The 72,089-nt window shown below is 47.7% G+C and overlaps 1 protein-coding gene across 1 annotated transcript; it reads left to right on the forward strand.

Annotated features, from left to right (window-relative positions):
• The first annotated feature begins 11,207 nt into the window (after positions 1-11,207).
• Positions 11,208-54,441, forward strand: LOC144148396 (1,5-anhydro-D-fructose reductase-like). Its single transcript, XM_077679936.1, has 8 exons — positions 11,208-11,456; positions 25,834-26,001; positions 37,480-37,596; positions 40,804-40,940; positions 44,085-44,163; positions 51,834-51,917; positions 52,671-52,759; positions 54,408-54,441. Exons 1-8 carry the CDS (start codon positions 11,208-11,210, stop codon positions 54,439-54,441), a joined length of 957 nt encoding a protein of 318 aa, XP_077536062.1.
• Positions 54,442-72,089: the final 17,648 nt, after the last annotated feature.

A 72,089-nucleotide genomic window follows, 5' to 3' on the forward strand; every position in this document is an offset into this window, starting at 1 on the left:
TCGTCGTACGCACTTTTGAAAAATAAACAGTCTGTTCTTGAAACTGCAAATAAGCTCCACGTCTACTTTCTCGCCTCCTTCAGCAGCCGAAATTCCGGGCTGCTACTGTAGTATATTGTAAAAAACTGCGAAACAAGAACAGCAACCTCCCTTTCAGAGCAAGTATCATTCGTGGAAGACTTTCCTGTCCCTCTTTATTAAACTGTAGAAAATATCCGTGATTTTTTCACAAGCTACGTTGCTAATAATGTAGGGTGTTAGTCGTGAAAGGGATAAAGTTAGTCGCGTTTAGAAGAGCATGCTGATAATTTGAATCCGCATTGCCGCTACACATTTTTCTCCCATGTGTTGCGATGTGAAGGGAGAAAAAACCAGATTTCTGGAGGTATTCTTTCTCCAAATCTTTAAATGTTTGGGTTAAAATAACCTTTTTCTGCACAAGTTTAGAACGTATGAATCAGCGGCAATTTGAACTAATAAAGCTTCCTAATTTTGCTCAATTAAGTAGATACTAAGGGACGCAAAACACTTTCTTCGGTGCTTTGAAATTACCGCCTTGAAACAAACGCCATCAAGGTTAATCATGCAGTAATCTAACAATTATTACGTGTATTCTTATATCGGAAAAAAATTAAGGGGATGGCCATTTTCCTTCGCTATGGATAGAGATCTCCTTGTATTCCATTTTCATACAGGCTCTCCAGCCTAGCGTAGTACACTTTAAAGTGATGCAAGCGTCGGTGGCCGGTGACCCGTGCATAACTCCACTTCCAAAATTCATGAAGTGTAAATATCAATATCTCCTAATGATTCAAGCAGGCGGCATTAAGTTTCCTTAGTTGGCCGAATAAATGCATTCGTCCCGTTTTTACCGATGATAATTTTCTGTTCTTGCTTTGACCAACTAATTGTACGAAAGTGCCTAAACCTTCGGCATGACCTCGCCCTTTGGAATCGCCAGAAGTAACAGGGCAGTACTAGCACCGGCTTGCAGAGTGGAAGCAGAGTACATAGAGAAGTGAGTGAGTGAGTGAGTGAGTGAGTGAGTGAGTGAGTGAGTGAGTGAGTGAGTGAGTGAGTGAGTGAGTGAGTGAGTGAGTGAGTGAGTGAGTGAGTGAGTGACTGACTGACTGACTGACTGAGTGAGTGAGTGAGTGAGTGAGTGAGTGAGTGAGTGAGTGAGTGAGTGAGTGAGTGAGTGAGTGAGTGAGTGAGTGAGTGAGTGAGTGAGTGATCGAGAAACGACGGGAAGGAGGGCGTAAGTAACTGAGCGAGTGACTCATAATATCATCATGAGGCTGATTCGATGATAACTGTGGGTGGTTGCCTGTTTTCTTTTGTGCCATATGCTTCAGATCTCAGAATTAATTTTTCCTCCTTCTAGCCCGGGCTTTATAAGCATTCACGTTTACGAAGCAATTGTTGGTCACCCTTTGGAAGCAATAACAGGTAAATACAAAGGTGCCATAACAAGTGTACTGAACTACCTGCCAGCGACTTGCCTCTGAAGGGATAAAAAAATAACTCTAGGCTTCAATGACAAAACAGAAGCCTTTATATATCTTTGTACTATGTCAACAGGAACACCCGTTACTATGAGCGGTGTCCACTTTCACCTCTAAGTAGAAAGAGAAGTTGTATTTCACCCCTTCTACCATTTTTCACGAAAAGCGATTGGAAAAAAAGGAGAAAAGCTTTTAATTATGATAGCGGGCTGGATAAAATTTTATCAACATATTTTACAACACCGGCGTCACGAAGAACCGACGATGGGGATTAGTATTTCTACAAGGCGCCACCGAGACCCTTCCACAGGGTATACAGTATCCGGAAAAAGCACTTGCAGTGATGCAATATCGCAAACTGAGCTTGTCGAAGTTCCAGTGACACCGTCGCAGAAGACATTCCTTGAAGGCAGACGCAGCAAAGAAATCGGGCTGATCTGTGCCTCGGTGGAAACGACATGGCTTGCCCTGGGGAGAAAACGTGTCTTTAATTAACGTGAACGAATGGGCTGCCAAATGCGCTCCTTAACCACCAGCTTTTGCTTTTTTTCCATTCCTCTATTCTTTCGTAACCTGACGGCCAACGGGAAAGACAGGAAAGCACATCAAGTGTCGCATAATCACGTCAGCGTGGCAGTCCTCTACATCATCTTGCGAGATAAGGAGTACGCGAATGAGTAAATAATGCACGAACGTTTCCTTCCCATCGCCAAGGCCGGTCGCCGGCGTCTGCTCTTGCGGGGCAGTACTTACAGCAAGAATGCTGCGGGATCGGTTGTTTGTATACGTGCCTCTGGGCGGCTGTCCACCTGAAGGGTCGCGGTGACGTATTTTCTCAGTCCTCTACATCATCTTGCGAGATAAGGAGTACGCGAATGAGTAAATAATGCACGAACGTTTCCTTCCCATCGCCAAGGCCGGTCGCCGGCGTCTGCTCTTGCGGGGCAGTACTTACAGCAAGAATGCTGCGGGATCGGTTGTTTGTATACGTGCCTCTGGGCGGCTGTCCACCTGAAGGGTCGGGGTGACGTATTTTCTCAGTCCTCTACATCATCTTGCGAGATAAGGAGTACGCGAATGAGTAAATAATGCACGAACGTTTCCTTCCCGTCGCCAAGGCCGGTCGCCGGCGTCTGCTCTTTCGGGGCGGTACTTACAGCAAGAATGCTGCGGGATCGCTTGTTTGTATACGTGCCTCTGGGCGGCTGTCCACCTGAAGGGTCGCGGTGACGTATTTTCAATAGACGGTGGGGATCCCTAGCTCTCCTGGAATCGAGAGCTTCCCGTGTAGGAAACGGTGATGTTTTTCCGGGGCTTTCATATCGCTTGGACACTAAAAATCGGCTGAACGTAGCTTAATTAACGCGGTTCTTCGCGGAAGTTGTGCGCGGAGCACCGCGTAATCCTGGTCCTGCTCTGCTCCATGATACCATGCAGGGACTGAACATGGGTGCCACTCTAGACTTCCCGCTTGAACACCGAAAAGAGAGTGGACATGAACGGCCTACCAAAATGTGCCGGTATGCCTTGTGCGTGCATTTTAGTATTTGTTATGTCGGCTACGCCTCATCATCACAAAGAAGAGGCACATAGACAGGACTGGCATTAGGTGTCAGCTGACGGGTTTAATCATTGTCCGTGGGCCAGGGCCCCATTCCTAAATTGATGAATTCTCTGTAAATACGACATGACTTTTTGCGCAGGTGAAACGTTAGCAATCTGTGACGTGCGCACGTACAACTATGGCGACCTCCAGCGTAATATGGCGTTTAGCGTACAAAGACCTTAACAAAGGTACCAGATATTGCTTGGAAAATATCTACAAACAGTTGTTACGCACTCTAATAATTAATACTACAATTAAGGCTGGCAAACGAAACGCAGTTTTAAGGTTAAAGGTGTCCTCATCACCACAAGGTGATCACGTAGAGTTCATTCAACTCTGAGTGCATGGCGTGTGTTAAACTGAAGATCACAACCTTTTTCCCGTAGGTGGTTGTTTATTTTCAGAGCTTTTTGTTACATGACTGAGATCTCAGTTACAATGTTTATTTGCAAGCTGTGTTTAGCGTTATCAGCTTCCCGGTCGTCACTGCAGCTCTGCTGTTATACTATATTACAACAAACTTGTGCAGTGATCGCAGAAGACGGCTATGAATGTCCGTTCGGTGATGCGGTAAGGACAACGAAACACGGTCTAGTCATGGCAAAGCATTGTGATGTCACCGATTCACTTATCCACACAACACCAACTTGATCAACGGAGTATAATTGTAGTAGTTGTTCGCAGCCCACTAGAGAGACGACCGACACGTTCAGCAGCAAGAATGGAAGTCTTTATTCCCGACAGCCTCGGAGCACTCGCTCCACGTCAGGCACTCTCGCGCTCTCGCTGACACGTGTCAAAGTGCCCAGCCGCCCGTACAACCCCAACTTTGAATATAACAAAGGTTTACGCTCTAACGCTAAAAAATCAGGCTTTGCGCAGCCCGGATCACTCGGCCAGATCTCGTGCGGTAGCTGCCCGGAGACCGCGCCGAATAAAAAATAGAAACTGTTCCAGAATTGGCGATCTTGCAGTACTCTCTTATTCATCGTGTGCCGTCTACTCTGCTCCCGTTGGACGTACCGTCAGAGCGTGGTGAGGTCTACACAAATCCGGTAGCCACCTGTCAACTTCGGTACGACAACGAGACCGGCGCACCACTGCTTTGGTTTACGTGCCTTCCGGATGACGCCTTGACCCTCCATCTCGTCCAGTTGAGTTTTGACCACTGGCAGTAGTGGAATTAGAATCCCCCTTGGGGTGCACAAAGCGAAGGGCTTTGCATCCGGTACAAGGCGGATATTGTACGGTTCTGGAAGTACAACCAACCCATGAAAGATTCCAGGCTGCGGAGGAGGCATCGTAGCAGATGTCCCGTCGACGAACTTCACGACACCCAGGACTTCTATGTCGGGAAGCCCAAGTAGAAGGGGTGCTCTGAACTCGCATGACGTAGTTATTGTGCGGTAGATTTGTCTTTCCAGCTGAGGGTCGCGGAAAACGTCCCGAGCACTGGCAGGGGATGGTTGCTTGGACCACTGGGCGCCGCTTCTACTCGACCAAGAACTTTGGGAACGGCAGGAAAAGTTTAAGGAATAACTGTCACTTGGGCGCCAGAGTCTATTTTGAATTTGGCGGGTAAGCCATTCACGCGCACGTCAGCGTACCTTGCAAAGCCCATGCCAACCACTGAGCCTAGCTTGGCGCTTTCTTTCTTGCGCGGCAGACATCAGCGAAGTGACCCTGCCGCTTGCATTAGTTGCACGTGGCCTGCCGCACCGGGCACTTTTCTCGAGCGTGAGGCTTGTGACCGCACCACTCGCGGCTCCGAGAAAGCCAGCGTTCCTTGTGCTGAGTGAGTGAGGAGGCGGGTGTTGAGCGGCGATGCTTGCCCTTCTCAGCTGCGTAAACATTCAGGTTTTCTGACGGGCTAAGTGACCGCGCCGCACCTTCCGTTTGGGCGTCCTCTTGCAAGCGAGCCTGATAAAATTTCTCTTCGGCTGTCAGCTTCGTGCTACGGCACAGCTGGTCTGAAAGTTGTTCGTTTAACAGGCCAAAGACAAATCTCTCTCGAACCGAGCGGCTTACCATCTGTGAGTTGCTGTTGCACCGCTTGACGAGGTTCTGACGCTCCACGTACAAAGCCTCTACTGTCTCACCCGGCGGCTGCATTCGGCGGTGGAAGCGTCTGCTTCTGTTGATCTCGTTGACGGGATGAACCGAATGACGGCTCAATGTCTGCTTGACTGTGGCAAAGGGTTGCGACTCCGGTCCCGATAACCTCAGTGAAGTAAGCAAAGTCTGCGTCTGTGGTCCCTTGTCGTAGAGCAACGTTCGAAACATTCGTTCGTCGGCCGCAGAGTCGAGGCCAGACGTGAAGGCATAATCTTTCAATGTGGCGATCCACGTAGGCCATTCTCCCCGATTTGTGAATACAAATGAGGCTGGCGCTTGTAGTCCGGACGCGCGGACACGGACGACGGGAACGTCTGGGTCGCTAGACTTGGCTGAACACTTCTGACACCATTTTCGAAGCCCACGAGAGAGACGACCGACCCATCCAGCAGCAAGAATCGAACCCTTCATTCCCGACAGCCTCGGAGCAAGGCCTGCATGCCAGGCGCTCTCCCGCTCTCGCTCACACGTGTAAGAGTGGCCAATGGCCCCTACAGTAGTCCGTTATATTTTTTGTCGTATTTTTGATGATATCATCCACAATCTTACTACTGATGTCTGATTATATTGTTTACCGCACCGACGCAACGCAAGCGATGAGGCGCGCCGTAATGCAGTGCTCCGAATTAACCTTGGCCACCTTGGGGTCTGTAACGTGCGCCGAAATCTCGTACAACGGGCGTTTTGGCTTTTCGCCTCCATTAGAAAAGCGGTCGCCGTGGCCGTGAATCGAACCCGCGACCTCCTGCTCAGCAGCACAAGGCCTTAGCCACTGAGCCACCGTGGCGGTTCACGATCTTACTAGAATAAATGTGTACAAAAGCAGTGCTTTGAGTTCGTTTCAATGAAGAGGCATCTACAGTTCTCTTGGGTTGCTGTTACCGGCAGCGACTGACACTTTTATAAACTTTCGCAAAAACAAAATATGGGACCTTAGTTTTCGCTTGGATTCAGTAAAACTTATTTCTTTCCCTTGCAAACACCTTTCAACGTGCGAAACTGCGCCTGTTAAACACTCAACGGGATTTCATGGCGTCGAAGGTTCCTGAAGTTTCTATACATTTCGGGGGTAAGCTAGCCGCCGTCTGCAAGCTCATACGCAGGAACCCACGACTTTTACGCAAGCTAAAGTTGCCACTCTGTGAAATTCACGTTCCCGCCAACTGTTTATACACGTCACATCTTCTCAGCCAATCACAAAGAAGGTGTAGCCTGTAACCCTGTTGCATGACCACAATCGGGCTATATTGTCAGGTTTGTTGAATTTCATGTAGTTTTTCAGTGCCGGCCAGGAATTAGGAACCTTCACTAGCGCAAAATAAAAACAAACTTTAGATCTCGTACCGGTAAACGTCATAAAACGTAAACATGTCGAATAAAATTTCGAGTAACATTTCGACATCACGAGTATGCATAACGTGTCGAGTAACGCTCTTTGCTGATGAAGGTTTATTATATCGTAACATTTCATATGACAGACTTCCAAGCTGTCAAACGGATTTTTACTCAATAATATCAGGATGTTTTCACTGGCTAACGACACATGAAAAGCTAGAAACGATAATAAAACGTTGCAAACGATATGTTTCTTACTTTTTTAATTATATTTCTTTTGTCTTCTGCTTTTGACAGTACGCAGTTTGTCCGGAGCCAAGACTGATGAGTTCTCCGAACTCATTCGGTGCTGAATGTAATTTGCAAATGAATGCCCTTGGGCTGCGCCTGTGTGACAGCAGACGAATGACATTTGAAACGAATCTCATTCGTTTAAAATGACATTAGGTTCGCGATCGTAACAGTGGTATTAGAAAGTGCTTGCCGTGGTTTAACTGGTGTCGGGGACTCTGTCCTCGACAAGCTGCAAGTTGGCCAGAAAAAACCCTCTAGATCTTAAAGGGTCACACATCAAGCTGGGCCCTTCGAGAGCAAGAAGGTTCACCCCCGTTCAACTAGGCGCATACAATATCAGGTAAGCTTGGGCACCTTAAAGTTTGCATGCAGTTTTCTATGGGAGGCTGGCTAGAGTGTGTCCTCTTGCTTTAACTCCTGAAAAAAAATACTTACACCACCTTCCCGTGGGGAACCCTGATGAGGATGCGAAGCATCATGGGGGTGCCGTGTGGTTCCTTTGTGTTGCCGTTATGTTGAGTGATGTGGTGTTTAGTAGCGCAAGAGGGAATTTCGCGTCCGGGTTCACACCGGTGGCACAGGCACGCAAGTACTGTTGAGTGACGGTGAGTAGGCGGTGGTTCTCGCGGTGCCGAAACTCATCCACCATGTTCTTATCGATGTTGTCGTGTCTGTGGTAGAATCGGTAGTCTTCGTCAGCGTTGGTGAGGTAAAGGTTGTTGACGTTGGTGCACCGACTGAGAGCAACGTACACGCCCTCCTCTTCGCAGCTTTGTCTTATTCTCCTTCTTCTTCTTCAGCGGTTCCCCTACGGGAAGATGACGGCGGTGGTTGAACGCGAAGTTATCTCGTTATGGGTTTTTGGTTGGCCAATCCCTAGGGGCTTCCTGCCACAATCATCATGAGAGGCGCTGTGGACGGGGCACATATAAGTGACATACCCCCGAGCAAGACATGCTCCGCTTGTAAAAAAAGCATGGAAAATATTCGACCGCCAAATCGACCTTCCTCGTCCTACCAACAATTCAGCTATACCCACGCTTCGCTGTCTAAACATAGCGTAACGGAGGTTGTTAGCCAGTCGTGCGCTACAACTGGGTTACCATTTGCAGTCAGCTGATCAGGGTCCGACTGCCCACGTTGCCTCGAAAGTCGGCAGTATTTTTTTAATGCTCGATGAACAAACGTTGATGCGGAAGCCGTGAATTTCAAAAACTGAACTCAACGCGGCACGTAGTGGCAAACGCCCGCACTACCTGCCTTGAGCCGGAAAACGGGAAATGAGATTGCGCGCGTTCGCGCCTCAAGTGGGAAGCAGAGAAAGCTGCCACTATGGATGCCAAGTACGAGAACCGGTTCCCGCCGGGTGTACAGCGTAATAACGGGGTCCACTTTGTGAGAGATGCGAAAGTCTGCGGGCAAAACAATCCGGGCTTACCAGTCATGGTGAACGTCCAGCAGCAAGTTCGGAAACCCATCTTAGGTGCAGCAGCGTGGTCTTCGACGATGGGACAAGTGCCACCGTCTGTGCTCTTTGTCTAGCCTCGCAGCATTACTGCAGTCTGCGCTAATTTTTTATTCACACTTTTGTCGCTTAACGAGCCAAAGCTACCTCAAGGTTATGAAGCGCGCCAAGTGGAAGCTTCCGAGTTCATTCTGATCATTGGGGATCCTTCATGCAGGCCGAAACCTTAAACCGCGGTAGTTTTCCCTTTTTGCCTAGCTGTGAGAAAAGTCGCCATGCCTGCATCGAACCCGCGTCCTCTGTCTCAGCGCCACCGCGCCTGGTCGACTGAACCACTGCAGGTCGCTGTAGTGCTAAATAAGTGTGCACAACATTTCAGTGGCCCTAGATTTTTTCAAGAAGCACATTTTGTCTCGTTATTTGTTTTCATTCCATAAATCGGCCAACAGAAGATACTTCTGCAAGATTAGGGCAAATTGGGCTTCGTCATGCTTGTCTAGGCCAGGCGAGGCAAGTCAAAGGAACGAACCTTGTGGTGGCGAATACTCTGTCTACCATAATACTGATCCTAACGCGTCAGCCACCACACATCAAAAACACAAAGGTAATCTAAAAACTGCGCTTCTTATTGCAGTAGGACTACAGGCGGAGAACGTTTCTTCCTTGTGCCGTATCGAGCATGCGCCACTTGATTCTATGCGACGGTTGTATAGAAAATTGAATTAACAGCGCAAACAAGAAACGAGGATGAAAGGGATGGCATGACACACGGGCGCTGTGTCGTGCCATTCCTTTCGTACTCGTTTTTTTTTTTGTTTGCGCTGTGAATTCAATATTATGGAACACCAACTCGCCCAAGCATCAACTTTAACCAGGCTGTCTAGAGTTTCTCTACATATCTCCTGCAGGGAGCCAACAGTTGCGCCTCTTTGAGTGAGCTTCCAATTTTTTGCAATACTCTTTGACGCTGCGAAACCAAGCACATTGCGTGAAAAATTGGGGCCAGCGCGATCCATGCCCAAAGTAGTGCGGAGCACCTCAAGCGTCGGTGCTTGTTCTTGTTCCCTGAATCTTCCAACTGCAAAATGCGCATCCTACTGTCAAATAATAACATAAATTTCATCTACAGTACTCGCCTCGTTATTCGTCCTTTCACTGATAACCCACTCCCCTGAGTAAAGGACATGACCATTGTGCGAAGTTTGTTTTCAGGAAGAACGGGGAGAAATAGATCATATTTATACTTTTAAATGCTCATGACACACCCCACTTTTATTAAGATGTACCTTGTTCATAAGTTGTTACCAATGTGACCAGCTCGAACGCACGTGAATTACATGCGTTTTACGCAAGAAGTATTTGTATTAGCTTCCATAAGCTACACTAGCCCAGACAGTGAAGAAACATTTCACAGTAAACGGAACGCTATGGCTTGTATTTCATGCCAGTTAACACGGCACCCCAAAACGTGTTCATATCCGGCTCCACTGCGTCTTGGCGTCGTTAAACGTCGCGAGCAATGCTCAAAAGCGAATTCAGGCACTGCAGACGTCTTATTTTTTACCAAATGGAAAATGTCAAAACTATTTTCCGTTATCTTTGCTGTTGCTGGAGACAGGCACGCTAAAGCACCGAAACTAAACACCATCGCTCACGAAAGCGCAGACGCACACGCAAACACACACATGCCACTGATTTCCCTATTCTCAATTTCCCATGTTGCTCACGCTGTCGATGGGCATTCGCTTGGGCAACGTGGCCGCCCACGTGATGCGTAGGGCCTCCCGCACCGGCAGGGGTGTTGGAGCAGCCGTTGCGGCGCGGTTCTGCACGACATCGAAGAACTGGAGCGACGGCAACAGGGCGGCCAGTGGAGAAGGGTCGCCGAACGCCTACATTCCAGCCGGAGATACTTAGAGTAACTGTAATGGAACGAAGCTTTAATGACAACCAAGGTCGGTGGCCAGCGGAGTGTTGAAAGCAAGGGCCGACGAGGATGCTTTTCCAAGATTCGTGGCGTCTGTCGGAAACGTGGAGTTGAGCTCGTACTGGTGAATAGAGGGATTTCGCCTTTTGAGCGCTCTCTTTTTGGGTGTGTGGCAGATTTTCGGCTTCCTTTGCCAATGTCTATGTCAGTTGGACTAGATGCAAACGGGTTGCAATTCTTTGTACATCCGACGTACACCTATTGTAGGCGGTAATGATGCTTGATTTTCCAGCACCTGTTTCTCCCTGGAAAAACGCATGCCAACACCAATACACTAATGTATATAAACCAGCGGACGATGCGAAATGCTGGGTGAAGAAATATTAAAATGTCAACAGCATACTCAAAGTATAAAGTGGTGGTCACAGATTAAAATGTGCTATGACACTGCCCTCGAAATGTCATCTTTCCGATGCATGCTGCCATCCAATCCAATGAGCTAGACTCCAACCTAAACAATCACTTATTTAAACTATCTGCACTACACGGCAGCAACTACTTGCTGCAAACAATTTCCTTTACTTTACCTCTCTGTATTTATTAAAAAACGTCCTGCTTTCGTTCCTTCGAAGCAGTTGGCTGTTCTCAACTAAACATCAACATTAGGATTGCTTCTCCTAGAGCGTGCTTTAATGAAGAAGAAGATAAATTCTTCAAAGAAAATTCGGTTTTCTCAGCATTTTTTTTTCTTCTTTACACTACATGCGTTCTTACTGAGAACGAACTTGATTGCCCATTTTGTTCAAGCCTCTGCGATTCAAACTGCGTAGGCATACGTCACGTCTATGAAACACAGGCAGGAAAAGAAGAAGAGGCGCATCGCCATCTACGGCCAGCAAAGTCGTCACGTACAGAACACCCGCCCTCCTCATTCCGCTTCACTGACGACTTCTTCCCGGCATGAGCAAGACCAACCTGCCACCTACCCAGAAGAAAGAGGAGAAGCCGGCCCCAGCGACAGCGGCAAAGTCCTCCAAAGAGCAGCCGCAGAGCTCACAGGAGCAGGGGCCGAGTTCCTCCTGCGGCCACACAGACCCTCCGATGCCGCCGTGCGTCTTCCAGGTGGACCGAGCGGGCAGGACCATACGTCACTGCGTGCTCATGAACAACGGCGTCTGGATGCCCATGGTCGGCCTCTCCATCTGCAAGGTGAGTGCGGATTTTTAGAAGCAGTAGTACGCAGTCTACATGCTGCCGGTAGCTGGGATGAAACCTAGCCAAATTCTGCCAGCACACCCCTGCCATAGGCTTGCAAGACCGCGTGACATTTTCCTGGAAAATTGGGGGTTTTGTAGTCCCCTAATACATCTTCCCATGTAACAACATTCAGCGCCAAAGTAACGTATCATAGCCTGAGGTACCTTAAAAGAAGCCAACCAACTGGCCTGATCTAACGTAGCGTACCATATATTTTCATAACCTAAAATCCCCCGACCAACGTTTTCAAGCAAAGCTCTCTACATCTACCAGCCAACGGCTTTTTCGTAGCGTGGGGGACAAGAAACTCCCAATGCGGATGGGCAGGCGGAGGGCGCTTTTTACTTACGGACCACAGTGTAGATGGCGCGGCGATAGGGCGCTATTACTAAGTGTCCCCCGTGGTTATGCCTGCTGGAGCATCGGCGACACCCTTGAGGTGGCTTTGTCGTCTGCTTTAGCGACGGCGTTGGGCCTGTCTTCGCGCAGCTTCGCGTTCATTACGCGCTTACTTCGCGCGGCTCGGTTAAGTTGTTCGACAGCACCCCCTTGGTTACCCGTACAACACGGAATTAAGTGGTCGTACGGCAAAGACGCTTTAAGGATTTGTTTGGAGGGAAAGCAAGATGTAGAGACCAATTACAGGCACCTGGCCGTTAGAGAAACGCTGCCTTTTGCACACTGCTTGTCATGAATGGGACTGCGAATAGCAATTCGGTTGTATTTTAACAGGTATTACAAAAAACAAATGAAGCAACTGGTTCTGTTAATTAGCGATTTTAAAATTTCCGTGAGCTATCTGCAATTCTGAAGTCACGAAACAATTTATTTTAAATCTGTATAACTGGAAATCACTAAGCTCACATGCCACGCGATGTCGCCCCCAGTTAGCACATCAGGATGGCTAGGTTCCGCTGTCTCACCCTTCGACACATGCTCTCCACCGTTTTCTTTTTCCGATGCACGGCTGGGCTGTAGTACAGCGGCCGCGGCCGCCGCTCGAGCCCAGCCGTGGACGACGCTGCTGCGTTCGGCACGGCACCCCTGTGAATCCCGGGTAACGGTTGACGGAATCTCTGGTTTCACTCTTTGTAAAGCCACCTGTGTGAATTCTATTCACGTAGCATGTGGAAATATTGACGGCGTGGTTCACAGCTTCGCTTTCACAGCGTGAATTGTAGCCAATTTTTGCCCATCATTTTAAAGCTAAACTTTCCAGCTCTACCAGCCAACGGTTCTTTCGTGGTGTGTGGCGACGCGTCGGAGGCGGTGGCGGAGGGAGGGAGGGTGTGGCGGTGGGTTTCTTCCACGGAACACACTACAGATTTTACCACTACAGAATTTACCCAGCGTTCCCCGCGCGGAAGTGCCTGCTTGCCGGCAGCGGTATCGACGGTACGGTTTTGTCGCCTGGTTCAGCGCAGGTTTTTTTGGGCCCGTTTTTGTGCATTCTCGCGAAATGTTGCGCGGTGCCTTCGCACGGCTTGATTAAATTGTTCGGCAGCAACTACAGGGTGACGCGGATGCCGACGAAATTAAGTGGTCGGACGGCAGACATACGTTAAGGATTTCTTTGCAGGGCGGGAAAACAAAATGTACCAACCGCATACAGATATCTGGCCGCTAAAGAAATGCTACCTTTTGCGAACGGCTCACCACAAATCGGACTTCGTTTTCTAAATTGGTGTTTACCAATTCGGTTGTGTTTTAAGAGCTATTACAAAAGGCGGAAGTGGCAACTGGTTGTGATTAATCGCGGTAATAAAAGTTCTCTCAGCTTTCGCGCAATTCTAGAACTTAATAGACTAACTATTTTAACTCGGTAGAAATGTAAAGCACCACGCTCCATACCCAATTGTTTCTGTGTCTCCGCTTGCGTCGCGCTGCGGTGTAGCCCAAAGCTAGCACATCAGGATGGCTAGGTTCCGCTGTCTCAGACTTCGAAAGACGCCATCTCCATTTTCTTACTCCCGAATCACGGCCGGGATACACCGGCGGTGACCACCGCTCTAACCCAGCAATGGCCGACACTGCTGCGGCGTTCAGGACGCCGCCGCCGCGAATTCCAGGTAACGGCTCCCAGAATCTCTGGTTTCACGTTTTGTAGAGCCAGGAGTGTGAATTCAATTGACGTCGCATGGGCACTGGTCTGTTAGAGTAAAACTGTTATTACTATGCGTTTATACCTCATTAAATAATTGTCAGTGGAATCAATGGCTACTGTTCCCACGCCAGCCTTAACGCATGAATACCTAGATACATGTGGTTTGAAGAGAAGGGTACTTACGTAGCAGATCGATTACTGTGTGGCCTTGGAAACGTCGTGACAGTTTATACATTGTTTCTGTAACCGTGAGCTTTGTGTCTTCGGATTTGGTGAGCAACCCTGCGACAGCTTGGGAGCCTGAGAGCCATAGTGGAGCTCCCAAGTTTAGAGTACTCATTTTATCAACAGCCAAAGTTATTCCAAATACCCAACAGCCCAAGCTACAAGCCATTCCGCTTCCACTTCCCATTTCACGAACGGCGTGGAATAAATTCTGGCACCGATAGTTAAAAATTGTGGCAGTGTTAGTGTCAGCCTGTGTTTGTTATGCTGAACTATTTTTTACACAGTACCTAAAAAATCGTGTAATGCTGTGCGAACAAACCAATAACGCTCGACTAGTTGCGTCAAATAGGGGGTTATCAGCCCGATTCCTCCAGCCCAAACGCATTTTTGACAAACTAGAAGTGGTTAGCATTCCGGCAGGGGTGCATCAAAGTGCAAAATTCAACAGCTAAACAATCCAGCCCTCCGTTTAACGACGACGATGGCTGAACGCGAAGCTTTCTTCAAGCGAAATAGAATGAGAAATTTGTTAACTCAAAGACGCTGCGATGAAAAGACCAAATTGCGTGCCGGTCAAAATCAAAGCTAAACTACTCAAAGTATAAATCTAGAATGGAATCAAGGCAACCCACACCAAGAAGCTTTGCGATAAACTATCGCTCTCGTTAAACGGAGGAGTGGATAATTTCTCAAGCGTAGGTGACATCTTCTAAAACGACCGCAGCATTCAGTTGTGAAACTGAGTAGCGATTTTTGGCACCCGCCTGTGTCTCGTCCTGCAACCACGCAAAAATTGATTTTTTTTATTCCTTACCAGCGACAAGCAACCATCGCAAGTCTTGTAAAGGAATGCTTTTCGACGAAAAGAAATAACGTTCAACTATCATGCGGTATTTTTTCTGTAAACAAATCCTGATGACAGTAGTTAGCATATGTCTGCGAAATTAACACATCTCTACCGTATTAATGATGTAACGGAAGCGTCGTCAATGACAATTTTTGTTTCGAGGTCAATCTTATAAGACACCTCCCAACTTTCTTTCACTTCAGCACGACGACGGTTCGTAATCATCTCCCAAGACCAGCGCCGCCGCATTACTAAGGCAGACGCACACACACCGGCTTTGTAGGAGCATTTAGCTGCAATATTTGCCTCGATACGCCAAACTGCATGCAGGCATGAAACATTTGCACGAAGGAACGGACGTCAACTTGCAGGTTGACTTCCAGCTTGGCGTATTGAGCGTCCTCTGCTATTTGTAATTACTGAGTTTGGGCGCAAATCACATGCACGGTGTGCCTCGTAAAGGTCACCTCGAAGCTTGAGATTTACCGATCACCGGCCGCGGTGGCTCAGTGGCTAAGGCGTTGCGCTGCTGAGCACGAGGTCGCGGGTTCGATTCCCGTGCGCGGCGGCCGCTTTTCTGATGGAGGCGATAAGCAAAAATGCCCGTGTGTACGAGATTTCGGCGCACGATAAAGATCCCCAGGTGGTCAAACCTAATCCGGAGCCCTCCACTACGGCGCGCCTCATCGCTTGCGTTGCGTCGGCGCGTTAAACCCTACAATCAATCAATCAATCGAGATTTGCCGATCTAATAGAAGTGCTGGTGGTTATATACACTTTCAAACCCGCACCGCACCAGAACGACAAAAAGCGATGCCCAAAAATGCTGCGCTGACCACCACCGGCATTCCATTGACGTGCGGTTCGCAACGGGCGGCGCTGTTCGGTGAGGCGACTGTGGTGCCATACAACTGCCGCCCGGTTCCTAAACCCAAAGCGTTGTGCAATCCTACCTGAATGTGTGCGGCTATATGCACGACATCGTTAATTTCCAAAATACGAAATGTGTTAAGGTTTCCTGACAGCGAGGTGAAAGGTACCACTCCACACACAGCTTCTCAAAATAGTATGCATGAGTTTAATGATTTAAATCAATTCATTGTCTCCCATGATTGAATTCATAAATTGTAGAGCACTGGTATGTCGGCCTGTTCCGAGGGTCCCCTAAATGTAACCATCTGACCCCTGAAGAGCAACGTATTGCTTGGAAATATAAATGTCTAATTACCAAGATGGCCGGCGTAAAAAGGCAACATCAGTGCAGAATCAGTGCAATTCTACTCAATGGTGTGGATGACAAGCGGAGCTGCTTATGGTTCACTAATCCACACATGCGCGCCTCGTCGACAACTCCTGTCACACACCTCTGTAACACCACGGCCGCATGCTCAAGCCCCCTGGTAAAGATACTGAGGTATTCCGGAAAATATCAGGCGTTCACACCCGCCGAAGTGAACCGAATGTTTGTATCAGAATATTACGCTCAAACCACGCCGTCGCACCGGGAAGCGTTCAGTGGGATTCTAACGACGCCGATTCTTTGCGTTTTCTGCCTGGCGTCATTCGGGTCTTCACGAGCATTACCCTAACCCTTACTCTTGGCGTCCTCGGCCCGATCGATTGTCGTCAATGGTATTCATCCATCCCCCCCTCCCCCCCCCCCTCCTTCCGATTCGCTTTCGTTTCGCACCCATTGCCACTTCTGCTTGCGCTAGCGCTCTTCAAAGGCACGCTGTTCAAGCCACGCGTATTACTCACAACTAACTTTGAACGGAACCTATCGAACGTCGCTTATGAATGTACGCCGCCGCAGCAAAGACGTACGCATTGATGGCGCACAACTAGCGAGAGAGTACCGCAGACGATACTCTGAAGTGAGTGGGCGTACGACGGTAAGATGGTTACCTTATGGTTTGCATTGGTCTACGTACTCAATAATACGGGTGAGTAAGCCTATGACTACACCGCTGCTAAATGCTCGAATGAATGGGATATTAATTCATAGTTACTTCTGCTTGCGGATTAATTCATAGTTACTTCTGCTTGCGGATGTTATCTAGAAAAGCAATAATCTGCGCCCGGTGCGGGATAACGAGCTAGATTGTTCCACGGAACATGGCTGCCGTTGCACTTCTTGAGCACGAAATATGGTCTAAACATTGTTTCGGCCGTTTCGGGAACGCCAAAGAGTGTTTTTTTGAAAGAGAGTTTCTAACTAGGCTAGTTGGCTCATTGCATGATGTTGAACAGCGCAGGGACGGGACTAATAGCACAGGCGACATGCACAGGCGCTAACATCTGTTTATTTTTGGAAGGAAAGAACATTTATACGGGTAAAAAAATAAGCATAGTTTTCAGAGAACGAATTAAGGCATGGCAAACAGGCAGGGAAGCTCTTATCCAGCATGCGCGCGAAGATATAGGCGAAACATAGGCTCCTCTTATCCGGCCAGATATGCGAGTTATTTATCCAGCAAAGCCATCGACGCTCTGCTGAAGCATGACGATCCTCTGTTGTGAAGCTGGCGTGGTGGGTATTTAAAGGATAAAGTTCCCTATACGAAACGCGTAAGAAGCGACAAGACCCGTACATACCCGTACATTGTCCACACCCCTGAAATATTTCTCGGTGTCCATTTAGAAAAAAGAAACAGAGTGAAGAATTGTGCAATCACCCATACATTACCGGGAACGAATGTTACACACGTAGGCGCCTGTCGGATCGAATTCTTCCCGAATATTTTTAAAAATAAATACTATTTCTCGCAGTCGCTGCATATACTGTGTTTTTAATTTTGCGGATTATTTAAAATACTTTTCTGTGGATGCGGAAGAGTATTTCAGGGGGATTTGTCGGTCAAATTAAGCACCTGGTAGCTTGCGTCTCTCTTCGGGGATTGCGTGTGTCATTTTTGTAGCATTTTCAAACCACAACATGAATCACCTTGTTCAGAAGTGTATTTCACTCAGCGTACCCAAATGCCTAATATAGTCATGTCATAACCTCTTAAGGTGGACCTAAGTGTAAAGAAGGAGGAAAAAATCTCGTAATAAAATTAACGTTGTTGCCCACATGTGTGGAGGGTGTGGGCCATTTTTTCTTACTTTTCCAACAATGCTGGTTATAAATACCATTTTAAAAAGTCGAGTCACAATTCCTGGCCTATAACTGGCCCAAATAAGGTTTAGACAGTTTTCAAAATGGTGGCTTCCACTTATTGAAGTACTGCTTTTTCACCGCTACGGAACACGACGCCTAGAGTACTTTCAATTGCAAATAAAACTGATAGCCAACGGTTGACTTTTCGCTTACATGCGTTTTCTTCTCGCTGTATGTGGAACGTTAGCACACTTCCCTGCCCGCCCCACCCCCCCCCCCCCACCAAAGAAAAAAAAATATCCTCCAATCCACCCTGTCAAGGTTCTTGGAAAGCAAAACTTTAAACAACACCCACAACAATTGCCCATGCGACGTCACTTGAATTCGCACACGTGGCTCTACAAAGAGTGAAACCAGAGATTTAGCCAGCCGTTACCTGAAATTCGCGGGGGCGGCGTACCGAACGGAACAGCAGCGTCGGCCACGGCCGGCTAGACCGGCGTACTCCACCGCTGTAGTGAGGCCGTGCGTCGGGAGAAAGAAATAGGAGAAAGGCGTCTTTCGAAGTTTGAGACAGCGAAACCTAGCCATCCGAATGTGCTAGATTGGGGCTATACTACCGCACGACACAAGCGCAGACACAAAAAAATGGGCATGTGTGGTTAGTGATTCTCATATGTACCGATTTAAACTACTTAGTTCAGTCAGTTTGAAAATTGCGAGAAAGCTGATGAAACTTTTGTAATCGCTATTTATACGAACGAGTTGCTACTTTGGCCTTTTGTAATACCTCCTCAAGCAGAACCGGATTGGTTATCACCAATTTAGAAAGCTGATTAAATTAGAGGCAAGTAGTGCGCAAAAACTAGCGGTTCTCTATAGCCCAAGTGTCTGTAGGTTATTTGTACAATTTTTTTTCCCGCCCCGAAAACCAATCCTTAACATATGTTCGCCGTACACCCGCTGCGGTGGCTCAGTGGCTAAGGCGTTGTGCTGCTGAGCAGGATGACGCGGGTTTGATTTCCGGCCGCGGTAGTCGCTTGTCTGATATGAGGGAGAACGCAAAAACGTTTGTGTGTATGAGATATCGGGGGTGGTTAAAGATCCCCATGTCGCCAAATGAATCTGGAACCTTCCACTACGGCGCACCTGATCGCCTGCGTTGCGTCGGCGCGTTAAACCCTACAACGAAATCAATGTTTCCCGTACGACCACTTAATTCTTAATTCTGTCGAGGTTCTGTTGGACAAGTTAAAACAAGCCGTGCGAAGGCACCCCGCAATGGACATGAAGCTGCACCAAAACAGCAAAACTGGCCCCAAATAACCGTTGCTAAAGCAGACGACAAATCCGTACTGCCACCGCCGCGGCCGCCGGCGAGCAGGCACGTCCGTGCAGGGAACGCTGGGTAAATTCGCCGCGCCATCACCAGTGTGCTCCGTGAGTGAAACCCTCCGCCGTCCCTTTTTTCCCTTCACCGCTTCCTACACGTTTGGTGTTTGCTGTCCCGCACGCCACGAAAGAACCGTTAGCTTGTTGAGCTGGAAAGCGTTGCTTAAAAAAATCGACACGCCCAGAAAACGTTTATAAGTGGCTTTTTGAACCAATCCTAAAGACTTAAATGTAAGACAAAAGCTAATTTCAGTTAAAAACCCGAAGCAGTTATCCAGAACCCGTTGCGCTGTTGCGTAACGAGCAATAAAGTGGAACGTTTTACTACATCTGCAACAGGACCACTTCATTTGCCACCTTTATAGTTCTTAAGCGGCAATACTCAAGAATTCATTCACATCTCTTGGTTCGAGCCACCTGTTAGAGCTTAAAAGGAACGCAAATGGTCAACAGTGCAGTCGTAACAGAAAATCTGCGCTCACTGTCAGGTCCCAGAAGCATGTTTTACACACTTTATTAAACGGGCTCAAGAACTGAAACCCTTCCCGTTCCACGGAGGTATAACGGGTAAATTAAATACATTGAAAATGGATATATGAATTTAAAATAAAATCACGTAAAAAAGGTAATTAAACAAGATAATTACGCAGAAAATGACTTACTAAAGAACAATGGTAAATACAAAAGATCTAAAGGCTATTATCGCGTTATTTGCCACTGACTTAGTTTCTGCTTGAGAGTGAAATTGTGACAAAATATTTGAGGGGTTAGTATTGTTGAATATTAGCGTTAACTAGTATTGTCGTTTCTTCTAAAATTTTTAATGTTTTTGTAAGTTTTATTAGCTCAGGCTTACTTCTTACGAGATAATTTCTATGGATATCAAGAAGTTGTTCTCTGTGTTTGTTTGTTTGTTATTGGGCAGTCCTGTAAATAGTGATCAAAACTGTCAGCTGGTAGGTTACATTTACATATGTTATTATTTGCAATGGCGAACCTATGAAAATAAAATGGAAATCTACCGTGTCCAGTGATAAACTGTGACGTGTTATAATTGGTGGGAAAGTGGTCCGGAATTTTGTAAATATTCTTTATCTATTGGAATGTGTAGCTTTCATTTCCTTCTTGTTGCCACTCAACATTCCAATGTTTTTCTAAGGTAAATATTGAGCTGTTTTTTGATAAATTGTAGTAAAATAGGCCAGTCAATTTTTTCGCCATATTTTGCTACTTTTTTAGCCATTTCGTCCGCTATTTCGTTACCGACATTGCCACTGTGACCTTTATTGTAAGTTAACGTTATTTTGACCTGTTTTGCTATTTTGTTTAGCATTTCTTTAATTCTAAATATATTTGGGTTCCGATTATTTGGATTGCTAATTGCTTTTAGCGTTGATACGATATCAGTATACAACTGTACGTTACCTTTGAAGCTAGTTTGGAGGTATTCAAGTGCTTTTAAAATCGCGATTCCTTCTGCCTCAAAGTTATTGCTGTACTGCGGAAGTTTGCATTGTTTGGTTTCTACTATTTTGACGGATTTGTCTAGAATTATAAAAGCTGCTCCTATGTCGGTTTTATCTTGCGAGCCGTCTGTAAATACTACAAAGTCTGTCTGCGAAATTAGTTGGGTAAGATAGGCAAAAGATATCTTATCTGCTGGATGCAGCTGTCATGTATCTACTTTGTTACTTATTTGGTGTCCCGTAAAAGCGCGGTTTTTCCAGAGGAACATTTTTCCGGCGAAAAGTATGTTAAATGTTTCGATTTCTCTTTCGATCGTCAGATGAATTGGTGGGACATTGGCTATGATGTTTAAGGCCGGATTGGATACTGTTTTAAATGCTTTGGTAACTTTAAGGAGGCTTGTTCTTTGAATACTTCTCAGTTTTTTTCTTATTAGCACCTGTTTTTTATACCAAACTGGAGCGGCATAAACCATGATTCTTTCTATAGCTCTGATATAAATTTGTTGTAGATGTGTGCTGGTAAGCCCCCAGTTGTATGCTGTAAATTTTCCTAGGCTGTTTATTGTTTGGTTTACTTTTTTCTTTACATAGTTAATATGAGGGATAAAACTGAGCTTGTTGTCTATACAGACGCCTAATATTTTAATTTATTTACAGAATTTAAGATTTTTGTTTCCTAGTTTGATAACGGGAGGTCTTTAATTGTACTTGTCCCCTATTACAGTGAATTTTGATTTTGTTGTGTTAAATGTAAGTTCTTTGTCTATTCCCCAGTTTTCTACTATTTTAAGCGCTTCGGTTGCCTTTTGTTCGGTATTATTTCTTGAATTACCTCTTATTACTAGGGTTATGTCGTCGGCATAAGCCTGAATATATACATCGCTAGGAAATTTGCTGTTTAGGAGATCTAAAATTGTTATGTTCCAGAGTAATGGACTTAAAGGTGACCCCTGCGGAGAGCCTGACTTAAGATAGAGTTGAATTCTTGATTTCTCCATGTTATAGATAATTTTTCTGTTTTTAAAAATGTTAGTCGAAATGATTCGATTTTTTGGACACCCTGATTTTTTTAGAAAGTTTACAATGACAGATGATTTCATACAGCTAAATGCGTTCTTTATGTCTAAAGAAATGACAAGACATACCGCTTTATCTATTCTTGCTTGATCAATTTTCTTTTTTAACTCGTTAAAGGCGATGGTTGCCGAAGTGTTATGGGTAAATCCGAACTGTTTTGTACTATTTAGTTTTTTTTTGGTTAAGAAGTAATATATTCTGTCCTTAATTATTTTTTCCAGTATTTTTCCTAGCATAGAGTTGACCGCTATGGGTCTATATTTGTTGGCTCCTTGGTTATCTCCTGATTTTGGTATTAGGATTACATTTGATTCCTTCCAACGTGATGGAATGTATCCCGTTTTGATACATGCATTGTAAAGATCAAGAAAGAATAATTTTTGGTAATTATATAGACACTGTACACACTGTAAACTCGCGTGTGAATTTGCAAATGTAGCTAAACATGAAATGCTGATTCCACTGCGCGCGTTAGCAATTTAATTCGGAAGTTCGCCAGCGGCAAAAGCCTTAAATAAGTCACCCAATGCTGTTATTCTCCAAGCCTGCTTCCATAGCGGGTAAAATTTTATTTATTTAAGCTGCGCGCAAAAGGCCCGTTCGAACAGTTGTATTTATATCTCACCGCTGGTGGAAAATTAGTAATTTTATGTTCCCTTTTGAACACACAGAAAATATTGTCAGCTTTTAGAAACAATCTCAGGGCCGTTAAGTGGTGTTACCATTTGAGGGCGTCCGATAACGCCAGGACGGCGTCATGCTAATACCTAAAGCAATTGAAACTCTTGTTCTAAACAGAATTCGAGAGATCGATGCTTCCTGATTATTTTCATTTATGCTTTTATTAAAGGCTCCAAGCCGTACTCGGGAAAGATCGAGATTGCTACCAGCCAATGCGTACAAGTTCATTCTTATATTTCGGCCGCTTTGAGATTCCCTATGGGTCACCGCTTTTTTGGCGTAGTAATAAAAATGGGCAGGGGACTCGAGTAAATGCGTCGCATAGGGGGTGGGTGTATTGCGTTAACGTTTAGTGTTTGGGGGGTTGGTGCTATCACGTGTACACCACGAAGCTATCACGCCGCTAGCACGCCGCTGAGTCGCCAACGCACGCCGCTGACGACGTAGTTTGAATGAGTCAAGAATATAAAGCGCGTTCGTAGCCTTTGATTCTGTGTCGGTTTTGTGGCGCAGTGGGAAGAGCACCATGTACCTCGCGTTCCGCCCACAGGTAGTGAATGCGTTGTATCAGCAGCAGCTTGACGTAGTTTGAATGAGTCAAGGATATAAGGCGCGTTCGTAGCCTCTCATTCTGTGTCGGCTTTGTGGCGCAGTGGGTAGAGCACCATGTACCATGCGTTCCGCCCGCAGGGTCGTGGGATCGAAACGAGGCGCCGGTAACTGTTATTTCTATTTATAGTGTAGGGGGAGGCTGGCTGCTGCGGACGCCGACGCACGGGTGACATCGTTAGTTATACAAATGCTCTGCATTTAAAACCTAGTGGCACTTCAATGCAATGCACTGAACGATGAGGAATCGAACTACAGCATAACACTCTTGTCTGCGCCTTTCATGATCACAATCGGCGCGAAAAAGGCACGAAGCCCTCCAACAGGCTGCATTCTCCCAGGCCGCTCAGCGGAGCAGCCACACTAGCAGCGTGACGTTTTCGCCACCTATAGGTCAAATTCGCGCCGAATACAACTAGTCTAGGCCACCACATCCATTCCTATTCGCGCCAATTCATTTTGGCCACGTTCCATTGCTCGCGACACCTAGTGGAACGTTTTTTTTTAACTTTGTACAAATAACAGCAGCACAAAAGGGCGCCCGAAGAGCGCTTGTTTTTTAATCGCGTAGTTTTTATTTTCTATGAACAAAAAATGGCGATCATCTATTTTCAATAAAACAGAAATGCACAAAAACCCCTGAATTTGATAAATAGGCTGGCGGTAGAGCTTTCACCCGGTTGCTTGAGCGACAGGCGCATCAGTTATTGCTGTTGTAGTTATTTTTTAATTGAGGCAAGGGCATGAGACGAAAATAGGGGTATGTAGGACGGGGGAAGCCAGGAGTGGCACAATGGAATGTATCATGCCTCCATGAAGACCGCACAGGAGTTTCCTTTAGACCGTGGAGTCCTGGCTAGGGTGAAGATGCGTTATTAGGGAATTTTCACGACCGGAGCAGGCTCCACTCTACACTAATCTTGAGATACCACTCTCTACGCCGAACACCCCAAGGGCTCTGAGAAAACAACGATCTTCAAATGAAGGGTCATCTTGTGAAGAATCGGAAGTCATTGCATTGGTGAGGATAGGCTGGTACAGGGAAAACTCTGAGCAGCACCAGCTTATGTGGTCAAGGGCGGCGATTATGGACATTGGGAGTGAGGACAGCAGGGAGGTGCCGACCTAGTTGGGTAAATCCATTTTCTAGTGATGTGCAGTGTGAGAGCCGCGTTGACCCTAGCTTTTTTGGCGAATACTTCCACAAACTAGGCAACGGGGAGCCAGAGCCCGACAGCCAGGAGGGGTAACGGAAGAAAAATGGCACTGCCGTGCCGTCGGATGACGGGTTGGATGAGCAGTGTCGGATGATCGGTGGAGGGCTTGCGCAGCTCTTCGAGGGCTTGGTGAGACCGTGTGAGCATACGGATGCGTAGGGCCGACGGGTTTGCAATAGTCGTGCCCAAATGATACAGTGCGCTAAGGATGCTCTCAACCTCCGCTTCCAGAGGGGCTAGTTAAGAGCGTGACGTGTGATGAAGCCGTCCAGGTACGGTCGAGCTCTGCATCACCAGACAAGAGTCATCGGGAAGAGGAGAGGTTAGCATCCGTAAAAATAGCTACATAGTCGGGGAATTTCGCTGCAGTGACCCGCTGAAGGGCGTTTTTGCGAGCAGTGAGACGGCAACGCGGAATTACCGTTTGTTGGGGAGCAACTGTAACAGTTCCACTTAGCCTAGGGGGGGGGGGGGTTGGGTGAGGCCGACGGAAGTACTGGAAGTACACGTTCATCCCATGCACAGAGTAGTTCCCTGTTGTGTTACTGTCCACTGAAGGCGATATTATGGTCCGGCTTCCACAAGAAGCTCTACTATTGGAGATTGATTGATTGTAGGGTTTAACGCGCCGACGCAACGCAGGCGATAAGGCTTTCGTTGTGGAGGGCTCCGGATTAATTTTGACCACGAGGGGGTCTATAATTTGCGCAGAAATCTCGTACACACGGGCGGTTTTGCTTTTCGCCTCCATTAGAAAAGGGGCCGCCGCGGACGGGAATCGAACCCGCGTCTTCGTGCTCAGCAGCGTAACGCCTTAGCCAGTGAGCTACCACGGCGGGCCTTCAATTGTAGAGATCGGGGCTGCCTGTTCATGCGCGTCTGTTCGAGCAGACCTTGGATGTCCAGCGATAGTACGAAGCATGGTCTTAGTGGTGTTTTGCGTCATTAACAAAAGGAGCCAACACACATGCCGCCCACAGTGTGAACGCGGGATGGTTGAATTTAGGACGCGCTCATTGCCTTTATCATTGGTGCACCTATCGGGACAAAAAGTGCGAGTGGTGGGCGGTAAAGAGAACAGTGCCAGTGACGTGGTAGGGTAGGCAGAAGACTGTGGTTCTCGTGCAACATTCGCAGCGAAGCGAGCCGATACTCGGCACACTGTTTTCCAACCACGGCGCCGACAGACAACGCGGGCACAGACACCGGCGCACATATTGCCGCATGGGAATTGTAAAGCTCTCACCTCAAATTTGCTTCCCAAACATCATTCTTGACTCCTTCACCTTTATATACACAGCGCAAGTACATATAGCTTTCGGCTGGTACGGTTGTAATCCTGGAATGCACAGCCATTATTAATCGCAGCCCTTCGCTTTACGGTGGAGCAGCGTGCAAGTGCAGCTGCAAGCTGCCTCCATTAAACAACTGGGCATGGTTACCCTCTGCCTCTAAAACGCGTCCTAATGAAACATGTCCTAAATGTACCCCCCTAAAAGTTGTTTTGCTTGCGTATTGGGGTCGAAGTTTAACAGCTAAGGATGGACGATGCCGACTGTAGACGCCAACTGTCACTTGAAAAAGAAATTTGTCGTGGGTGCGCAGGGTGATACCGCGCATATTGAGCGGATTGTGGAGGACGCTGTGTTGTCCGGCTACCGACACATCGACACCGCGCACGCCTCACACAACGAGACGGCCATAGGGAACGCGCTCCAGAGGATGATGGCTTCGGGAAAGGTGAAACGCGACGAGCTGTTCATCGTCACCAAGGTACGATCGTTGGGGAACACTAATCGGCTGCACAAAGGAAGCATTTTGTATATCCAGGAAACAAAATAATGGTGTTTCTCGCAAATCTTGCTGCGTGTAATTGTGTTTGCCGCGTAGCATAAACTGCTGCCCTATTTCTCGCATTTGAGAAACATTTTGCCCATAAATTGAGATTTTCTGGGCGGTTGTGATAGTGCTGTCTGTGCGGATGTTGAACTTATAGCCTCTGGTCAAGGAACGTTTTGATGCTTCAATTAGCATTTGTTTCGGCGCACAAGACAGCCAGGATGCACGCTTTGCCTGAATAACGCGCCCTGCTTTTAAATGCAAGGAATCAGCAAGCACACTTTTGTTTGGAAGGTAAAATTCTGTGTCGTGTTTATCATCACGCTATTATAACAAATTTTCCTCGTGAACCACGAATCTGTTTTATAAAAGCTCTTGGTTCCTTTCTTTTCACGTGCTGTCGTGTCTTTTTTGAAATCTTGCTTTGTTCAGTGATTTTTGGGCCATGCAGCTGTCGTCGCGGGTTTTGTCCAACTTCTCTGCATTTTGAACTGTCGTACTGGAGATAACTAGGCTATGTCAGGACAGCATGTAGATGGGAAACAGCAGCAAAATATCGGCTGAGGTCTTTACAAATGTAAACTTTACTTCCCAAATGCTACTGAATTAGTTCCTGTGCGCTGAAACCACTTCATTGTAAGACATAAAACCACCTGTGGCCATTCGCATCAATGCAGCCCACAGCAACTTCTGAAAAACGGTCAGAGTCTTCGTCGTGACTTCTGACGGATTACAACTAACGTGATTTTACTTTATTACTTAGAAATAAAAGTACCAAGTTCTGCGTGATTTTGAAACGTATTTGGTTAAATTTCCAATTTTTCACCTGGGGCACATGAGTCTAATCCGGAGTGTAGGCATTCTGATCATCGTCGTCCTCGGTAAAGGCAATAACAGCCAGTACAAGCTGTAAAAATGCTTTTAGTCAACTAGAAACAAGCACAAAACTCACACCGTGTACAGTCACAGTGTGCCATTTATCTCTTTCAAAGCGAAAGCTTTCTTATTGGGACTAATGGCGCCCTGTAAAAAAAATGCATTTTCCCATAGACTGGTTGGTCAAACGGAAAAAGTCTGATTGGTCTTATGGCGTTCATATATTGATATAGGACAGGTTAAATTGCTCTTGAAAAATGTCGTCCCAGCAATGCATTCGTGTGCAGTGGTGAAGCCAACTTTATGCTCATCGGCGTAAGCTGGGTCTTAGTAAGCTGGCTCTCTCACATTGCAGTTCTGCAGTGCAGCATGGCCATCTACGGAATAATGATGATTACAGAAAACGGCTCCAACTGTTGTGTTATCACGATCGTCCCGAAAAAAATGATACGCAATAGCGCGCTAAGGCAACACTGCATGCATGAAACCGGGCTTTCATTATGTTAGAAATTTCCGTCGAAAACCTCGAATAAGGAACGCTTTCAGATAAGGCAATGCAGGCATCTATCGTGAAGGACGAGGGCCGTAATACCGTACGTATACCTGTATCTCACCAATCACGTATCGGTATACAGATGCATCTACGCAGTGAGCGCAAAATTGTCGCTTTCGCACTTCTCTCAACTACCTTCAGGAAGGTGTGGTAGATTTTTTCTCTTAATAAATATCCCGAAAAAAGGGTCTTGTAAAGATTATAAGCATCATTGCTGTAAAATAAAGGCAAAGAAAAAGGCAACGGTTGATTCCTAGCTCTGTCTCTACCTAAACTAATGCAGCACATTTCCATGTTAAAAAAAATCAACAAAAGATAGATCATGCGTTAAAACCTAAGTTTAGTTCTCATTTGTTCCAGTTTAGCCCTCACAAAGTGCTCACCTCCGTTTAAGCTCTTACCCTGTCGGACTTGCCCGCAGCTTCCATGCGAGGGAAATCATCGCGATAAGGTGCGCAAGTACTTGCGCTCGTCGCTGAAGAAGCTCCAGCTGCAATACGTTGACCTGTACCTGATCCACTTCCCGGTGTACGAACGGAGATTCAAAAAAGACCGTCATCGCCACCACCCGAAAGGGGGCTCCGAGATAGAGGACCCGCACAGTAGGTGCGCCTTGGGTTCGCCGACAGAGGCCAGTCCGGCCGGCCACAGGTCGGGCGTAGAATCGCCTGAGAGCGTGTGCCTGAGTGAGGAGTCAGGGAGCCCGGATGTGGATGCGACCGACATCCTGGAGACCTGGAGGGTAAGGCACAGTGCCAAGCTTTTCGCCCATTAATGAGATACATTTCCTGGCACGTTACAGCTCAAATATGTCACAGTAACGGGTAGCTGTCTAGGCTTCGCCAAATTTGTGTAGTGCTACAATTGGCCTTGGCCATGCTCCATTGTGTATAAGCAGGAAATGAAACTTCACAGATGGCCAGGAGTAGCTAGTGAACGCTTTTTGGGGTCGGTCGTTTGTCATTGCGAAGCAGGGCGCTAATTCACCTGACGTCAATACTTGTTCACCCTGCCGACCGTCCGATCATTTGCAGTCCTAATGAGCTGACCGTTGGTTTACACCACCGTAGTATGTTCTTGCGTAAGTTTGAGTGTCAAACACCGCATTCACCTGTGAAGTGTGCCCGTCTACTGGAGCTGATAGCTGATAGGGAGAAAAGACAACGTCGGGAGGGAGGTAAAGATGCCCATCAAATTCCTCTCGTCTAATTCTGTTTTTCCAATTCCTTTGGCGCGTACTTCCCCCTCAACATTTGTGTCCTCGATTGCGTCTTCTTTTTGCCTGATTTCAAGATCATTTCTTACAATGCAAAAAGGTGAATGTGGGTTAGTACTACTTCGAGCAGATAGATTTCAGGGAATGCTTGAAAAATACGGAAACTGTACCACTAGCTGTACCAAAATATTGCAACCTTTTCCTCCGGATACCTCTGTTTAGTACAGGAACCAAATCAAAGTTTCCAGTGGGTGGCCCTATTTTATATTCTATAAGTGCTTTATATTTAAATTAACAGTCGGTCTAATTCGAACACAGTTTCCTTCCCCAGAAAAAAAGTTTAAAGTTTTTCGCTACTAAATAAAAATGAATTACATGTTATTATTGCGCTCTTCCCTCGGCCTAACTGCAAGCAAATTAATTGTGGTACATTAACAGCTCCGACTGCACCGTCGTGTAATATACTAGTGCTGATTATGCCTGCATCGGTGACGACATTTTACATCCAATATTTTGAGAAGTCACAAACAGTTGTGACCAATTGACAGCCGTATGGATTCCAAATATACGAGTTAATAATTGTCTTGTGCAGTGAAGGTGGAGATTTTGTGTAAAGAACGCTGCTAATACGGTACCAAAAAAAATTGCCCCCACCTCCCCGAAGGGAATCGTGAGGAAGTGCGAATGCATTTCTTGCGCCGAGAGTACACGGCGTAGTAATTCTGCCATCGCCTTGAGAGGCGCAGTACCGGCGAGGGGGAGCTGTCAGGCGAGGGGAGAGGCGCGCGCCGAGGGTGAGTGCAAACCTAACGGGGGGAGAGGCGCGCCAGCTGCAGAGCATGTGACGTCACGGCGCGAGGAGAGGGGGAGCAGACGCAAAGGCGCCAGCGCGCGGTCACGTGGGAGTGTGACGTCACGGCGCGAGGAGCGGTGCGGGAGCCGGCGCGGGCGCGCGCAGCCACGGAGCGGGAGGCGGAGCGCGCGCGGGTCACGTGGGGTGTGACGTCGCTGCGCCGTTGCTACAGACGCTCCTCTCCGCTCCTCGCGCCGTTGCTAGGGGAGAGGAGGAGGAGCGCGGATGACGGCGGATTCAGGGTCGCTTATAAAGTGCATCGCACTTAAAATTGGCCCCAATACAGGCTGTGAAGATGGTTGTAGTGCGAAGCTGAAAGCGACGCCCTCAAGGATTACCCGCGGGGCGTAAATTAAATTCCCACACGTGCCCCTACAAAAAGCCACGTGTGTAAAATGAAATGTACTGAACCGGGAACGTGTGCGCTGCTCCATTTTCCCATTCTAGACTCTGCCATCCATTACCTGGGGTTCGTGGAGCAGCGTTCCAAACGCCGCATGGATAGTATTCTTGTGATTGGCCGTTTTGAAAACTTCCGTTTTGCGTATTTTCATGGTGACTTACTTCCGGTTAAGCAGTGGGTCTTTGATTAAACCGTAACAATCATTGCAAACGCATTTTAAAGGACTAAATGCACGTCAGAATATATTTTTGTTTTTGGAACGAGTTGCGAAAATCTAAAAACGGTGAGTTTTTTTTTGTGACAACGGCGAAAGTTTTAACCGCATGGGGACAAACGTCCAAGGAAAGCAGCTGCCGCCAGCACTTTTTTGTGAGAGTGAACTGCAAACAATGTGGCGGCTACTCAGTTTTTTTTTTGCGCTTGGACCCCAGTTTGAGGTGCGTGACAATGACCGTGCAACATGATAACTCTACCGTTACGTATTTCGGCATCGACGTACTTGCGCTATGATTCGTGAGCTTTTCCAAGAACCTCGAATGGTGCGTTAGGCGTTGACATTTGCATCGTGCTCTTGGAGTGAAAAAATGTGTAAGTGGTGGACATTTTCGTCTATCAGCGACGTGAGTGTTGCGCATTGCATAGACTGGATCAAATAAACACGCTTTTAATGATTTATGCTGTCGATAACGCAGTATTTTTTATCAATCCTAAAGGAGGGACACATAGGTGGCACTGGAGGCGGCTGCAACAACTAAGAGCCGTGACACGTATTCATCTTGTGATATGATTTGATGATGTTACTTTTGGCTAAGGCGTTGCGCTGCTGAGCACTAGGTCGCGGGTTCGATTCCCGGCCGCGGCGGCCGCTTTTCTGATGGAGGCGAAAAGCAAAAACGCCCGTGTGTACGAGATTTCGGCGCACGTTAAAGATCCCCAGGTGGTCAAAATTAATCCGGAGCCCTCCACTACGGCGCGCCTCATCGCCTGCGCTGCGTCGGCGCGTGAAACCCTACTATCAATCAATCAATCAATCAATCAATCAATCAATCAATCAATCAATCAATCAATCAATCAATCAATCAATCAATCAATCAATCAATCAATCAATCAATCAATCAACCAATGATGTTACTTTGCAGTTGGAGGCAGTTTCACTTACGGTTTCTTGCAACAGCCTGCTTGGGACCGGAAGTTATCGGTGGTTGGGCATTTTCTATATCTCAAAAATTTGCATACCGTTCTTCTGATTGTTACCGGCTGTATAATGGGCTAATAAGGCAGCCAGCACCACTTAGGACTGTAACTTTCACTCGCTGCGGCGTAGGTAGTAGGGACTTTTATTATAGGGGCAGTGGCACTCCGGGGCCGCCAAGCGGCTAGGGGTGGCTTACTGTGCATGCGCAGAAACCAAGAGGTCCTTGGGGTTTTGGGTTTCCGTTCAGCACGCAAGCTATCTTGCCGAAATAGCGGCCGTCCCAAAGCTGTCCCCAAGAACAGCTTGCGTTTCTTGCGTCGCTCTCGCAGGCAGCAAGAGTGTGCGTGACCATGGCTGAAGCGCTACCTGCGGCTCCTTTCCCTATCTACCCGATCAACTACGATGATCGCTCAGCAGAATTTGTCTATTCCGCGCGTCGTTCGCAAGAAATGGATACATCAGTCAATCGTTAAGCGTTTTTTACCCTAGGCAACGGCCCGCGCGCACGCCGGCGGCGCGTGCCCGCTTTGCTTAATAAGCAGCTCCAACCGGCGCAAACCACGCTAGCAATGCTTGTCGCCACTCTTCCATTCAATCTGATCTCGAAAAAAAACGTTTCACGTGCTGGAAAGTACGTGTTAGTGTGGTGAAAAATTGTGCCAGGTATTGTTATAAGCGCTGATTTTAAAACCAGAGATCAGATATTTGCCGCGATGATAAGCCTACGAAGACCGGATGCGGAGGTTCGACCTACCGACCCGCCACTGGCGAAGGATGGCGCCACCTGCGCGTTAGAACAAAAACATGGCCCGGCCGATTTCGTAGTCATGGATCGCTCAAATGACAATGATCTCAAAAATAAAGTTGCGCATGCGAAAAAGGGGATGAGTGTGGGTGAAAAGTTGTGTTAGGGATTATCATTCCCAGTTCCACAAATACCGGCGATCAAATATCTGCCACAATGCTAAGCGTAATGTTTTCATAATCCGGGTCAATTAAGCAACGCAAACCGGTTGCGGGCTGTTGGGGACCCTCCTATTCAAAAACTTGCCGCGCACTAGGGCGTTGCGTTTTGGTTCCCCTAACTTCTTAGGTGCCTCCAAAGACGCGTTCCCCTATACAAAACTGCCTACTGACTGAACGCCTTTCGCGCGCGTTATTGGAGCTACTTAACGTCATCTGAGCCGCTTCACCTCACCCTTTGATCTTGTCTGGCTAGTCCCTATGTCGTAAGAGTGGTGTTCGCACCAACCCCACACTCGGGTAATTCTGCACTATGCCCACAAGCTATCGGAGTCTGTCATTACCGCTCCAACACGAACTTGCCAGTCCCTCAGTGACGGACTGGCCACCCGCTAATGGAGCAATGATATTTGTAGTACAAAACAGTGAATGGATACAAAAAACTGTTGCTTAAATACCAGCATCAACTTCATAATAATTGCACAAATTAAAAAATTGACTTCTAAAGCGTAGCATACTTATGCAGCTTGTTTGAAGTGGGATTTCTTTACAGCCATTATTTTTTCTTTCTTCAGATTTTGTCTCACGAATTATCTCAATATATGCATGCGATTATAACAATTACAGGTATTACTTACGCAAAATCTGCATATTTGTGTGACGTGATGTTGTTACACGGCTAGTTTCGCTATTTCATTCTATTCTCTGTTATTTTTTGGTTTTTCAAACTTTCGAGCGTCAAAATTACCTGCGAATACTATGATGTAAGGATCAAAGGTGTTACTTCTGTTACATCTGTATTTTCGCGGAAATGCAGGGCGTTGCACGGTTGGCCATTTTCACATTTTTTCTTAGTTTTTTATTTTTCATGTTTAGAAATTCTATCCTACCAAATATCTTGAATTATGCTATTAACACGAAGATAGGCAGAATTACGAGATGCCGCCGAGCGTTCAAGAAAATAGTCACCACTAAAAAAGCCCCCCCCCCCCCCCTCAAAAAAAAAAAAAAAAAAACGCAACAGCGCTCTTGCGAATAAGCCCAAAATAAGAGGAAGTTCAGGAAATATTCTCACTTTTGAAAATTGCTTTATAGTACAAAAAAAGCTACGAATACAAATGAAAGCTGAACAAACAACATTCATTTCGCATAATGAAAATTATCGAGTAAATGATTTACCGGTATTTTTTTCTCGCACTACACACAGTCATTGTCACTGGCATCTTACAGATCGGAAAAATTCATTACATTCAGTTCCGCGAAACCGTCCATGTTACTTGCATTGGAGTTGCATCATATTAACTGTCGGTTAAAAGTCTCGGCAGCAGACTACTCGAAGCCTCCGGACATTCCGAATGTGCGCGATGGAGCTTATTAATTCTTTTCTCATCCTATTTCGGGGGCACTGTCTCCCCAAGTTCATGTGTTAAAATACACACTCGAATTCGTCGTTGATCAGGGGCATAGCCAACAATGCCAGAGCGAACTCTGCTAATTCCTTGAACCAGATTTGACAGCTCGCCTCCTTGAAGCGCTGGACTTCTATCCAACAATAGGCGGTATCATTTTTGGTCACATGTTTTCCAAGGAAGGAAGCACAGGTGCCTATATTGGGCGTTTGGAAGACCTATACCTCCCTTGCACTCCATGAAGAGAGAAACATCCTGAAGCGGCGGTTTTCCTTGACTCAGTATGCATTCAGGCGAAAATGCTTTCATAAAATTCCAAAGCTGGATGTTATGAGGAAGCCTATATAGCTGCACTTGCCTTGCAGACTCAAAAATAAAATCTCAGCATCTGAGTTTAACGCCTCTCTCCTTCTCAGCCCTTGGTTTGGGTGTAACGGCTTCCCTGCTGAAAAGCACCCCGTATCCACATCAGAGTAGAAGGTGGGTTGCATCGTCTTCTAGGATGACTTCGCGAAACAACTTTCCAGCACGTATTAAGTGCGAGGCGTGAGTATTCTTTAAATCAGTCATCGAAAAAATCGTTCTGAAGGCAATCAAACAATTGAATTTGATATGCCCTTTCAAGTTAGAAAAGCTTTTTTTCTCTCGAGATCTCCTGCAGCGATGAGATCAGAAACACCAAGTTCAACTAGTTGATGGGATCGCTGTGAATTTTGGGAGGATCCGAGCATCACAACACTGATACCTGTGCTTTCACGTGGTGAAATGAAGCTTGAGCTAAGGCCGTCTTTATACCCGCCGCGGTGGATCAGTGGCTAAGGCGTTGAGCTGCTGAGCACGAGGTCGCCTGTTCGATTCCCGGCCGCGGTGGCCGCGTTTCTGATGGAGGCAAAAAGCAAAAACGGCCGTGTGTACGAGATTTCGGCGCACGTTAAAGATTCCCAGGAGGACAAAATTAATCCGGACCCCTCCACTACGGCGCGCCTCATCGCCTGCGTTGCGTCGGCGCGTGAAACCCTACAATCAAATCAATGCCGTCTTTATAGGATACGTTTACAGCAAGTTTTTTCGCGTTGTTTATCAGATCTTGCTGGACTCATGAAGCCGGAGATAACTCTGTGAAAACCAACTGTACGAGCGGGCAACCAGGAAATCTAGACACTTCCTCTGCGTTTCGTCCGCATAGTTGAATTCAGTGGCACACACACTTAACCAGAACGAGTTTCCCGTTCTTTTGGCGCAAGTGTTTACACATAATTGTTCTTCCAGACCATGACGTTGCAACCGTCGGTTACAATTCCAAGACAACCTAGTGAAATCCAGAAATCCGGAAATCCTTGTGCAATCTGCCGGGATCTCAAACCCTCCAGCATTAGCAGTCCCACAAACGTGGTGACCCATTTATTTGATGATGTGCTGAAATAGCGAACCACGACTGCCTACTGTTTCCTGTTTTCTACGTGTGTGCTTGCATCAATCAATATTGAATACTCCGAAGCACCTATATCCTTCACAAGGTCCTCGAGCGGACAGATGGCACTAACTTTTGTTATTAGTGCTCCGCCTTTTGTTCGGTCAATCTTTACGTTGCAAACGGTGTACGTCTGTACCAGTTTGCCTGAATAGTAATCAACAGAGTTTATATTGACATGACACGCTGAATAACCAGCAAGCTTGAGCTCATTTCTGGTGTGGTATTTGGAGGCGATGATTTGGTGGAGCCTATGGTTGTCAAACGTGCCCTAGAAAGTGTCCGATACCTTCTCACGTAGTTTTCTGTAACCATGTACTGAAGAAGGTTTGCATGATGGGCGCTGATCTTACATGCAGCTTTTTCTGTCTTTTTTATCGTTTTATATTTTCATTTTTGGATCGCCTTTTTTATTGTGCAGCTCTTTAACGAGTCGTTAAACTGGATTTGCTTTCACACTCTATATTGATTGATTGATTGTAGGGTTTAACGCGCCGACACAACGCAGGCGATGAGGCGCGCCGTAGTGGAGGGCTCCAGATTAATTTTGACCACCTGGGGATCTTTAACGTGCGCCGAAATCTCGTACACACGGCCGTTTTTGCTTTTCGCCTCCATCAGAAAAGCGGCCACCCCGGCTGGGAATCGAACCCGCGACCTCGTGCTTTCCCACTCTATACAATTCTGTGTTGCATGTTTTGACCACGTTCAAGCCCCGGCAACGCACTACTACGACGACAACTTTTTGCAAGACATAGAGAAGGAGAAAGAAAGCAACAAAACGAGCACTTACGTGTCGGCATTCCACAAGCCAACCAATGGCGGTGATAATGATGATGATGACAAATTGTGGCCACTCAAGCTTTCTTTTTGATAACAAATGCCCGTTCCCGACGCTGCAATAAAATTTCCCGAAAAAACCCAAGTAAGCCGAAGAAAATGCGTGAAGCGACATAAGAATTATTAGGCGACTCGGCAATAAACGAAGCCCAAATTCCCTTATAATCAGCGGAACTGGCAGCGTTTATTATAGGTATTACTTCCGGCAAATCTGAGATCTTGTGGAAATGCAGTGGCTTACACGGGCGGCGAGGTTACTCGGCATGGAATGCTTCGCATTAAAGAAACGTTCATGTGAGGATTCGCACCCGCTCATTGCGACGCATTACAACCAGTGTCTCAGACTATTCGGCGCTATTATCAGGGTTGGCAGGGCGAGGAAATATGAAGTATATATTGTATGGCTTCTTTATGCCTTCTTTGTTTCAGCATTTCCAGTACCTTATATCAGTATTTCGTGCATAGAACTTGTGCAGTAGGCCGGCGCCAAGTCCCCCAAAATATCTAATTTCTCATTTACTGACGAAGGCGTTCCTCGGGCAGGGATAGCCATAGCAAATGTGAAGTCGGGGCGCTGACGGCTGAGCTAGTTCACCCAGCGCAAGAAACGCTTCCCGTGCATATACTAACTTCGGTGTCTCTTCGCGAGCCTTTTATTGGCCTTAGATTTTCTAGTAGCGTACAAGTCACATATGCATATATATGGAGCTAAATACGGAACAGTGAGGCGAATCCAGTGAAGCGTCGCATGTGCGTTTGTGTACAGATGCTTCGACTTTATCGACTCTACTCAACTCGATATAGTGTACAAACCCACAAAGTAAAGCCGCGTTTTTCAGAAACAATTCTTGCCGAGCGTCCGTTTAAACTGAGCGAACGAATTGCTAAGACCCTCAAGAGGCCAGCCGAGTGACTGTGCCACAGGGTCGTGAGCCGCGCAGTAAATACAAGCCTGCAAGAGTAATAGTCGCGCGAGTTGTAATAGACAATCGGCAAGGAAGGAAGGGGGAGGATGACAGCCTTCTGAATAGATTTTCCTTCTAAATTAGGCAGTGTGAACGCCGCCAGAGTGATCGAATAATTTTCTAGTGACTCCGCTCTTCAATCTGCGTAACTAATCCCACAATGTTTACTAATAACTCCAGTTTCGCTTACGCTTACGTAATCCAATGCTTGAAGAGGTGGAATGATTAGTAAATACCTTGCCGTTGCAGATCCTATCCTTAGTAAAGAAATGAGGTGTAGAATTTGTTTTGACTGGGTGCATTATACACGTCGATATATCGACACTATGCCTACCTGTGTCGCTGTGAAGAAGGGCATACAACCAACACCTACTTTCGACGGTGACATACGGGGCAGAGACACAGCACCTCTGAATACCGTGAAACATGTGCTACATTGACGGAATACGATATGAAGACAAGAATGATACTGGTAACGCTTGGGGTTTAAAAACGAGTATCATAGATTATGCAGCCAAGTCAGGGTTTGAATTAAGCGAAAGAGAATATGAAAAGGATACGGCAATCGGGAAGACGTAACGCTGGTGGGTCACCCGGTTAACTAATTGAAGAACAGTTGAAAGCACTGCAGCAAGAAATTTTTAAACTGCCTTTGTCCTCTCATCCAGGGCATGGAAGACGCAGCTAACTTGGGCATGACAAGGTCCATTGGTCTCTGCAACTTCAACAAGAAACAAATCAGCAGGATCCTCGACGCGGCCGCGATAAAGCCAGCCAACCTACAGGTGAGGAAAGCGTACGTCAGACGGAGCCTCCCTTCAGAAACACACAATACCGCCTCGAGATACAACGGTTTAAACCTAAGGGAAATAACAGGAACTTCTGGTGACACACGTGAGGTTTCACAGAAATCACATGTCCATGGCGTCATGTCAGATGTAATGCCGAGCCGAGACCGGCTGACCAATGCCTCGTTATCGATAAAGCCTAGCGTGTAAGCTTACGCGTGTAAGAACGCAACTCAAAGCGACAGCCGGAAGGGCATACTTCTGAAGACACGACATGTCTGATCTCGCCTTTGCGAGCTGGTTTCTACTCTGTGTTAGGCTGTGGGCACATCAAAGCTCCTCGATGTACATACTTGGGGTAACTTAACTTCAGAAGCAAAGCACGATTTAGCTACTTGGCTGGATTTTTTCACTTGGTGCGGCAATGTAGCTTTAGCGCGGAGCAGGCTATCATGCTTCTGTTGGCGTAAAAAGCAATGTACGCCCATCCATTCATTATTACATCCATACCTGCATTTATGCCTTCCTACATGGGTGCATTCAGGCATGCATCCATTCACACATACATATATATGCATACGTGCATCCATCCATCCATCCATCCATCCATCCATCCATCCATCCATCCATCCATCCATCCATCCATCCATCCATCCATCCATCCATCCATCCATCCATCCATACATCCATCCATCCATCCATCCATCCATCCATTCATCCATCCATCCATCCATCCATCCATCCATCCATCCATCCATCCATCCATCCATCCATCCATCCATCCATCCATCCATCCATCCATCCATACATACATACATACATACATACATACATACATACATACATACATACATACATACATGGATACATACACACACACACCCATGTATACATGCATACATACACACATACATAAATAAACTGAAAATGGGGATGATGGGAATGTTTACAGATCCTTAAACTGAGCGGAACTGTTCTCTCTAGGTGGCTAAAACCCGCATGATTTTGTCTAAACCGCATATTGGTATTTCGCGCAGCATCCTGCGTTTTGTTGAAGGCACTGCGGTTCACACCTGTAGGAAGATAGTGACCTCTCTGCGTAAATTCTTTTTAGAAGGGTGTCCAAACGCCCTCAACGGGTCGGTATGGAACATGACTTTTCCTGCGCAATTATCACCGTCGGAAATACTTCTCAGGAATACACACAGTCGAAAATTTCGCGCGAGAGCTTCCTCGTCTCCAGCAGAACAAGCATTCTACTGGCAGAATCGGCACAAGCGAGTAATCGTGTCTGTAGGAAGCACCACAAATGCTCCATCCCTCTTCGCATTTTTTAGCGCCCAACTACCTTCTAACTCAAATTAATAGATGGTACTTTCGCTCCTGTGTCGGTTCTCTATACTGCCAACTTGCCAGCCGCTCACATTGCACCTGCAGTGCGCAAATCAGTCATTTCGTTTTTGCTGAAATGTCGAAAGCGGAAATGACGATCTGAATCTTTTCCTATTCACACCTCGGACTCCCGGAATGCGTTAATTAGTTCGCGTGTTTGCCCTAATGTTTAATCGGGCAGTCCATTTTCTATTAGGGAAACTTTGCCGGTAAACAAAGCCATATTGTCTCTCGTGAGTCTCTAGTGGTGACGAAACCAGCCCTCATATACGAGAACACAGTCGGAGAGAACGCTAGGAGATTCGATTTACATCGATTCGCATTAAGCGCGAGACGTATAATGGAACGCGAATGTGAAGCCGGTGAATTACTTTACTCTGCGAACACGCTCTTTACGTCTGGAACACCTCAGGTCCTGTTTTGGCGGAAGTTTATTTGTCGATAACCATGGTTTGCTGGAGTAGAAGCAAACACTTGGGCCAAAATATTTTGAACGGAATAGTTCTACGCTTTATGATATGTCCGAGATAGAACAGAAGCCGTATAATCTGCAAATTCAGGAACAAAAGTCCAGGTTTAGGACCTTGGGAAAACACTAATTTGGTTGTACACTCCACAACTGGTTAATTGAAACTACCAGTTCCAGCATGATAAAAACATTCATTTTGGGGAAGGACCATTTGACAAAAAACATCGGATTTTGAGCGAACAAAAATTGTGCACACTCCGAGGCTCATGAATGTGATTCACTTTCGCTTGGGTGCAGTAGAAGTCATCACATGATACTGTGCACTGTAAAGTAATGCAGTTAATTGCAAGCAGAAAGAAAGCGGAACAGTGCGGAGTTGGATAGTACAAGCTCAATAAACGCGGCGTGACTAGTTTGAGTTAGCATCCTCTACCCTTGGTGTTCTCTCATGGTCAACCGCTTATGTATGCGTTGAGGCACAATTTGTTGAATTGAATAGTGGTAATAGAAATTGCGATATTGCTTTCCGATGAATACGCCCCCCGCCTGCTTCACGCGTGCAAAAAGTTCTGTTGAAATGATGAATGAAATTAGTAGACATTCCATGGTTTGCCCTTGCAAACACGGTTTCGTTCATACCTGACCATCAGGGAAGTAAGAATTTTCTGTCACATGCATCTTAGGACAGTATTCTTGTCTGCAAACCTGCTATTAATTTTTCGGGTGACGAAGTGACTGTCGCGTTGTCTCGGGGTATCGGGAGAGCTTTCATTGAAGCGGAAAATTTTCTTATGTGGTCGAAGTTTGATTCCCTCCTCCACACTCTGCAGTGAAAATAAACTAGTAACTCCCTTTTGATCGTTCCTATTGGGACCTTTAAAGGATAGTTTGAACAAATTAAGAATAAAGTGGCCTAAATAACGAACAGCATTTCTGGGCCATTCCTAAAGGAAAACAATTTTATCCTTGAGGAAAAAAAAAGCTGGCCTCAGGTTGCAGACATTCTCAATAGTATAATGGTGCGATATATGTTTGCCGAAGCGGCAGGTGCAGCGACAGATTTGTTAGCCCATTGCGATTCCTGTTCTTAGTGATTAAGGTGGTCTTATTTTTTATTACACTGTTGCCATTTTCGCCAGGTTGAATTGCGGTATTCTGACTGACGCTGACCAGTGGTACCAGTGTGATCTTGTGTGACCAGTGTGAACACCAGTGAGACCTTGGTGTTTCTATCTCGCCTCGCCAGACAATGGAGAAGGGCGTTTGTCTCACATTTGAGATGACTCAGAATGCATCAAAAAACTACACGAGAACTTATGCTGCTTGCTATTTGGAAAATGCAGATAGAATGCCACGCGTACCTTGATCAGAAGGACCTCGTGGAATTCTGCAAACAGCACAGCATCTCCGTCACAGCCTACGCGCCTCTGGGGAGTCCGGCAGCCAGCGGAGTGCGCAGCCCGTCCGCCAAAAAGCAGAGGTGAGTTCACGGTATTACCTGCGCGTGCCCGTTTATTTATGAAACGGAGGGCCATCACCAAGATCATAATTATCGTCAGTCCGTCTAGGCCCACCGCAGGGAAAAGGCTTCTCCCATAGATATCCAATTATCCCTGTCCTGTGCTAACGGCAACAATTTATCCCCTCAAACCTATTGATCGCATCTGCCCACCTTACTGCGCACTTTAGTGGGCGGCAGAAACCCGAGGGTACAACTACTCAACTTTCTTTTCTCCGATTAAGTACTCGCTGACCAGAGCGGAGAAATGGTGTTTGGTGGTAGCTACTTTGAAATTTCTGTCGACTAACAAAACATTCAAGATCAATAAAGTCTACATCACCACAAGAGCTGCCTAGTGGAGATTGTTTCTTTGGGCGCACAAGGCGTCGCAAGATGTACCAATTGATTAACCTAGACATGCAGGCGAAGACAACAGTCTTCATTATTTTGACAAAATACGGAGGGCGACTTGTAATATCGTATCTTTTTTATGTTAACCTACCCTCTCGTGTTATGCGGCACCTAACCATTGCTTTAATCCTCGCAACACCCTGTATATTGGAGAAATGAATGCGGATTGTGAGAAAGAAATCCATCGACAAAGTTGCTGTAGCTTGTGTTGTCAAATATGGTCACAATCAAGGTGGGACTTCGGTTACAGACGTGCGATGCCCGCGGTTAAAAAGATTGAGATAAACATCACCGTGGCAAGCGGGTCGAATCCAGGAACGGTGGACGATGCTACGTATGACTACAGGACTTATACTTAAACCTTTACAACGTGATTAGTGAAGTAAAATATCACACAAAAGTACAATAGAACACGGCTGCGAAACTGGTCAAATGGGTGTATAGGAACTGCGCCACATTGCCTTCATGACATGTCGTACGTTTTCATTGCCGCTTCAGCCGTGGCGGTTCAAGAACTACGATTACGCACGCGAGGGCATGGGCCCCGGCGGGAAAAAAGCTGTGTTTAGATGCCGCTACAGTATTTCGAAGCATGCTGTCGGTGCGCTTACCAAGGTGTAAAAAAGAATATTTGTGCTAAAAGGAGCTCTAACGCTGTACCTGAAAACATCTCCGCCTTAACTGCTGTAGATATTATCCTTGTGACTGTGAAGGGTTTAACAGCGCACGAAGGCGACGACATGCGAGCAAGAGAAGACAGGATGCCTCTTGGTTAATGTCGTACTCTGCGGAATAAAAATCAATGTTTAGTTCAGCTCTTGACCTATCTTCTCTGCCTTGCGTGTGGTCGTCTTCGTGCAGTGTCAACCTCTGTAAGATGCACCACCAACCAGCCAGCCAAGCTGTCATCGTAATTATTCTTGTGACCAGCCTTTTCTTCTGCCCGCATGTCAATCCCTATATAAGCTTTCTCCATTTCACTATAAAAACAAACTTCTGGCCCCTTATGGCAAACACAACACAATTATCAGTGTAAAAATGTTTAGGGGCTCAGTGTAACCAATCCCTTAAAACCAGCAAATGGTCCATAAAGTGGCGGAAAAATCAGTTGTGTTATAAGGAAATCCCCTTCTAATTCCGTCGGTCAGCGCAAGGAAATCAGCTGGACACTACCAATTTTTGCATTGTCTGTCCTCGCCATATACAACCTTACGCCATCCGAACTACGAAAACGAAAGACAGGTAACGTGAGGTTATTATTTCCAACAATTCAATGTAAAGTTACGCGAGACAGATATTTCCTTCACCTATTCCTTGGGGGTAGTGTTCGACCCTTATGCAGCAGTCGAAATTTCCTATTCTGGTTAGTGCAGGTATAAGTCTCCCCTAATACCCTACCGACACCACCCAACACCACTCAGTGGTGACATATCGCTGTGATAATTGGTTTTATCTCCTCACAAAACGACGGCTGATATTGTTGGTGCCGTTACCGAGTTCGAAGTGGGTGCTTATGCCTAACTGCTGTAGTAGGTATATGGGCTTTAATAAGTATATAGGCTCAACCAATCAGGACCTAAAACAGCATTAGTATTGGATATGATAACTAGCGCATTCATTGATCCAAAACTAATTAAAAAAATGTTCATTTGTTGGATACTATAGTAAAGCGCGCTGTTTATTCTTCACTACTATAAATGGTGCGTTCTCTTTAACCATCAGCGCAACTGCCTTTGCGACCGCGAGGTCCAGGCTTTACGCTTCGCATATCCGAGGGTAAAACTCAAGTTTCTTCCCACTGTAACGGTTACCCCTTCCTCGTTCTTGCGCGCTGCTTCCCGTTTAAGCTGTTTTAAAGGCCATCGCAATTGACGAACGTGTATCCGCGGTGCTAGCAGCTGCCGCGAATTACAGACGTGCCGTACTGAAGCATGGCGTCTTTTCCGCTCTCCCCCTTTTTCTGTGAGATTGTCCTTATATTCAAGGATGTCTACAGGATGGAAATGAACAAGAGTATGGATGTTCGACGTCACCACATACCATCGATAGCTTCCTAGTTCATCCGAATGCTAGTAGCCCAACTAAAGCTTATTTCATTCACAAACGCATTACCACTTTTCAAAGTTGATCGGGTTTTCGTTTAACACGGGGCGACACGTTCGTTGGATTGTTTCCGTACAAAACATACAACTCCACAACCCAACAAACACGCACCAGTAAGGACAAATGATACTCTCAGTGGACTTGCTACGCCCGCCCACATTGCGGGTGAGCATAACGAGTGCGTTATTTGCAGCGTCGTCATCAGCGTATCCTGAAATCGCGGATATTGGTAGGATTTTGTGTCCACGTTGTTACGCGAACAACACTATCGGCCCGAAAGTATCAGAGGATTAGCAGCAAGGTATGAAACTTATTTGTGTATATGACTAGAAGTTAGGGCTTGTGGTGTGGTTAGGTAGTTCTGAAAGCTCGTCATTTTTTACCTTTATCATGCAATGAGGCGCGCCATTGTGGAAAGACTCCGGCTCAAAATTTACCATCGAGTGGTCTTTAACATGCGCTGAAGCCTCAACACAAGGGCGTTTCTGCTTTTCGCCTCAATATAAAGGCTTGCTTGCATTCAAGACGCGCGTTTATTGCAGTGTAAAGTGTTTAAAGACTGATTTATTTTGTTCTATACAAATTTTACTTCCTTAGCAACGGGGAAAGCTGGCATACGCATTCCACCCTCCTCGAGAACGCAACCTTGAGAAAGATGGCGGACCGCTACAAGAAGACGCCCGCTCAGGCAAGTTGAATGCTGCCATTGGTGTTGCAGATCACACTTAACATCTGTCACCCTTCCAGCTTGTTGCCCTCAGTAAACGAGACGGGTTTTTGGGGGAAGGGTGAGCTAGAGTAGTTTTGGCACACACTAGGAAATACTTGATACAGAAAGATGCAAATCCTCATCCACTCTGCAGACCAACTAAACGACATCGAGTCACTTTGACAGCTTAGTAGCCATCTGTATAGCCGTCACGAATCAGGCAAACTAGGCTACGACTGTTCCTCCTTACAAGGTTCCTTATCTCAGAAGGTAAAGACATATCAAGGTGTTTCAAGTTTTAACGGTCAAGCGGTTTGCAGGAACAAAGTTGCTACTTGCAAGAAGTTCATTTTGCACAATACAACCCCTTAGATAAAACAGCTTACAAGCCTCTTACAAGACCCAAAAAGCACAAATTGTACATATCGATAAAAGAAAGAACATGAAGGAAATTCCCACAACGAGATAAGTGTGTCGCAAAATTTAAAAGGCGTAGCAATTATATGTTTTTTTTTTACGGGGAGAAAGAAGACGCAATAAACGCAGTAATCCTCACCGATCCAGATCAACCGCTCATTCATATCAACCAGGTTTATGAACATTGGCTGGAAAGAAAATGCACATAAGTGAAACCAACTGTTCTACGGGATGAAAATCGATTAAACTTGGGTATATGCTCGCGACTGCCGATAAAAGCACGGCAGCTGTTGTCGGAAGTTGTTGCTCATCATTGTAAAGGAATCTAAGTCAAAGGGTGACATTGGTCTGCGAAGCGTCTTTTAATTTTCATGCCCGTACCTTTTTGAACACCCGCATAGAGAAAGTTACGTATTCGGGTAATGGAGGGCCCTCGGCGTAAATCTTGTAAAATAGACAAAGCAGCGAGGACTATGTTAATGGTAAGCAGTTTTAGAAGAACTCTGCCTTCACCACTTATAATACTTATACCTTGCCTAAGGGCATAAAAAGGCATAGTGTAAAGACGGTTGCGTGCACCCCCGGTTAAACTAGCTCACAAAATTTCATAAAATACGCATGTTCAAGCATACACTAAGTGCTTTATGGACTTGTTTTATAGCGGTAATCAACCCTTAAAATGAGATTCATTTATATGCCATAAGGTGCTGCATAAAAGAGCCAAGATTGACAAGTGACGATCGTTCGCCATAACGGGTCGTCTATGCCTGAAACCGACGAGCAACGCTGCACTGGAGTTCGACAGGCCATTAAGCTTTCACGTACATATTCAATATTCTAAGTGAGATAGGCTGTAATTCAAAGATGTAGGATACACAATCATGATTCTTTATGAATCGGCAGAATAAAGTTATGTTCCACCATCACGGGGCACCCTCTGACATGCTCCAACACCGGTGTAAGTGGAATAATAAATATAGTGAGTTTGGCTTGATCTTAGGAATATTTCGTGCGCTATAAGGGTTTCTGATGGGGATTGCTTTGCTTTTCAATAAAAACGAAGGCAACTCCGGCATTCCATTCTAGTAGTCGCTTTGAGTAATAAATGTGGGCATTATTCCTAGAATTAAGTTACGGACATTGTTCTGTTACGAGGCTTCTTGCGATGTACACCAATCATGATTCTTTATGAATCATGATTGGTGTACATGATTTTTTCACAGTCTCTGGAAACTTCTGCAATACCACAGGATTGGAAGGTTGGGAAGGTGGTTCCTTTGCCCAAAACAGGTAACACTCACAATCCCATCAATTACAGACCCATATCGCTCACATAGTGTACCATGTAAAATTGTTGAGCACATTATCTACAGCCATTTAGTCCACTTTCTCGAAAACAATTCCTTTTTTAGCAAGTACCAACATGGTTTCAGAAAAAATTACTCCTGTGAAACTGAGTTGCTTAGCCTTACTAACGACCTATTTCGCGCCGCTGACCGTTCTTCAGTTATCGACTGCGTATTTATCGACTTCGCAAAGGCATTCGACACCATTTGTCATAAACTACTACTTTCTAAATTAAACTCAATCAATCTAGACGTAAATATTCTCAAATGGTTGGAGTGTTTTTTAACTAACCGCACACAATACGTAGTTGCTAATTACTGTCTTTCCACGCACTGCTCTGTTGCATCTGGTGTGCCGCAAGGTTCTGTCTTAGGTCCCCTATTATTCTTAATTTATATTAATGACTTGCCGAACACAATATCATCAACTATTAGACTTTTCGCGGACGACTGCGTCATTTACAGAGAAATTTTGGATTCCGCCGACCAAAGTGCGCTACAATGTGACCTAAATAAGATTTCTACGTGGTGCGATACATGGTTAATGAAACTGAACACAAATAAATGCAAAGTAATGCGAGTAACCCGTCAAAAAAGTAATACTACAGCGTGCACTTATATACTCAACCACGACCCCCTAACCAAAGTGTCATGTTACAAATATCTTGGCGTGTACATCTCGGATAACCTTTCTTGGCAAACACACATCGAACATGTCACAAGTGACGCTAACCGCATGCTCGGTTTTTTACGGCGAAATTTTGCTCTAGCTTCAACAGATATAAAACTCGTTTTATATAAAACTTTAGTTCGGCCAAAGCTCGAGTATGCGTCGTCGATCTGGGACCCGCATATCAGCTCGTTACTTCATGATATCGAAGCTATCCAGAATCGTTCCGCACGCTTCATATTATCTAACTCTTTTCGTACGGCTAGCGTCACTTCCATGAAATCTACCCTTAGCCTAGTTGATCTGTCTGTTCGCAGGAAAATATCACGACTTTGTCTTTTTCATATAATTTATCACGGCAATTTATCGCTCAAAGATTCGATGCTTTTTCCTCCCACTTATCATTCGACAAGAAATGTCCATAAGTTCAAGGTTGGCGTACCCAGCAGCCGGACAAACTATTTTTTCAACTCATTCATTCCTAAAACCAGCTCTGACTGGAACCACCTCCCCACCTGCATTGCTTCAATAATTAATCCAGTCAATTTCAAGGTGGCTATTGGTGGCCATATTATTTGAATTATCTTTCTTTCTCATACTGTTTTTCCGTGAATTCCGCGATTTTTGTGTAAATCCTGCGATGTTGTTCCCGAGTGTGGAGAAGGTTTTATCAACCTTCTGATTTTTCCTTTCCTGTTGTTTATATTACTAGTTGATGTGTATATTCCAAATATGTAAATATGTTTCTTATGTGTAACCAAACTCCTGCTGCATTGCCTGCAGAGTTTTTGACCCCCCCACTCCTCTCTGTAATGCCCATGTGCCTTGAGAGTAAATAAATAAATAAATAAATAAATAGTGCCAACATTTGCTAGGAGTACCATAGGGGTGATTGAGACGCAACGCTAATACAGTAAAGTTATGTGGACAGCTATACCATTTCACAACACACCAAAACGTGGGTGCAACACTTTTTGTTGTATTCAAAGCAACACAATACTTTAAGTGCTTGAAGTACTTCAAATCAAGAGAATGCTATACACTTGAAGTACTTCAAAGCAATACAATACAGCATACTTCAAGTACCTCAGAGCAATTCTTCAAAGCACTCTTGGCGGCTACAAAGCAACACACTACAATATACTTTATGCTATTTCAATACAAGGAAATTTTGTAACACAATTTCACTTAAAATGGCTGGGTGCTCCTTGTTCGGAGAAGGCAGCTCGATCTTCCAGCCGAATCTAATGCACCCGCTATTCTTTGTACGCCTACATAACACAGGCGGCAGACATTGACAACTTAGCCACGTAATTTATCATGCTGTGAAGAACATGCAGTTGTTTCGCTTTCACTTATTTCAGGAATCCTGCATCTTTTGAACATATATTGGCTGCTTAGCAGTTTAACGATGTTGGTATGGGGAGCTATAGGTAGCCACCGACTTACCTAGCCAATTGAGGGACCGCTGGCACTGTCGTCTTCAGTGGGAGACTCGTGTTTTGGATGCAGTCAAACGTGTTTTTGCCAATGGCAATAAGAAAGGCAGCACAGAGGTTGCGGCGAGACTTGGATATAGGCTTTGTAGGAAGCCTACCAGCGTTCACTGTTACATTAAAAACAGCAGCACACTGAAATTAATCCCGTCTGTTGAGTGGTGTTGAGTCAGCCCTACAGGTAAATGACAGGAGAGTGTGCTGTACCAACCGGTGTAAGGATTTCTTGCCTCGGACGACTGAGCCGCAATCCCCTCTAAGCATGAAGCGCGTATTCTTGGCCGTTTAGTGCAATGCATTTTGTTCTCTGCAATATGCACAGGACAATGTGGGCTGCAAACTGTGTGTACATGCATGTGCGTGCGTACGGGAGTTTGTATACGCGTGCGTGGGCGCGTGTGTGTGTATATATACACGCACACACACCCGCACGCCATTATACAGCTCACGCATGACATATGGTAACACTACTGCAGTCAGGCGCTGGCACGTACGCCGAGCTTGCATGTGTGCATAGAAAGATTACAAATAGGGACACAATGAGACGCACCTATCTCTGATTATAATATGGAGTAAATTAGCTTACAGTCATGTCGCCTCGGGATCACGATTGCAAGGGCACATTACTGAGAGGTAGTGAAGAATATATCACATAGGGTTAATGTTGATCCTTCCATCCTTTTGAGAAAAAGACGATTCAAGGTGGGCGAAAAACACCCTCAGCTTTCCGCAAAGCAAATCCTATAGAGAAGTACGCGGTTACATCGAAAGCCGGTACCTGAAGATTTCTTCTTTAAGCGGAGATGTACCACGTCACCCGTTTTTATGTGATGCGAGGTGCGCACTCAGCAGTAGGGAAATATTTTTACTAAATTGGGGTAGTTTGTTGTATGGAGGGATGACGGATGCAATATTCCTGTGAAGGTACTATCTTCCCGTAAAAAAATTCTGTATACCAGGAAAGGATGTGATCTTGAACGTGTTCGTAACGCTCTCTGTATTTTATACAATTCAATTTGTCACCTCCCCACGGCTATGTGTCCAATACGTCCTTAAAAGCATGCAAGCCCAAGCGAGACGTATTCTGTGTGCTGTGTCCAGAACCATAGCGCATGTGAAGAGGAAAACGTTTCCTTCTACTTGGAGTGGCGTTATTATTAGAGCGACATCTCTACAACGGTACATCTGTCAAGGTCATTTATCGCACTACAAGTGACGATGAGGCGTCGGTAGGCTTAATATTGATTACCTCGCTGGGAGCGTCGCTGTAGTGGGACCACGTGACTAGCCAAGAGTGAATCTGCAGCTGTGCCGGCGATTCATCGCACGGTGCTGCTTGAGCCGTCTGTGAGTGCACCTCAGGGCGAGGGAATCACGTGACTAGGAAAGGGTTTAGAGGCTGCTTTGATGGGGCTTCTCCAGTAGTTTCTCCATTAATGGCACGCTGGCAGGGCAGTCTGCACGTGCCCTTCTGGCCTAGCGAAAATATGAAGGGTATTATCCAGTACCTAAGGTACAAGGCAGACTGCAGATGTCAACAAAGGGCAAACTAACACGAACCACTCTGTGCACAGTCTCCTTTCACTCATAATAAATAATTTTAGAGGTGTTAAACATGAGCTATTTCGGAGCAGTGTTTTAACTGCCCTTCTTACTGTTCGCAGTGCAGAAAGACAGCATGATTAGAACCTGAATGGACGCTACACTCTTAGGCAAAAAGGACTAAAAGTTCGTCCTTTCGGGGACTAACGGCCTCTGCCACAATCATTAGTCCCTTTGGGGCTAACCGCGAGGGGGCGAACGGTTAGTCCCCCACCCGGATGGTCCGTTCTGATACTCCCCAAGGACTAACTGCGTGGAGTGCAGAAAAAAGAAAAAAAACGCCAGCACCGGCACGGATCGAACCCCTGACGCCTGGAATTACACACAAGGAATCCGACGCATTATCCGCTAGACCACGCCGCCGGGTGGTTCCTGCAGCAGATAATATTCAAGTGTACAGCGTGTAGTTCTGTGCATAACGCAACAGATCCATTGCAACTGGTGCCCGAATTTCTATCTGTGCAAGCGAACGTGACCGCGTTTTGCGCCTTGCGCTTTGCGCTTTGCTAGGTTTAGGGACTATTGCTCAGTTCGATTCGAAGTAGAGCCTCACAACCATAGTTTTTTTCGTAAATAACAATCAATTGATTGATTGATTGTAGGGTTTTAACGTGCCGACGCAACGCAGGCGATGAGGCGCGCCGTAGTGGAGGGCTCCGGATTAATTTTGACCACCTGGGGATCTTTAATGTGCGCCGAAATCTCGTACACACGGGCGTTTTTGCTTTTCGCCTCCATCAGAAAAGCGGCCGCCGCGGCCGGGAATCGAACCCGCGACCTCGTGCTCAGCAGCGCAACGCCTTAGCCACTGAGCCACCGCGGCGGGTGTAAATAACAATCAACTCGTCGTCGCCTAGTTGAGATAGGTAGCTGGGCGATCGGACGACTCATTTGTTTCCGCACAAATTAGCGCAAGCTAAGTGCTTTCTTAGTGTTCGATACATATGTTAAGTGCTCTATGTAACGTATGTGAAAGGTGTCGTCTGTGTGAGTGTCAGAATAAGGAAACATGCCATTTATTTCCTGCATCGGCGAAAGCGAATTTGGTGTTGCTTAGCCTGAATTCTTCAAATTCGCGTCGCTAGACGATTGCGACTGCGAAATGCAAGCGGGTTTTACAGCAGTTGCAGTATTGTCATAGCTTTGGTGCCCAAGGCAATTATGTACCGAGTGTAAAAGATAACTTCGAGACGCTTACCTGTAGCGAGCATTTTTGTTTTGCAGTTGTCATCAGCAACATGCGTTTTTTCTAGTCTGTTAAACATATACATATTCATTACGCTCAGGAATCCACTTTTGCTACTGTCACTAATTTTTGAGTTACTGTTAAGGCGCTTGAAAGCTTTCATTGGCCGTTATTATCTCGCACGAATCGAATGCAACACTGCGTATCAACATAACCTCGCCGAGAAGCGTATGACGATCGCGCTTCTCCGGTCCTTGCCATTACCCGCCGCTCTACTAACCCTAGGCGATTTTCTTATAACTAACATCAATATTTTCTCCCGTGGCACCATCTAAAGCACCCAGTGACTGCAATGCCTTGTGTTTTGGAAATATAAAACTGTTCGCAGACATATGCGCGAAAGGGCAACGACGACGCCATTAGGGGATTAACGACGCAGCAAAGAGACTAACTGCATGCGTTTCGTCTTCCCGTTACTCCTTATAAATCGGCGGGGACGAACAGCTAGTCCGAATTTATGCACACGGCACGTACTCAGCCGCAGATACTCCCTTTGAAGATGAACGGTCGCCCGCGAAGACTAACGGCTATATTTTAGTCCCTATTTTAGTCCTTTTTGCCTAAGAGTGTACCTGTGCGAAGTTGTTGAAGAAAATATTAACCATCAGAGCGATAAGATGTGAGAGAGCCGCCTGTTAAGGCCCCTCTTTACCACTTCGTTTTCCTGCGTCGATGGTAATGAGGTATCCGCAGAGGACATTTGTCTCAATGAAGGACGTGGGTTCTTCGAGCTTTGTCGCTTACTGGGGACGAAACTCGAAGACCAGGTTATAATTAGATTCACACATCCGAGCGTTGAGATTTCGACGTGATGTATGGTGGTTGCAGTGCCGTTAACCTTGGCCGCCCATTTGTATTCTGGCCTCTGGCAGGTCCTGATCCGATGGCTGCTGCAAAGGGGCATAGTGCCACTGCCCCGATCAACCTCCACTGCGCACATCCAGGAGAACATTCAGGTCAGCATGCAAATCGCCAATCCTGTGCTCTGCCGCTAACACCACCTCTGTCCAGGCAAATCAAACATAGTGGAGGGAGCAGTACAGTGCCTGTCCTAGCTATTTGAGATAATTCCCTTTCTGGGAGGTATTGAGCGACTCTCAGCGCTGTCACTCCGTGTGAGACTTCTTGCCGGCGCTACAGGCACCGCTTACCCTGCACGTGTAACCTGGCATCAGCGGTGCCTGGTCCCCTTTTCGTATATTTCCCACATCTGCTGCCAACAGGGCACCTGTTAAAACTCTCATTCCATGGAACCTGCCAGCATCAAAGGCATCAAAGGGAGCAGCGTTAGAAAGAACTGCCATTCGATCATTCGAAAACACTGCAGAGTTCATAAGCACCGCTGATTGTTACTGGCGTGATGATTCATGTACAAAATGTTTCGTTTAATGTGACAAATTAGGACCATTCAAAATAGTCAAAACTATTCTTATGCGAGTTAAGGGTGGGTGTTCTGTTACATGGTTGATACATTGGCTTTTCTCCCATCACGCCCTTCCCGTCGTAGTCTGCTTAAGGATGTTATACAAGCCTTACAATGAAACACACTATTAGTACTGTTGGAGGAAGCCGAAGAAAATGCGTGCTAATGACTACCTCCAAAATCAACGTCCGGAAATTCTTGATCTGAGAGCCTGTGTACCACAGAAGTATTTCTGACCACCTAGGCGCAGCTACGTTAAATCCAGTTGGCGCTATCCTTCTCGCAGGTGTTTGACTTCGAGCTGTCGCAAGCCGACAGTGACACCCTGTTTGGCCTCAACAAGAACCAGCGCCTTTTCACCTACGACGTCTACGGGTGTGTTTCGTTGGCGCATTTAATTGAAGGCATTTAATGAAAGGGCTGCGGGCAACGTCATTCCCTACCATTCGATTAAAATTTCCGCACCCTCCCACGAAGCAAAACTTCATGTGGATCTGTCACGTATTTCTCATAGGGATGGAAGTTTGATCCGCTTTTATGTAGGTATAAATAAATATGAGTTCCATATGGTGCTCGCTGGTTTGATTCGGGTAAATGTATATTGACGGCGCGGTGGGAATTACGTTCGGTTATTCCTCTCCCGTACTGAGCTTTACAGTGGCATTTAAAGTGAGTCAAATCCTTCCTCCCAATAAATAGTATCGTACAGAATTTTCATTCAAAGGCATTTATAACGTCTAATAGTAAGCCAACATAGCAACATAGATTTCGAAAGCTTGTGAAAGTTCAGAACGCGAAGCTTGCGGAATTACCCGAGCGGTACTGCCATTAACCTTTCGTTTTGTTAGCGGCAATGCAACGTTACAGCTTTTACAGCTGCAAGAATCTGACGATATTGCGGATATTAGGTGTCCGTAATCACAGCCTTCCGGCAAGATAGACCTTCTGTTTCTAGTTCTCGGCTCGTTGCTTCTCAAGAAGTTAGTCAAGCTAAGTAGGACAGTCGTTGACGCGTTTACGGCACGTCGCGCGATGCGAAGTGCTCGTAAGAAACTTAGTTGGCCTTCGATGCATGAGGTTGACAATGCCGGCGTAAAGTGAACAGCGTGCAGGCTTTCGCTCCCATGAAGTAACTGTGGCTGTAAAGTGCCATCCTTAGCTATGTACGCCTTGGATCCAGAGATCTTTACAACAGGGAACAGATCCTAGGGAGATAGCACTGGCGAATTATTGCAGCTGATGACGACGGCTTCGCTGTAGATTGGAATGCGTAAAATTTTTAAAAAATTTCATTACAAACCTGGCGGTGTAAAGCATATCTCCTCTGTAAAATGGCTCAACTGGCGTCCATGTTTGCCAGTAAGATAACTTATCCAATATATATCCGTTTAGTAGGCACGGAACATCAGCCATACCCATTGCAGGCAGGGATTTATATTTAGCATAATGTAACAACTACGAAACAAGGACTACAACCTCCCTTTCCTGGGGAAGTATCTTTAGTTCAAACCTTTCGTTTTCCTCTATATTGAAGTGTAGCTTATATTCGTGATTCTTCAAAAGTTACGTGGGTGTTAATGTGGGGGGTTAGTAGTCAAAGAGATAAAGCTAGTCATGTTCAATAGAGCATGCTGATAATTTCATTCCGCATTGCCGCTACCCATTTATCTCGCATGTTTTGCGATATAGTGGGAGGAAAGCACAATTTGGGGCACTGTAATTTTTGCGAAAATTTTAAAGTTTCAGTAAGATAAGGTGTATTTATTGCACAAGTTTAAAACATACGAATTGGGCAACGTTCCGTAATAAACCATTCTAATTCCACTGAATTAAGTGGTCACTGTAGGACCCAAAACGCTTTTTTCGGTGCTTTTAAAATACCGCCCTGAAACAAGAGCCGAAAGCATTAATCATGCAGTAATGTAATAATCATTACTTCTATTCCTATGTCGGACCAATGTTCTTTGATAACCATTCTCTTTGACTACGCAAAGTGAATAAATTGTATTCCTTTCTTATGCAGGCTCGCCAACAAAGCGGAGTACCCTTTCAAGTGATGCAAGCGTCGGCAGGCCTCTGGCGAGTGCATAAACGCACCGCAGAAATTCACGAAGTGTCAAGAACAATTTCTGCTAATGATTCAAACATGCGGCGTGTATCTTCCTTAGTGTGCCGAATAAATGCATTTGTAGCGTTATTGCACACGATCTTTTTATGTTCTTGTTTTGACCAACGAATTCTAAGAAAGCGCCTAAACCTTCAGCATCACGTAGCACGTTGGAATCGTCAGAAGTAGCAGTGCAGTACTAGCACCCGCTTGAAGTGGGCAACAGGTGTGTAGAGAAGTGAGTCAATGAGTGAGTGAGCGAGTGAGTCATCATCATTATGATGGTGATTAGATGATGATACTTCTGGGTGGTTGTGAGCTTTCTTTGACGCCTTCCGCTTCCCATCTCCGAATAAAGCTTTCCTCCTCCTCGCCTTCGCCTTATAAGCGTTCACAGTTAATAAACAATTCTGAACCGTGAACCGCGAAACATTTCTTAACCATGAAGTGCCCTCAACAGGCTACTGGAAAGTGAAAACGGGGTTTTTACACACAACAGGCGACCAGAACAGGGGCGGTGGTGACAACCAGGGGCGAGCTGCTGAAGAGCGCATCATGTCAAATCAGAGAGGTGGAAGAAGCGGAACAGTTGTGAATTTCCCTAGCCCTCACCCTTGCGGGAATTTCCAAGGTTGATACCGACTCACAACAGGCGTACAGGAACTTCATGCCAGGCTGCCTGTTCCGGCGGGTACATCGCATCCGGAGAGACAAAACGCCCCCGGAATACCAAGTTGAATTAGTTTGCTTCCAGCCCACTCCTTGCTGGAAGGCAATGAATTTGCCCACCGACAGGCCTGCGCGTTAGTATACCCGGCAACGGCCGCGGAGGAGGTCAGAAGTCAGCCTATGTTCAACTACAGAGCGATAGTGCGACTAACAAGAGAATAGGCAGAAACTTCCAGCCCCGCACCCAGAACTGATACGGGAGGAGCGGGTAATTTGTGAGTAATCGCAAATGCCTTCTGCGAATATTTTTTCCGTAATGTTCATATCGCCACGGCGTCGCATTACACTCCGCCTTTCAATCGCAGTTTGCAATCTTTTTTCTTTAACCCCACGTGTCCGCAGAGAGAGAGAGAGAGAAATGACCTTTATAAATTCGTCCTGCGAGAAAGGTGTGGGTCAGGCCACGCAGGGCTTCGCCGCACCTCGTCTAACTACCTGCGCTAGGTAGCGGGCGGAGCCCGAGGCGTCGTGCCCGGCCGGCCGCGCGGGTTACTCGGATCGCCCCCGCCGTCGCCGTCCGCTCGACCCCCGCGGGGGCCGGGAGGCGAGGGGCGCTGGCTTTCCTTTCGCCGTTGCAGCGCCAGAGCTGCCTCGAGCCGCTGGACGGCCCTGAGCTGGTTGCCGTGCTCCGGGGAGCCGATCAACTCGCGAATGTCCGGCGGGAGGCGGTCGCCTCCGTCGCGCGCGCACTGTTCGTTGCAGCCCCACATGATGTGGGCCAGGTCCGCGGGCACTCGCGCACACACACAGCACTCGGTCCGCTCGTAGAGTTCCGGGCACACGTGGCGCGCCAGCGCCGGCGTGAGCACGGTCTCGGTCTGTAACTGCCGCAGGAGCACCGCCTCCCCCCGGGACAGGCCGGGGTGTGGAGGCGGAAAAGTCCCTCTTTCGCGTCTGTACCACCGGAGCACTTCGCCGTAGGCGACGAGGGGCTCCCCTGCGTCTTCGTCGTGGTCGTCGTCTGCTTCCTCCCCGGAGTCTTCCGGGTTTCGGTCGAGGCGGGGGGGCGCGGTCCGGCACGTGGCGAGGACTCGGGCCGCGGCGTCCGCCTCTTCGTTGCGGTTGTGGTGGCCGTTGGGCAGCTCCCGGCCCGCGTGAGCCGGGAACCACCGGATGCTCGTGCTGTTGGCGGCCCCCTCCCGGATCCGAGAGAGGAGCCGCGCGGTGCTCCTGCACACCGTGCCCCTCGCGAAGTTGGAGATCGCCGACTTCGAGTCGCTGAGGACGGTCCGCGTGCCGGGCAGGGTCAGGGCTAAGGCGATCGCCGCCTCCTCGGCCTGCCGGGCGGTCGCGGCCCGCACGCTCCCGGCGTTGAGCAGTTCTCCCGAGGTGGCCTTCAGGACCACCGCCACGAAGGTGTCGGCCCGCTCGCGGTGCTTGGCCGCGTCCACGAACACCGCTCCCTCGTCCTCGTTGTACGTTCTGGCGAGCGCGCGGGCCCGCGCCGACCGGCGTTCGACGTTTCGCTCCGGGTCCACGTTCCTCGGGAGCGGAGGCACTACGATACGGCGTGCGACGTCGTCTCGCAGCGGGACCAGCTCGTCTTCCGCCGCGGGACCGAGGGGCGGGCGGAGGCCCACCCGTTGCAGGATTTTTCGCCCGGACTTGGTGCTGCCCAGGCGCTCCAGCTGCGATACGCGCTGCGCTTCGCTGATCTCCACCAGGGTGTTGTGGACCCCCAGGGACAGGAGGGCGGCGTTGCTCGTGCCGTTCAGGAGGCCCAGGGCCGCCCGGTAGGACTTGCGGATGGCAGCGTCGATGCGCTCCCGTTCTTGCGCCTTCCACTGGTGAAAGGCGCCCACGTAGGCCACGTGGCTCACCACGAAGGCCTGCAGCAGTCGGAGGAGGCTGGCCTCGCGCATCCCCCTCGAACGCGTGGAGATCCGCTTCACGAGGCGCGTGGCTATGCCCATCTTCGTGATCATCTTCTCGATCGTGGTGCCGTTGCCGCGGTTCGCGTCCACGTGCATGCCCAGGACTCGAACGCTGGGGACCGACGGGATGGCCGTGCCGTCTGCCGCTCGTACGACGATGTTGCGCTCCGCCTCCGCTGCAGCGCGCTTTCGATACCGGCCCGGCGGGGGCAGGATCAGCAGCTGCGATTTTTGCGGCGAGCACCGCAGACCCGTGCCCGCCAGGCCGGCCTCGATGGTGCGTACCGCCTCCTGCAGCGTCGACTCGATGTGGCCGTCACTGCCGCCCGTGACCCACAGGGTGATGTCGTCGGCGTAGATGGAGTACCGGACGTCCGGGAGCTCGTCCAGGCGCCGGGCCACGCCGATCGTCACCAGGTTGAACAGGAACGGCGAGATGACCGAGCCCTGCGGGGTGCCGGTGCTTCCGAGCTCGCGCTCCTCCAGTTGCGTGCCCCCGACCTCCAGCCGCGCCGTGCGCCGGGACAGGAAGGCTCGGATGTAGTCGTAGGACCTGCGCCCCAGACCTAGGCGCGACACCTGGGCCAGGATCGCAGAGTGCCGCACCTTATCGAAGGCGCTCTGCAAGTCCAGGCTCAGGATCGCTCGGTTGTCCGCCGTGGGCCCCTCCGGGAGCGCCAGCACCTCGTGTTGCAGCAGCAGCATGGCGTCCTGCGTGCCGAGCCTCGCGCGGAAGCCCAGCATCGCGTCGGGATACAGCTCGTTATCCTCCAGGAACCGCTGCCACCGGGCGTTCAAGACGTGCTCCAGCACCTTGCCCACGCACGACGTGAGCGAGATGGGGCGCAGGTTCTCGATGCCCGGCGGCTTGTTCGGTTTGGGAAGCAGGATGGTCTTGGCCTTCTTCCACTGCTTGGGAAGGCTGCCCGATCTCCAGCACTCATTGAAGTACTTGGTCAGCGTCACCACCGCCGCGTCGTTCAGGTTGCGCAGCGCCTTGTTGGTCGCGCGATCCGGGCCCGCGGCCGAGCGGCAGTTCAGGGAGCGGGTCGCCTGGCGGACCTCCCACTCCTCGATGTCCCGGTCGAGGGCGGCGTTTGGCGGCCCGGCGTAGTCGGCATGCGTTTCGTGAGGGGTGGTCGGGAGGTACTGCTCGTTCAGACGCTTGTGCACCTCCTCTTCCCCCAGCTTCTTGATCGCGGTGTACAGGATCTGCGCCATGCGGTGACGCTGATACTCCTTGCTCTTGCTCTCGTCCATCAGGTGCCGCAGCAGCTTCCAGGTGCCGCCCCGGTGGAGCTGCCCGTCTGCCTCGCCGCAAAGCTCGTACCACTGCTGCGCGCACAGCTGGCGGCTGTATTTCTCGATCTCCCGGCCGAGCACCGCCACGCGCTTGCGCAGCGCGCGGTTGTGACGTTGGCGTTTCCAGCGCAGCTGCAGCGACCGCCGCGCCTCGAGCAGGTGCGCGAGGCGGGGATCCATGCGCGGCGTGTCCTCCGTCGTCTCGATCGTCGCCGTCGCCCCCTCGGCTGCGGCCACGAGGCCCTCCGTCCACTCCTCGATGTTCTCGATCTCTCCCAGCTCCGTTTCCCGGAACCGGTGCCAGTCGGTCAGGCGGTGCTGGACACGGCCGGCGCCGCCGCCGTCCCCGTCGTCACCGGAGCGGAGCGGTACCGTCACCTCGACGATGTAGTGGTCGCTTCCCAGGTTGTGGCCCGTGTTCCTCCACCGCGCCGTCCTGCCGCCCGGCAGGAGCGCGAAGGAAAGGTCCGGGTTGGTGTCCCGGACCGTCGACGTGCCGATGCGCGTCGGGTGCGACGGGTCCGTGAGCAGCACGTAACCGGCCTCGGCGGCGTCTTCCAGCAGGCTCCTGCCCTTGGCCGACGTCGCCGTATACCCGAGCTCTCGGTGCTGGGCGTTGAAGTCGCCGCACACGACGACCGCCGCGTCCCTCTGCCCGGAGACCGCGTTGCGAGCCTTGTGCAGCAGCGCCCGGAACTTTTGCTGGCGGTGCTGCGGGTTGCTATATACGTTCACGACGAGGACGGCGGTGCCCGTCACCCGGTTCTTCCGTCTGCCCGTGACTATTGCCAGTTCGGTCGCACAGTGCTCGATGGAACTGCCGCGGCCGCCCAGGAAATTGTCGTGTTTGACGAAGGCGATGCCCTTGCGGACGAACGTGCACACTCCTTGCGCCGCGCCCTTCCCGCATGCGCGGGCGCTCGGCGGGCTGGCGTGCGCTCTGTAACCCGGCAGGGACGTCGCGTTCGCGTCTTCGGCGTGCGTTTCCTGCACCATGATCACGTCGGGGAGGTCCGGCGCGGTCAGGGAGCGCAGGTGCTGTTGCAGGACTGCCTTCCGGCACCGGAAGCCGTTTGCGTTCCAGTGCCAGATCTTCAGGGTCGTGCGGTCGCGGCTCGTCATGGCGAATGTTGCTGAGAGGCTCCGTTGTCGAAGTGTTCTTGTATGGCGTTCATCTTGAGCGTCTTCATGTTTTCGGGACTGAATTGTTGCTGCAGCTGCTGTTGTAGCTGGGTCATCTGGCCGACGGCCTGGTTGACTTGCTGCATCATTTGGTTGAGGGCTCGGTCGATCCTGTTGGTGAGCCGCTTCTCCATGTTCTCCAGATCCTTGCCCCAGCGGTTCATCTGGTTCTCCAGCCGACGGCAGCGGTTACTCAGACCCGCGTAGCCCGGTGTCTTCGCGGCGCCGGTCGCCTTCGCCGACGCCGACGAGACGACTGACTCCGCGTCGTCCTCGTCCGCATCGATCTCCTCTTCGGATTCTTCGCGCTCTTCGCACTCCTGCACCCGTGTCTTGGGAGGGGTCGGGGAGGTCTGGCTTGCCGCCTGAGACGGCTGTTGCGGTTCCTGTCGCTGCCCGGGGGTGGGTTCCCGTGCCGCCTGTTGTCGCTGGGGTTGCGGCCGCGGAGCCTGCCCCTGCGCGGGGCACGCCGCCATGGTCAAAGTAGGCTTCGGGGCCTCGGAGGCGGGAGCGGCCTTCGCCTTCTCCAACCCCTTCTTCGGAAATCCCCGTAGCTCTTCTAGCTGCTTGGAGAGCCGCTCGATCGTGATGCGCTGTTCGTGGATCGTCGCACGCATTTCGTTCACCATCTCGCGTAGCTCCGCGTTCTCCGATCCGTTAGGCTTCGCGGCCGGCCGCCTCGTGCTGTTGTGGCGCGAACCGGAGCGGCTCGCGCGCCTTCCCCTAGACGCCGATCTCTCGCGCCGCGCGGACTTGGACCGCCGCCGCGACGACGCAGCTGCGCCGCCGACGGCAACCGTCGCCCATGTGGGGCCACGTGACAGGTCTCTGCGCCTATCTCCGCGCGCCACGCCGGACGCGCTCCTGTCGCGGCTCTTCTCCCGGCTGCCGCCGCGCGCCGCGCGCTGGTCGAGCTCCGGGAAATCGTCTCTTCTAGAAATCCTGACCTTCAGCGCCGGCGGCGGCGGTGCCGACTTCGCTTGCTCCTCGTTGAGCTTGCGTTGCCACTGTCGCTTCTTGACTTGAAACGGTGTCTTGAACTTATTCTTGCAGCTCTTGGTGCCCGTGGCGTGCGGGCCGCCGCAGAGCTTGCAGTTGGGCTTGCAGCGTTGCTCGTGGTCTGGCCCCGGGTTCCGCTGCCCGCAGGCGAAACAGACCCGGGCGGTGGGGGTGGGACACACGTCCTTTCGATGGCCGACTTGGCCGCACGTCTTGCACACCTCTCTGTGTTGCCGGTAGAGGTAGCACCTCGTAATCATTCCGCCGTACCTGACGTAGGACGGTACCTTCCCGCCGTCGAAGAGAATGACGACGGCCGTGGACTTGCCGAGGCGGTGGGCGTCCATCGCCGTGGGGTTGTGTCTGTTGACCACGAAGCGGTGGATGTTTTCCGCCGTGTCTTCGAGCCCGACGCCGCGGATGACGCCCCGGGACGAGTCCTCCGGGGCCGCCCGGTACGCGTAGGCCTCGTATGTCGCGCCTCCGATCGCGATTTCCTGGATCAGCTCGTACTGCAAGGTGCGCTCCTCGCTGGGCGTGCTAATCACCAAAATGTTCTGGGCCGCGTTGGGCGACACGGAGTCCTCCTCCAAGGCAGCCACGTCCACGCCTGCCGCCGCGAAAACGGCTCTCCGCAGGTCGGTCAGTAGCACCTTGCCTACCACGAGGCCGCCACGTGGTCGAACTACCACCCTGTTCTCGTCGCGGGAAGCGAAATTGGGCATCCTGGCCGTCTTCGTCATGACCGCGTTGACTTTGTTAGCGAACTGCGCCCGCGTGGGCTGCCGGGGCGTGCGGGGTTGTGAAGCGGAGTCGGGGCTCGGCTTACCGGTGGGCGAAGGGGCATGCTGCGGATGGGTCCCTTGCTTGCCCGCTTGGTTCTTGCGGCGGCGCAGGGGGACAACTTGAATCCACCCGGCGCGGTCCCTGTTGCCCGGGGCGGCGTCTTCGTCGGCGCGCGGACCCGCGTCGGCGTCGTCGTCGGTGCCGGGAACCGTAATGGCCGTCCTCCCCGAGCTGCGGTCCAGGCTGGGCCGTCGTCGGCGAGGAGAGTTAGCAGGTGTCGTATCCATTTCCGTGGAATCTTCGTAGGCGTCTTCTGCGACGTGGTGGCCCGCGGCCCCTGTCGGGGTGGGGCCCGAGGCGTCGCTCGTGGCGGCGGCCGCCGACGTGGCCGGCGCCATGCTCGGAGTGGTCGTATTCCTCGTTAGGCTTAGCCCGGCGGCCTCGCCTCACTCGAGAAAAACACTCGTAAATCGGCCAGAGATGGGCGAAAATGCCCAAATCTGGTATCGACGTGCTCCGGACGTTAAAAGGAACGCGTACGTGCAGGTTTGGGACAGCTGAGGCGGGATGGTCCTCCGAAAAGTAGTATAATCGACGGAGCCGATGTTTCGTGCGTTCACTCACCTCGGCGACCGCAGCGCCCCTCCACGTGTCCGCAGAAAGTTGAGTCCATTCTTAACACACTAAAAGTAACAGGCCCTGGCTTCGATGGCATTCATGGCAAAAATGTTATCATTAATAAACTTATATCGCACGTACTCAGCCACATTTTTAACTGTTTATTTAAGAGGGTGTATGTTTATGTTTATGTGTATGTTTATGTGGTGTAGCCTAATATATGTTCTTTGCTTTTCCACATGTACCCACTCCTGCTATGTCTCGTGTGTCGAGACAGCAGTATCTGTAAATAAATAAATAAATAAATAAATAAATAAATAAATAAATAAAGACCGGGAGTTTTCTACAGCGACCAAAAGGGTAAGGTTGTTCCTGTATTTTAAAAAAAGGAGATACTACTAACCCGGACAACTATAGGCCAATTTCCATTCTTGCTTTTTTCGACAAGATTCTAGAAAAAGTGATAGATGTAAGATTGTGTAGGTCTTTCAACAAGTTTGATATTCTCACTTCCAACCAATCTGGTTTCCGAAAAGGTTTCTCAACTGACATTGCCATTGCTACTTTTACTGATAAAGTTAATCTTACATTGATGAAGGTAATATTTCGGGTGCAGTCTTAATAGATTTTCCGAAAGCTTCTGACACCATTCATCATAGCATTTCGTTTAAAAAAGTAAATAATATGGCATAACTGATCCAGGTCTAACTATTTAAAAAAAGTTTTCTGCTAATAGGTATCAAATTGTTTCCGTCAACAGTCACAATTCCGCTAGGGTTCTCTTCTCTTCAAGGCTCCCTGTTATTTTTAACCTAAAATTTATTGATCTTCCTCTGTGCCTCTCATATTCCACTTGTATACTTTATGCCGACGACACCACTATTTTATCATATCATCAGGATATCGATTCCCTTATATCTAATTTACAATCAGACCTCTTCATCCTCCAGTTGTGGTGTCATGCAAATAAACTCTCCATCAACGTCTCGAAAACCTGCTTCGTACCCTTCTATTCTCAAAGGAAATTGCCCGCCATCTCATCCTCGAATATCAATTCTCAACCGATTCCGTTACATGAAAAGGCTTCTTTCCTTGGTATCATTAAAAAAACGCACTTGAAATTTCATTTTGATGATGTCGCTACATGCAAAACAGTTGCTTATGAAGTAAGGGAACCTCTAAGAGAAAGGCATTTCTTTAACGTTTGAACTCTCACTCGTCTATATTATGCATTCATCAATAGTCACTAAACCAAATGCATTTCATCGTGGGGAGGCGCATACAATGTTCACATTAGCCCGTTAGAAAAGATCCAAAAACAGGTCATGCGTATCATTACTTACTCGCACCGTCTATCGTGGCCTTTATGTCCTCAATTGAATATTCCTCCCCTGTCTAAATTATATGCATATAGTCTTGTCATCATGTTATTTCGTGCAATAAATAATGACCTTGTACTAGACGTGTTCCCCTCTCATTTAATGTACAACCGTAATAATACATGTTTTCCGTCTCAGAATATTCTGTTATTACCCAAAGTACAAACAAATTATCAGAAACAAACTATCAGATTTTCTCCAATAAGCTTTGGATGTGTTTAAGCGTTGAACTTATTAACCCTTAATCCCTGTTCTTCTTTAGAAAGTACTTACGCCTGGCTATGCCACTACTAGTGGTTTTAGCAGTGAAGAACATTTTTAACCTCGTGTTTTTTTTGTTGTTTGCATGTACTCATGCATAAATTATTTTGAATAACCGTTTCTTGTTCTTTAATATATTCAATTTTTTTCTTTTTCCTGAATGGTTTGCTTTCATTTAGTCTGTGCAGTATATACAGTTGAGACATAGTCTATGTATACATTGCTATCGTGTGCTTTTGAGGTATTTCTGTATCACCACTGATTTTCTTTTTACCGTTACGTACTAATGGATTGCTAACTTCCAACTATGTTTTTTTATATGCTCGCTGTTTATGGGGTAGAAGCATAGGAGGTCCCGCCCTACATTGGACCTCCTCTTACATTATGTAATCTCACAATATTGAATTTTTAAACTAAACTTTCAAACTTTGAAACTTTGAAACACCAGTTATTACTGTTATTACATTTTTATAGGAAATGATTCAAGCGTACCCAAAACGATATTTAGTAGTTTATTTCAAGGTTATTTATTTCTAGAATTTTTGTTCGGCTTTTACCCTCTCAACCTCTCACGAGGGCCTTTAGGGGTATATGAGTAAATAAATAAACAAATAAATAAATAAATAAACAAATAAATAAATAAACAAATAAAATACGTTCTCTGCGACACATGACAGACACACGGGCAGTCAAAAGAGGTCAAATGCCTGTCGTTTTTTCTACAACGCTTCTCTGTTAATGAATCGCTAACTGAGGATCCCCAATTTATTGATACTCGTCGCATTTTTGCTAGACCCTCATGGTAAAATGTAGCTATAATAAACCTCGTCTTCAGCAGATATACTGCTGATAAAGAGCCACCGTGGTCGAGTCTGAAAAAAAAATCAAGCTTTGCAATGGACACAAAAATATGAAACAAAAATCGATGGCGGTCATTTTTCTCTCAATGGCCTGCCCTTGGTTCTCGGAATTCCAGTATGGCGATGGGAAGTACATAGTCATCGGTATCGAACATTAGAAGTCCTGTAGCGCAACTATCGTCAACAAACTGCGCGACCAAATGCCCTGGCACTTAAAGCAATACGGGAGAGGTGCGTATGAGTAGGGTATATGGCGAACTTGGCGCTCCTCATAAGGTAAAGAGAACTGTAGCGCACGCAGCGGCCCGTCTTTGAGCACGGGTATGGTTGTAACCGTGCTTTACCTTCGTGTGTTCGTGTTAATTTCGGTGAGTGAAACATTATTCAGCCACCCTAGGCTTTTGTGATGTCATGCATGCTTAAAGGGGCCATGAAGACAAACTCCAAGTTATGTTCAGTCAAAAGGTCGCCTCGTTAGAATCATGCTGGCACCAATTATTAACGTAAGCTTCGTTCGAATAAGCTATATAATTAGGAAAACAGGGACTGACCATGCTACCGACCAGCTCATTTCCCGCAACAGGACCTATAATGCGTATACCAGCCAGGTCTACGATTGGGGAGGCCTGCAAAGCAAATACAAATGAGGCAGATCGTATAAGCTTGTCAGATGAGTAATTTCCTCTTCAATTTAGGGCACATTCTTTTCACATCAGTAAGAATGGTGGGACGAACAGTGGAAGTTATGAAAGCACACTTAAATGTAGAAGTACCGATGCGTACTGCTGTGGTACTGCTCGCACAAAGCTTGGTTTAGCTGCACAGCACTGCTAGGCTTCAGTGCTGTCTCAGAGGACACATACTGGTTGAGTGACGGAAGCGACAGTGTTTTACGTGAACATATTTGTCGAGCGAGCGCCAGGTCTCACGAAAAAATTATTTTCTCCAAGAACTAAAACAAATGAGGTATAAACACGGTCACAAACCAACCTACGGTCGAAAACTACTTGCTGCGGTGTGGTGGCGCAATCTAGGTTGACTAACAGTAAACAAGTCTCCGCTGCACACCAAGATTAGCTGAAAGACCTGTTCTTCTGATGTCATTGCGATCGTCGTTCAAACACACGGTCTGGCGTGAGAATAAAAATGTTAGCCTAAATGGAATAGTTTTGCAGAGAATAAAGCATCGTTTGCAACCGCACAAGCACTGGGAGCGCTGTAGAAAACGAAATCTTTAAAAAAAAACTTGTATTTTGTCTTCATGCCCCATTTTTGCGCACAGAAAAGGAAGAAAGCGTACGGCGAAATAGTGAAAGTACTACTGTTGCATCGGTTTTCTTTGTACAGAGCACTTATTTGCGACTGGTAATGAAAAACTTCTAAGTGCCAAAAAACACTGGGCGCACATGCCATCTATAGTTTTCTTATACTTCTGACGAACAAAGTTTCTGGAACCTATGCAGCCACAATAATCTACGTGACTCTACTGTTGTTCGTAGTGAACAGTACAGAGGGCCATTCCTAGTACACCGACCCAAGTTCTGTCAGCAGGATTTACTGCATCAATTTATAGGTAATACATGTAAACTTGATATAGCAGGGCGGCCTCACTGAAACATTGCAAGTATTATGGTCACAAGAATTCAAGTGTATACCCAAGAGAAAAACAAAATTGGAAGCGCTTCGTTTACAATTATTATGTTTTCGAAACCGTGAAAATGGGCTGTTTTTTGTTGCTGCTTTTTTACGATATTCGATTATGTGGTAAAGTGATCTCTGAGCACCATGCCCTTACTTGCCACTCAACACATTTTAAAACTCTCTTTTATAACCGTACCGGTTGTAGGATATGACAATGGAATGCAGGACCACGCACATTTATCGGCTGTCAATGAACTTTCTTGAATGTCAGAATAAGTTCCTTTAAGATAACGCCGTACGCGTGATAGGTGCAAACAAACAAATATGAAAACATTCACGTCGTAAATATACCTTTCAGCAAATTGGTTGCAGCAAAATCTAGTAAATAATCCCTTGGTCACATTAAAAGTCGCCCCGAAGGCATTGTGAACTATCACTTTCGAAACATATTTAAGGGACACCAAGAAAAGCAATACGCAAGACAGGAAACCGACAGGACTCGTGCTTTATTCTCAAAAACAAATCCGTAGCCGACGTGACCTCACACCGTCGACGTCACTATCAAAAGCTTACACAAGTAGCACATAATGCCAAGAAGTGGTAGAAACTGATACTACTTCACGGAGTGATAAAGCGGCTCATCTAACCAAAGTAATTATGCATATGTTGTGCTACTGTTAATTTTACCGGTGCCCGTAACGGTTGGCTCCAATAAATATAATCCGTAGCCGCTGGTAGCCACTACATGCTATGTTTTCCTGCCCGCTTATTCTTCACCAATTGTGCAGTTTAGTTTTACTTACCGCTACCTGCTTCTACGTTGCTTTTTTAGTGTTGAGTTTACCGCAGCAAGGGGAATTGCAGGAAATACCGCGTGCTCTAACAAGTACAGATTAGGACGTGGAAGCGGGCGGGCAGGGGGGGGGAGGGGTGGGGGGGGGTGAGTAGCGCTTGAGCACGCAATGAAAGAGGCAGAAGTCGTTGTATTTGGCATCAAGGGTGTCGGCCCCTTCAACATCGTTTACAAAGCCTGGGGCTTCCCGAAGGCCAGTATTTCCTACGTATACATTTGGATATATACTATGCCATTTAAAGCGCAGCAGCGTGGGCGCGGCCATGTTGCCAAGAGTGATGTCATTCGGCATGGCTCGACTTTAGAACGCCTTCTGCCCCGCCGCCTTCGCCAGTGCATGGGCGATCGGCGACCCCTGCGCGGCTCCACAGGCGTATTTCGTATTTTTTTTAGTGTTGCTATGAATGGAGGCTTGTTGTCCGACTAGGTAAGCAGTACTCAGCCATACGCTCGTTTTATGTCTGAATTTCTAGAGATTAGTCATCATCAGCCTATTTACCCCCACAGCAGGGCAAAGGCCTCTCCCATGCATCTCCATCCATTCCAATCCTGGGCTCACCTGGTCCAATTTATTCTCGTAAACCTCTTGATTCTTCTGCCCATCTAACTTTCTTCCGCCACCTAACACCCGTGCCTTCTCTAGGGATGCCAACGGTTATCTTGCCTTCGCATTACATGCCCTTCGCAGACATATTCGTTTTCCTAATTTCTACTAATGTATCCTCAACACGCGCGTATTCCCTGACCTACTCCGCTCTCAGAGATTACTTCACAGATTCCTCCATGCAGAGATTACTTATTTCGTCACAAATATTACCACATAAAGGCTGAGCGCTGTTTTAATTGATATTCGTCGCCTATTTTCCTTTTTATGAGTTTTGTACACATAAATGTGTCCGATAGCTTTTGTGTTTGCTTTTATTTCTACGTATTTTTCTTATATTGAAATAAAATTCCAAGTGCAGTTGCATTGTGTAATTAACTAAAATCCTTAGTATATTATTGCTTTATAAGACGTGGTTAAAATGTTTCCTTTTTTCAGTTTACTTTAAAATTTTGTTGTTAAAAACATGGTTGAATAAAAAGTAAAAAACGCAGGTTTGGCGTACTTGTGTTGAACTATAATATTTCCTCTCTCGACGATTGCTGTTAAACACACCAATCTAGCAGAAGTGTTTAAATAGAAATTACTGTAGACATGTTCATGTTTCCACGTGCCATGAAACAGTTGCAGCGCTCAACGTTATGTGAGCTTAATTACAATTGACCCGGTCTGCACTTTATACCTATTGCGCATTAGCAGGTTTTTTGAGTTCGGCATGTGCTCAGTTGCAGCTATGGAAACAGACATTATAAAACTTCCATAGGCCGCGCAGAGTGGACGGACAAAATCGCGTATAAGTGGCTATTAAGTTCAGTCGCTTTTGCTGGCAAAGTGCGAAATAGTACTCTCCGCGTAAATTGAAGTTTGTAAATACTCAAATCGGGTGTCTAGCTTTCTAAACACGTATATATATCCCTCTACTTTTCCCGCAATGCAGCAAATATCTGAATATTTTTATGTTTTATCTTATAATTGGTTTGTAGCTTTTGGGACATGACACTTTTTCGGTATATCCGAAGTCGTTATTTGTAATTATGAATCCGGATTTACGTGTTTGTAACATATGCTACAGGGCGTTTTATTTAATGGTAACCAAATGGCGTCCATATATACCACAGATCGAAATACTACTTAGGATTTAATTACAAACAGTTGAAGTTGCGAACGTTCCTTTTATGCAGCCGCAGCTCAGGCTTGGCATCGGAGTGCTCTGAAAATGTGTCGTTAGAATAATCTATTTCAACGACTCGTGCAGCGAAATGTATCGCTCGATTTCACAGATATAGGTGTCCTCCAGAGTGCCCTTAACAAAATCGACTTACGCTCACAGCGGGCGCAGACAGAGCTTACCTCACGAGACACAGCTTTAAGAGATAACGGTTTTTAAGGCTAAGAACGATGCGTCTACACCCTCTCCCCTCCCCGAGTTTTCATTCCGCTGAAGCCATTTTACTCAGCGCCTCTCCGCGCCTCGTCATCGCAACCGCCGACCCGTCTTTCCCAACCATATTACCCTTTGCCACTACTGATACATCTTTCCCAAGCCGCGCAATCAGCTGATCAAATGATTGCGGAAAATGTACAGAAGCTCGACTGGGCGTAGTAATGAAAGCCGCTACCGCAGAAGGTTTTGCCGCCGCCGTTGCCGCCTTCACCCTTTACGTTCACCCTTCACCCCTTCACCAATTAGCTGCGATCCCTTTCAGCTGAAGACCAACGTACCCGCTGTGTGAGCCCGGAAGTCTTCTGCAACGTGGAGGGCTTTCCTAGTGACATTTTGGACGGTGTATAGCAGACCTTAGTATGCGCCCATCACCGGTTGCCATTTTATGCGTGCACAGCTTGGAGGAGGAAGCAAGCCCCCGTGAATGCACAGCAGTAGTTCGTACCGTACCAATGACAAGCCCGTTGTGTTGGTGGGAGAATTAAACTTGGAAGCCTCATGGTTTATTACGCCATGTAAGCGGTCCTCCGTAATCGAGTGGTTTAGGGCGTGCATGTTGCGTTACGCTTGGACGATCGCACGTTAACACCGGCCGCTGACTGCCTGGACAGGATCAGGGAAGAGCCGACGTGCTTACCACCCTTGGTCCGAGCAAAGGCCATCCTTCGGGTGTGCCCCGACGCTGAACCCAAGGTGCCCGGTGGAGGAGTCAAGTGAGCGTGTGGAACGTGCAATGACCGGTCGGAACCCTCTGTTCCCCAGCCCAGCTTTACGCCCCCCCCCCCCTTCTCACCGAAACCGCGAAGGGAATACGATGGCCCGCGACCGTCAACTTGCCGCCGTTCGAGCTGTGCAAGAACGCAACCCCGCATTGCGGCCGAGATCGATACGACGGAACCGCCGGCTTTCATGGCCGACGTCCGCCGACCAGCCAGCCCGTACAGCCACCTTGAGTTCGCCACCATATCTCTGAAGCCTTCGTAGACATCACAGTGCCCTGGAACAACAGTCCCGACCTTACAGGGAGAACAGAGCAAGCACACCCAGTGCACTTCGGCTTCAGAACGACAGATTCCGTCCCCGTGATCCTGCGCCAACCGCGATCCTGACCCGGTCCTACGAGTCACAGCATCTCGCTGGTTAAAAGCGCGCCGTCACCAACCCAAATTCATTGTTAATTAAGTTATTTCTACACCCTAGCCTGTCTGGCCTCTTTTTCCCTCAACTCTGTGTGGATCCGTCTAGTTAATAGCGTGACCCTATCCCCCTTTCAGAGTGTCACACACAAACAGTAGGATGCCCGCGACGAGGGAGGGAAAACGACAGCCCTATGTCTGTCCGCTAGAATAAAGCTGAAGGCCTTCCAGGTTTATATCGCCAGGTGGCCGACGCACGTTGTTCGCATAGATAAATAAAAGCGGAAATTGAAGAAGCTTCTTCCCGAACAGAAACACGAAAACTACGAAAAGCGGCGGATGTGGCCATCGCCGTTGGCGCAACAAGTTCAACCTCGACGAGTAGTTGCGAATCCTCATGGATGAACTGCGACGTACCAGCTTGGAACGCTCATGTGAGCCAATATTACTTGTTCAGCTTAGCGAACATTCAGAACGATATTTTAGACAGCGTCTTTCACTTATAAGCCCGCGGGCTCAACTGATTGGCGGTATATGCATGCAAGGGTTAGAGAGGAGAGTGGATGGGGCGTGGACTCACGGTTATAGGGTTCATGCCTTTACCGTTGACAGGTCCGTTGTCCTGGCGGGAGTTCTAAATGTACACGGCAAATGGTCCAATGCAACCTTACTTGTGCTCTCAGTGCTGGATTGCATTGGACAGATGTGTTATACAGACAGTACGATACCCACGACGCCGGAGAAAAAGAGACAGCTCGATGTTTTCGCCTAGAATTACGCTCCAGTCCTTCCACGTTTATTTCAGAAAATCGGCTAGGAAGTACGCTCAATCGGAAGGTAAAAACAAACGTGTTTTGTTTCGTGCACTGGAAGGTCTACGTACAGCTTCGTAGGACATCCTTCTTCCCAGAGTGGAAAGGCACTAATTTTTGCCTCTGCTTTTCCACACATCGTCTCATCTACCGGTCGCATAACAATAAGCGCAACACATGGGGCCTATGGAGTGAACCTGACAGTTGGGAACGAATATCGCGCCGATGTCTTCACATGCTTCCGTACACGCAGCTCTTAACTGAACGTTCTCTTCTACTTCCTGTTTACCAGTATGACCTCTGACAGCGGGCACAACAGTAAATTATTAGTTTTTTTTGCCTAACCCATTTTACAAGCGGTGCACTTCGAGCAGAGAATGGGAGTCTATGGCGAAACCGAAACTGCAAATGGCCGGTAGCATCGTGTGCAGCGCTGACGCCATCTGGCCACGGCGGGCCTAATTGCTCACCGCCAACGACCTATAACATTACATTTCGATAAAATTGGCAAATCATTTCAGCGCCCCTACGAAGCAGTTGCGGTAGTTGAGCTTAGAATAATCTGCCAGACAAAGCTATCCGCAGTCGCTTTAAGTGAACCCAGTCATTTTTGGTGGTACCAATGTTCATTTCAAATTGACATATCTCTGCTGACAACAATGTGGGCAAATGATTTTCCCCGAATGTGCACCCAGTTTCGTAGCATTGAGAACTGCGGAAACTCCTAAACCCGATGCCTCCTAAACAGCGACATGGTTCTGAGAGACAGCAGTATCTGTCTCAGAAGCCAGCCTATCATGGAATTTGCGAAGCATTGGCGTGTCGTAATTCTCGAAATCAGCAAACGTGGAGAGCACCAATACCCGTTTCAACCTACTGGCTCTTAAAAGTAACCTTGAGTCTATGCCTCCACGTGGAGTCTTTTAAGTAAGGCCAAACTATTCAATGAACCTCCTGGCAGTGGACATGAACAATGCTGATGCTACTGCACGTCTCCTGAAAATATAAACCCTTCAGGGAAGCGCTGTACAGGCGTGCGAGATTTGCTCGAGCGAGTGCGAGCGGGGGTTATCATAGATGTGCCAGTTAATCTTTCTCACCCTGAAGTCCTCATTGCT

This window comes from Haemaphysalis longicornis, unplaced genomic scaffold (genome assembly GCF_048455015.1).
Source record: "Haemaphysalis longicornis isolate Haplotype H1 unplaced genomic scaffold, Haemaphysalis longicornis Haplotype H1 scaffold_8, whole genome shotgun sequence".
NCBI lineage: Eukaryota > Metazoa > Arthropoda > Arachnida > Ixodida > Ixodidae > Haemaphysalis > Haemaphysalis longicornis.

Bases quoted from the DNA above. Each gene is read 5' to 3' on its own strand.
- LOC144148396 (XM_077679936.1), top strand. From the start codon at position 11,208: ATGAGCAAGACCAACCTGCCACCTACCCAGAAGAAAGAGGAGAAGCCG. The intron at 26,002-37,479 runs GTACGATCGTTG...CCTCTCATCCAG, and splicing joins AGCTGTTCATCGTCACCAAG to GGCATGGAAGACGCAGCTAA. The intron at 37,597-40,803 runs GTGAGGAAAGCG...TGGAAAATGCAG, and splicing joins TAAAGCCAGCCAACCTACAG to ATAGAATGCCACGCGTACCT.